At 36.1% G+C, this 72,089-nt stretch overlaps 4 protein-coding genes across 4 annotated transcripts; all 4 read right to left on the bottom strand.

Annotated features, from left to right (window-relative positions):
• Positions 1-20,846: 20,846 nt before the first annotated feature.
• LOC135847889 (uncharacterized) lies at positions 20,847-23,067 on the bottom strand. The gene is made up of 3 exons (XM_065367618.1): positions 22,853-23,067; positions 21,989-22,741; positions 20,847-21,775 (listed from the first exon to the last, which is right to left on the bottom strand). The coding sequence occupies exons 1-3, from the start codon at positions 22,967-22,969 to the stop codon at positions 20,981-20,983; spliced, it is 1,665 nt and encodes a 554-aa protein (XP_065223690.1). The 5' UTR covers positions 22,970-23,067; the 3' UTR covers positions 20,847-20,980.
• A 4,080-nt stretch (positions 23,068-27,147) lies between these two features.
• On the bottom strand, positions 27,148-29,576 carry LOC135847770 (uncharacterized). Its single transcript, XM_065367470.1, has 3 exons — positions 29,425-29,576; positions 28,559-29,311; positions 27,148-28,293 (listed from the first exon to the last, which is right to left on the bottom strand). Exons 1-3 carry the CDS (start codon positions 29,431-29,433, stop codon positions 27,466-27,468), a joined length of 1,590 nt encoding a protein of 529 aa, XP_065223542.1. The 5' UTR covers positions 29,434-29,576; the 3' UTR covers positions 27,148-27,465.
• Positions 29,577-35,871: 6,295 nt separating this feature from the next.
• Positions 35,872-37,994, bottom strand: LOC135847803 (uncharacterized). Its single transcript, XM_065367523.1, has 3 exons — positions 37,817-37,994; positions 36,948-37,700; positions 35,872-36,779 (listed from the first exon to the last, which is right to left on the bottom strand). The coding sequence occupies exons 1-3, from the start codon at positions 37,874-37,876 to the stop codon at positions 35,940-35,942; spliced, it is 1,653 nt and encodes a 550-aa protein (XP_065223595.1). The 5' UTR covers positions 37,877-37,994; the 3' UTR covers positions 35,872-35,939.
• Positions 37,995-58,192: 20,198 nt separating this feature from the next.
• Positions 58,193-59,314, bottom strand: LOC135847537 (uncharacterized). The gene is made up of 2 exons (XM_065367099.1): positions 59,222-59,314; positions 58,193-59,137 (listed from the first exon to the last, which is right to left on the bottom strand). The coding sequence occupies exons 1-2, from the start codon at positions 59,264-59,266 to the stop codon at positions 58,316-58,318; spliced, it is 867 nt and encodes a 288-aa protein (XP_065223171.1). The 5' UTR covers positions 59,267-59,314; the 3' UTR covers positions 58,193-58,315.
• Between the last annotated feature and the right edge of the window lie 12,775 nt (positions 59,315-72,089).

Below are 72,089 nucleotides of genomic sequence, written 5' to 3'. Positions count from 1 at the left end.
ACTATATTATCACCCCTACCAAATTCTAAAATGTAGTCTCGTAAATTAATGATAAATTTTTCTTGTTCCAAAAAGTCTAGTCCTAATAGAATGTCAGCTACAAGACCTTGTACAACTTCTGCCTGAAAATTAAAATTTTTTCCCCTATACCCAAAAGTGCCATTAATTTTCCCAGTAATTTTGCAGGGTTCGGCACACATTCCACCAGCCCTGGTGTTAGTTTCGAAAATGTTTATCTTATTTACTACGTACTTCTCATTTATACACGTTATGAAGGAGCCTGTGTCTATTAGCGCATTTAGATGTTCATCTGCTATTTGTAGTTTAATGGGGATTATCAAACGGGGGGTACCACTGGTATTAACGACCTGGTAATATGGGCGAGATGGGGAGGAACCTTTAATTAACGTTTTGTTTAGAATCATTATGATTTCAGGGATGTTTCCCTGCCCTAGTTCCTCTTTTCCATCCGTATATTTACTGGTTTGCGTGACACCCCGATTTACTTGTTTTTTGAATTTTCCGGAGACTCGTCTCCTTTCGTATCCCTGTTGGTCCTTTTTTCACCAGTTTTGTCTTCATTATTTCGCAATCTCAGATCATAGGCCCTCGATCGGCAGTCGGTGGCATAATGGCCTGGTTTCCCACAGTACATACATTCGATATATTTACCTCTTCCCCTGTATTGACCGGGAGCCCTGCAATTGCGCCAAATGGTTAAAATCATGTACCCGGAATTGCGCCGGGTTTTAAAAACGGTATACTGGCAATTGCGCCGAGTTGAGAAAAATGTGATATGAACAAAATATGAACGAATCGTTCATCGTTCAGTCGCAAATATCTGAATTGATAATGAATCACCAACCTACAAAGGTGCATTTTACTATATTCATACATAAAGTACCTACGTATGCACATATTATTTTGTAATTATCTGGTAGAGTAAGTACTATGTATGTACATATCCGAAGACTCAGCTTTTCCTCCTCACCTATGAGCGTCAATAGACATACGGGAAGGACAAGGAATGTGTGTGAGGCTTTTCATTCGACCTTAAAAACTTACTTCTCACATGCTCATCCAGATATATGTGAGGGCGCATACAAAAAGGTACCTTATGGCCAAAAAAATTTTTGCCTATGGAGGGTTCTACTCGATTTTTGAAGAATCCCTAGGAAAATTGGGCGAAAAAGAAAAAAATTAATTTTTTGGCCATAAGGTACCTTTTCGTATGCGCCCTCGGTGTATTAGAAATGTGGATTATTTTTTTTTGACAATCTGTATCTATTGCTGGAGCTGGACTGAATACTTATAGGTACCTAATCATAAGAACGAATTTTTTAACCACACCAGAAAAATTATGAATCTGACAATCCGAAGTCTGAGTATAAGTGTGATGGGAGGATTCGTTCTTTTGACTGGCGCAATTCCCCATACACATATTTTTTTATGTGGCGCAATTCCGGGTATGCCTAATTTTTTTACTCGGCGCAATTCCGGGTACTTTTGGCGCAATTGCATGGCAGCCTATTGACCTTGGTTTTTACCATTTTGCAATTGATTTCGACTGTTATTATTATTATAATTACTGTTGTAATTATTTCTGTGTTGATTATTTTTCTCATACCAGCAGTCTCGTCTGATGTGCCCTAATTTCCCACACCCGAAGCAGCTCGGTCGATTATTCCGATTTTGAGTTTGAGAATTTTGATTCCAAGGGTTTTGGTTTTGAAAATTTTGATTCTGATAATTTTGATTCTGAAAATTTCGATTCTGAGAATTTTGGTTTTGAAAATTTTGATTTTGAAAATTTTGATTTTGAAAGGTTTGATTCTGGTAATTTTGATGTTGATAATTTTGATTGAAATTTTGTCTGGGTGTCATATCACGATTTTGAGAATAATTTTGATTTTGATTTTGACTTTGGTCTTGAACTAAGAATACGTCTTTTGGTGTTTCAGTTGGTTCTTTTTTATCCATTTTTTCGATTGTTTCCTTTGTGTCTCTTTCGTTCGCTTTGTTTCGTTTTACAATTGTATATTCATGTTTCGCAACTGCGCCTCTTAATTTTTCTATTGTGTCTTTGTCCGCTAATGAAATCGCCTCAATTAAGTATCCAGGAAATGTTTTTTCGATTTTTTCACAGATTTTATTTTCGGCCATATCGGGGTCAATTTTTTTACACAAATTTTTAACTTTTTCGAAATGGCTTTCAATTTTTTCTCCTAAATTAAATCGCATTTTTCTTAGCTCATTACGAAGTTCTAATTTTGAGGGGGTGAATCGCGCAATCATGAATTTTTTTAGATTTTGATAGATTCGTTGGTCTGCTGCAAGAGTAGAGTAGTAATGAGTATAAATGCTTAACGCATTATCTTTCAAGAAAATTTCCAAATATTTCAATTTGGTCGGTTCATCCCATTCATAAAATTTTGCCAAACTCTCAAGTTTTATAAAAAAATGCGTAATGTCTTCGTTACTTGTCCCGCTAAATGAGGGCTGAGGAGGCGCCGGATTTTTTGCAGCCATGTTTGGTTCTAGGTTTTTAGATAAAAATTCTAAATAGCAGAGGTACTGACGGATTTTGATATCTCTTCTCTCTATTTCTTTCTTTCTGTTTTCCAGATCTGTACTTTCTAACAAATTGTCCTCTTCTGGGTTGTCGTTTTCTTTTTCTAAAATTAGCTCCTCGTATTCTTTTTTTGATAATTTTTGTAAATTTTCCCAATAATTGGTTTTTCGGTAAAGGAATTTTGATTTCTTTAAATAGTCATTTATTTTTTTATTTTCTATTGGGTCTATGTTATGAGGTGTATACCGAGAGTATAAGGTTTGAAGATCTCTGCCAATTTCATTAAAGGTTCTGACAAAATCACGAGTTCTTTGTCTTAATTCCGTCAGTAGTCCTATCGTATTTAGTTTGAAACTTTTGAGTAAAACAATTAAATCGTCTTTTTTTACACTGTTTATCCACGAGGTGTGAATATCACTCATTAAATTTAGAATATTTGACGTATTTGTTGCACGGGTAAATTTTCGTTTTGTTTTTCGTAACGTTACGTTAAGTTGTAAATTATCAATACCACATTGGATTAATTTAACACATTTTGTACCTGGTTGATTGTTGACATGATTCGGCTTGAAATTTCTTGAATATTTCCTTGGTTTTCTTATAAATGGATTCTTCGTTTTCACTGAATTAGTTTTGGTCTTAATAGTTGTCTTTTCTTTAGTTCTCCGTTCCGTTTTTCGTCTTTTTTTCCAATGAAGTTCTCCGTTCCGTTTTTCGTCTTTAATGATCGATTATCGATTTTTCCTCGATCTGGATTATATTTTCTCGATCTGGTTTATATATATATTTTTTTTCTCGATCTGGATTATATTTTTTCTCGATCTGGGTTTTTCGTAACCGCGTTGGGCGCCAACTGTTGTATCTCCGTTTGGTAGGTGTGCCTTTTGTGGCGAGTATTTTCCTTTGCTTTGGAATCTCGTCGTATTCTCAAGGGGAAAAATATCTCACATCCCGAAATATCAAGAACGACTCCCGATTATTCACTAGTAACAAATAAACTCAAAATCTCTTTGCTGATCACGATAAATCTTTAATAATTGATATTATACACGGTCGATTACAATTCAATAAAAAATTCTCATTATAATTTATAACACAATCGAATAATATTCTGACGATCTATCAAAAATTAATTGAAAAGAGAACAGACTCGTATTATTACCGGAGAGACAACAACTGCTAAGTTAGAAATTCTCATAGTCGAAAAGAATAGTTTCTAAATATTTTTCCCCGCCTGTTCTAATTTGATAGGTTAATTTTTCGCGGTCTTTTCTCCCAAATAAATTTTAGTCCAATTAGATTTTTCTTTCAAAATTGCTGATGGTCAGCTCGGCGATTTCCTCGAGCTGAACCTTATTTTGATTATTTAGCAAAAGTGATAATTTTTAATCCGGAGGTATCGTATTCGATTTCCATCCGTTTAACGGTAAATTTAATGTGTTTTGCGACGATTGTCGTCTGGCTAACTGTAATTTATTTCTAGGTAATTTTGATCGTAACAGTATGTCTACTTATCTTATTTTGAAATACTTTTAACTAGAACATACACTGAGTAAATACAAGTAACCTGCATGGACAATGCACATACCTATAGGTAGTTACTTAGCCCCAATGGAGCGAGAGGGTAGAAGAGCCCACCCCCAACGATCCTCCTGACGTTCCGGAAAGGTGAGTATTGGTAGGGTGTATATATATAACTATAGAATTACTATATTTCTGCAAGATGTGTAGTTTAACTATATAATAAGATATGCATTCAGACCTAAGTTTTATTTAGTGTTAGTTCTAATGTTTATTTGCTTAAGGTCCAGTTTATTATTTTGTGTGCATCTTATTTTAAAAACCAATGTGTAAAAATTATGATGTGATATTCCTCTAATAAACTTGCCCCACCCCACCAGCAGGTTGGGGACTGGGGAACCCAGAAAAAAAAGGTAGTTACTTCGCCTATGTATTATTATTATATTTCTGCATTCATTTGTCTATTAAACTATTTAGTTCGCTGATGAACAGAACTGTCATCTGTCAAATAGTTTGTGCCTTTTTTAGAAGCCAACATGTGTCGAATTTCAGCCATATCATGTTTAAGATTATTCAAGACAGATTTGTCCAGTAAAAATTTAAACGTATCGTTAACATACCAGATGTACCATTGATTAAACGGGAGATCTTTCTCTCTCCTAAACTCCCACCATTTTTTTAGAAAATTATGCACCTGTGTCTTCATATTTCTCATTTCATGTTTTGGCATGTCTAAAAATTTCTGGAAAAGGAGTGAAGGAGATTCAGGATCGGAGAAAATATCTGAAGAAAATAGCGCAGAAAATTCGGATGATTGTGAAATCTCAGATTTCAAAAAATCAAAACCATCCGCATTCTTTGCATGTTTATCTTGAATTGCTTGAATGAATACATTCGCATTTGAGAAATACATCCAACATTGCACTAATGACGATAGTAAATTAGCGTATGGAATGTAGCATGACGGAAGTCTTTGTTCTTCCAAGGCATCAACAATTTCGTTTTTAATGAGTGGGTAATGCATTTTTGGTATGTTTCGTATTTTTTCGAGAAGATAATGAAAAGGATCGACTTGCGAGAATATGTCGAATGATAAAATCTCTGGCAATTTTCTCATGCTGGTAGATTTTTGCAAAGGATCACATTTGGAAGCTACTTCATTTTGCTGCGATTTGACGGGATAGGAATTTTGCATTGTTTGATGATTCGATGAAGATTTATTGTCGGCGCCATTTCTGGAAGAAGTTTGATCAGCAAGAGTGTATGAGGTGCGGTTTAGGTCCGAAATGGAAAAATCATTCCAAAAATTGTCATATGATTTATTCTTAGGTTCATTCGATTCCCTCGAGTCAGATTTTGCGAAAAGTATCGCCGTGATCTGAAATTGTTCAAAAAATATCATCAGTATCCCGATCAAAAAAGGAATTCAATGCGAAGAAAATCATCAAAATCTTGCTGGAAGCTTCAGATATTTTGTTGACGATAATTAAATTTAGCTTTTTAGGAAGAAATGATTGGATCTAGGAAATATCCCAATCTAATCAGATGTAACTAATTATTTCCTGTTGGTTTTGTGAGGTTTTTAGTAAGTGAGGAACAAATTTTCATCAATTTTATAAATAATGTTCCTATTTTATTTTCATGCAATTCAGTTCGAAATTTTTTCAAGAGCTAATCAAATGCGTACAAATTTCGTTAGAACAAGGTTATGACGGTCATGGTTCCTCAGAATTTTTAAAGTGGAATTAAAATCAACAGGCAACTTACTCCGGTGAAGAAAATTACAGCTTTGCACGACACTTTGAATTTCATCGTTGCGTATAGCTTCTGCTGCTTGTTTCTTTTTCACTAATTTACTCAAATGAACTTTCTACTGTTGTTAAGACAGGTAAGTTCGCAGGTAGGTAGGTGACGATCTCAGAACTTGAGATTTTCGGCTCGGAGTTCTCACCATACCTTGCACCGCGGCGAGTATATCTACTGGCTGATTACATCAGTAATATACTCGTTGATAGAAGTGTAGATGCGACAGGCGAGCATGCGATCTTATACATCGTTTGATCGCCTTCCATCTCATCTTCTCAGTGCTATTTTTAGCTCCGGTATGCCAGTGCGCTGATACAGGCAGCCGCTGGTATTTCCGTTTCTCGCTGCCTTAACCGACGGATGAGTAAGATGTACATATTTTACCACGTTGTGACGTTGATTTTTCCCCCTTTTTTTATTTGTACAGTCACGTACGCATTTTAGGTATATGTAGATTTAGTGTAGATATTCTTATGTGTATTAATTTAGTCTCTTATGTACTGTCTTAGATTCATCATGTAGTAGTTAGCAGTGTACGTACGCATTTCATTTTCTGTTCATTTTTATATCTTATGGAGTCAGATATTTTTGGTTTTCTGTAATTTTGTGTATTTTTGAGTTTCAAGTAAATGGTAGAAATTATGTAGCTTTTCGTTTTTCGTTTTCGTTTTTCTCTCTCTAACCCCAACATTTGGTGACCCCGACGTGATTTTTTCTCGCAACATTCTGATTTTTTGGTTCGTTTCGTGACAATGTGCTCTCAGTTTTTGGAACTTTGTGTATTTCGCATTTTGTGTATTTTGGTAGTTATGGTGCAGTTCCCATTGTCACTCTCACGTAAGTTTTTGCAATGAATTACAGCAGTAATTCAACTCATGTTATTTTTCATTGTTGCATTGTTTAGTAGTTCTCAAGTTTGTGACCACACCCTGTTTAGTATGTGTATTTCCGGTGTGGTTATTGTCACGTAAGTTCAGTTTTCATTTCTGTTAAAGTCTCAAGTTTTAAGTTTCGCATCAGTTTTCGTCTTTAGTATTCATGTGTTCTTGTTTTCGTGTCTAGTAGGTAGCATTTCGCGCCTGTGTACCTGTGTCGGATTCGGTGCAAATTGGATACAGTGCATTTGCGTTTTTTTTTGCGTTCTCAGCTTTCATTTTACACCTAGTTTCCCGATATTCTTTCTCGGTGCAAGAATAATATCGGTACACTAGTGGTACTTGTCAGTTGAGTTTTTTCTCTTAGGTTCAGTTTTCAGTTCTCGTTTCACACCTAGTGTTCCGATATTCTTTCTCGGTGCAAGAATAATATCTGTAAACTAGTGGTGCTTGTCAGTTGAGTTCTCTTAAATTCAGGTATAGCGGCTGGTTGCTAATATTTGCAGTGGCTTTAGTGCACCACACGATCTATTAGTCATCAGTATAGTGAAATTGTTCAAGCTATTCTTTCGCGGTACGGATTTCTTAAATTTAGGAAACGATCGAAGGTTTGAACAATTTATGGTCACTAGGAATCGCTGTTTTCTTGCCACCGAAATCTAGTGTCCGAATTTCTCAAGTCTCTTCTGTGCCTAGTTAGATGTTTCGTATGTTTTCTCTCAGTTTTATGTAGTTTATTTTGCATATTGGTTACAACTATGCATTGATGCTGGTCAGTCTATTTTGGTTTAGTTTTCTCGTCTGATAGCAGTACTCACTGGTAGTTGTATTCCAATTCTCTCAGTTCTCTCCTATGCAGTGATATTGGCCAGTCCTCAAGTTTAGTTTTCTCTGTCTGGTAGCAGTAGGGTCACGGGTGGTTAATTGTCAAAAAAAAATGTTTTTTGAAGTTTCTGAAGCCATTTATGAATATTTTTTTGCGGTTTTGGGCTCATTTGAAAGCTTGATTCTTTGCACATGTTTTCTTTTTTTAAAATTGAATTTTGGTTCATGTGATGAATAGTTAATGGTGGATTTAGTGAGGTACTTTTTTGTGACAACTAACAACCACCCCTGTTGTAAGTTGTCAAACACGCATTCACTATTGATAAAAAAAAACTTACAATTCTATTTTCGAAAATTTTCAAAAAGATAACACGTGAGAAGAAATAAACTTTTAGATTAACCCAAAAACTTGAAAAAATATCCATAAACGACTAGAAAATTGACTGGTCATTTTTTGAATTTTTTTTGCATAGGTAAATCGATCAATTCAAGTTTTTATTCGTTTTATAGAATGAAAGGCAGAAAAAAAATGATTCAATAACGCAATAGATAATTTTCTAAAAATATTTTTCCACTTTGATGCATATTTTGGTAAGCTATCTCATTGACAACTAACAATATTCCCTTTTTTGACAACTAACAACTTCTCGTTTTTCATCTTTGTACCAAAAAATTCTATTCATTTCAAATTTTTTTGTAATTGAACATGTGATTACTGAATCCGTGATAAAATTTCCTTTAAATTGATGTATAATTTATTTACTTTTGACAAATTTTTGATGTTTAAAAACGAAAAGTTCCAATTTAACATATGTAACTTCGCACCGGTAAAATCACTTTTTTCAAAACTGTATCCCCAAATAAAAAGCTATGTTTCCAATTTTGCATGTTGGAACATTAGTAGGTATAGCATGAAGTTATTATGAAGGTTTCGCGGAGATAGCGTTCATGTATCCTTTTAAAAACGCAATTTGACAACTAACAATTATTGACAACTAACCACCCGTGACCCTACTCACTGGTAGTTGTATTCTGATCGTCTCATTTTCCTTCTATGGTAGCAATTAGAATAATTGCCTTCCATACGTTGCTTTTAGTTTGTCAAGTTTTGTTTGTTCATTTCTCTTGGTAACCATTTGCGCAGGTGCAGTGGTACGCCGCCCTTGTTTAGTTTAGTTTAGTTTCAAGTCTCGTGTGTTTGTTTCATCTTGGTAACAATTATTGCGCAGGTGCATAATTGTAAGCCGTCTTTATCAGTTTAGTTTGTTTAGTTTCATTTCTTTCTCTCGGTTACGCAGGTGTAACCCCAGTTAAGTCTCATTTCGTAACAATCGCAACAGCGATTGATCTCATTTTTGTTTTGCATTCAGTTAGTTCAAGTTTCATTTCGCATTATTCAGTATGGCTCCAGCTCGCACTCCAGACTCCATCAGGCGTCTTCGAGACAACGTTAAGGAAACGTTTATCGCCACTCAGCAGTGGCTAGCAAACGACTCCGCCAAATCTGTTCGTGAACTCCGTCGATGTATAACCACGCTTGAGCAACGCCACGAGGAAGCGCGTAGGCTCAACGATGAGTTGATACTCAAGGATCCCGACGAAACCGGCGACGTCGCAATCGAGCTGGAAACCCTCTACATTAGCACGGTCGCGCAGGCTGAAACTCTGCTCGACCAGCTCGAATCGAGAGAGTCAACTCACACCACTGCGAGCACCATGCACACTTGTTATCAGCAGCCCTATCAGCTCAACGTTCGATTGCCGAAGCTCTCCCTTCCAGAATTCAGTGGGAAGCCCACTGAAAATTGGATCAGTTTTTTCCAGCGGTTCTCCGCTGCTATGAAGGACCCTGCCATTCCCGATGTTCACCGGCAGGAGTACCTTTATAGTTGTCTCAAGGGAGACCCTGCATCTCGTGTCGAAGGGATCGACATTCTTTCCGGCAATTACGACGTCGCTGTTGAAGTACTCAGGCAACGCTACGAGAATCGACGGCTCAATTTACGGCGCTATCTTTCTCACCTTTTCAACCTGAAGAGCGTCAAGGAGAACGACGCCGACTCGCTACGTCATCTCGTTGATACCGCCACAATCAACATTCGCGCTGTCGAGAATATCGGTTTCCATCGCGAAGCGTTATCCAACGAGCTGATAACACAGCTAGTAGTTTCCAAGCTCGATTCCCGAAGCTGTGAGCTCTGGGAAACCTTACTTGCCGAGACTACCCCTACGCTCAAGAAGGATGAGGAGGACGACGACACCAAGGATGTATTCAACGACCTGACTGCGTTTTTGGAGAAACGCATTCAGGTCTTGTCGTCCGTTTTTATCGATTCGAGCCACGCAGCAGCAGCCTCGAAACCCAGACCTCCTCCGCATCGCATTCGCACTGCCGCTACTCTCGTTACACAGCCGGCACATGCGACTCAGCATCCAAGTAATCACGCAGTTAGTTCATCAGTTAGTTCGTCAGCATCAGAGATCCAGCCATGTCCGTGTTGTCAACAGTTACACTACCTTTATCAATGCGAGAGGTTCAAGGGCCTCCCCATCTCCGAGCGCCATCAGTTCGTTCGGCAATCCAGAGTGTGTATCAACTGTTTGAAGCCCGGGCACTGGTCGCAATTCTGCAAATCATCGAAGTGTCGACAATGCGCCAAGCCGCATCACACATTATTGCACAATCCCAGGTTGATTGACCTCGCGAAATGGTCAATTTTCAACCCAGCTGCACGCGCCGTGGTGGTCGACGCTATTACCGACCCACTGCCTCCAGTTTCGTTCACTCCGCCTGATGACTGGGATTACGCTCAGCGCTACGATCTCGCAGATCCGCATTACTTCAAGTCCAAGCCCATCGACCTACTTATCAGCGTTGACCAGCTGTACACTATTCTTCAGTCACCGTTCATCACCCAGCCAAATCGTCCGACTTTGATCCCATCTCATCTCGGTTGGCTTCTCGCTGGTCCTTACTCCGCCACATCCATGGCGACAAGCATGCGTTGCTTTCATTCTACGCTCTCTCAACCGGAACTCGAGTCCATTTCGGAGTTCCTCGGGGTCAATGAACCTCCACGAAGTAAGGACAGCAGATCCGTCGACGAAATTGAAGCCGAACGCATTTTCGCCGAAACGCATCGTCGAGATCCGATTTCCGGCCATTTTATCGTCAGCTTACCTAAGCGCTCAGGTTGCGTTCTAGGTGAATCACGCCAATTGGCCATCAACCGTCTAAAACGCACCCGAATCTCAGACGAATATCGAGAGTTTCTCCGCGAATATGAGTCTCTGGGTCACATGTCACGTTGCGCTCCTCCAGTTCCTGGTCAAGTCACGTATTATATTCCTCATCATTCAGTTCATCATAATGGCAAAATTCGGGTAGTGTTCGACGCCTCGATGAAGTCTTCAAATGGCGTATCCTTGAACGATATTCTTCTCGTCGGCCCCACTCTCCAAGCTCCGCTCTTCATCATATTTCTTCGTTTTCGCACCTTTTTGTACGCATTCACGGCGGACATAATCAAGATGTACCATCAGATGTGGGTGCCAGATGAAGACCGTGACCTTCAGCGCATTGTCGTTTATGAGAATGGTGAAATCGTCGATTGCCGTCTCAACACAATCACTTATGGTACCAGCTCCGCTCCGCATTCCGCAGTTCGTTCATTGTTTCAGCTTGCCGAGGATGGCAAGAAGCAGTTTCCAGCGGCGGCGGCGGTAATCTTTAAAAATACGTACATCGACGATACTCTCGGTGGTGCAGATTCCCTCGAAGCAGTGAAGCAGTTAATCGACGAATTGGTAGCTCTTCTTCGTACCGCCGGTATGGAGCTGAGTAAATGGCGCTTCTCAGGCGAGCTAGCTGCACAAGCCCCCCTTTGCAGTAGTTCAGTAGGTCGCACCCTCGGAGTTGAGTGGAACTACGAAGGGGATTTCTTTTGTTTTTCATCATTGGTCAATTTCGCTTCTTCAGATAAGGTTCTCACAAAGCGTTCAGCGCTTTCCAAGGTTTCAAGCATTTTCGATCCGTTAGGCTTTTTGGCACCAGTTACCATAACTGGTAAACTGTTAATTCAGGAATTGTGGACTGATAATCTCGATTGGGATGAGACAGTTTCCACAGATTTTCAAGGTCGTTTCAATAGTTTTCTTTCCGATGTCGCCGCATCAGCGGCTCTTGAGTTTCCTCGTTTCACTGGTAGTTCGAAGTTTAGTCTAGAATTGCACGGTTTTTCGGATGCGAGTAAGGAGGCGTACTCCGCTGTTATATACGCACGAATTGCAAGTGGTACCAAGCCACCTATCATTAGGTTCGTCGCTAGTAAAACGCGTGTCGCGCCACAGAAACAGCCGCGCACCATACCAGAGTTAGAGCTATGCGCTGCAGCTCTTCTCGTCGATCTATTCGATCCGGTAACAGCTACCTTAGGATGCAGTCCAGAGCACTGCTATGCATACACCGATTCCACAATTGTCCTAGCATACTTGGCGAAGGAGCCAGGTCATTGGACAACATTCGTTGCGAATCGGGTATCGAAAATAATTAAGCAGTTCCCATCAGAAAGGTGGCGTCATGTCCCTGGGGAGGTTAACCCAGCAGACCTGGCCACGCGCTGGAAATCATTCACCGAATTCGAAGCTCGGGCGTCTCTATGGATTTCCGGCCCCCAATTCCTGGCAGATCTAAGCATTTCATTTCCCGTTCCGGTCACAGCCAGCATCTCATTAGTTTCGCTCAGCGCCAGTATTCGTCGTCAGTCGCCTGAAGCGCAGCTCGCTTCATTCAACTACGTCTTTGCACCTGTATCCAGATATGATCGTCTTCAACGCGCTGTCGCTCACGTGTTCCGGTATGTGTCGATTCTGACCAGTTGAGTCCGTAAGCAGTCCGTTCCTACCGGCCCTCTGACCATTGAGGAAATGGCCAAGGCTGAACAGTGGCTTCACCGAATTGCACAAGCCCACTGTTTCCAAGAAGAAGTTACCCAGCTACGTTTGCAGCAGCCAGTCGGGGCAAAGAGCCAGTTACGCGCATTGGACCCCCGACTCTACGATGGCGTGCTCCGAGTAGGTGGCCGGCTCGAACACTCAGCATTGCCGTTCCACCAGAAGCACCCAATCATCCTGCATTCGACCCACCGACTTAGTATTCTTCTCGTTCGCCATGTTCACATCAAGTACTTCCACAGCGGAAACCGATTCACAGCCAATATACTACGTGCTAAATATTGGTTCACAGGTGACGTGGGGACGAGGATACGTCAATGCATCTCGACGTGCGCCCGTTGTATTCGCTTCTCCGGTCGTCCACCATCCATTCCAAAAATGGGCGATCTTCTGAGCAGCAGAGTCCAGTGCTCTCTGCCATTCACGCACGTCGGAGTTGACTACGCGGGTCCGTTCAGCATCCGGGAAAGGCTACATTCAGCTCGAGGCCCGGCGCGGACCCACAAGGCGTATTGGTGCCTTTTTGTATGTATGTCAACCAAGGCTGCCCACCTGGAGGTGGTCTCAGAGCTCTCAACAGCAGCATTTCTCGCAGCCTTGCAGCGATTCGTCGGTAGACGGGGCTTGCCTAATTCAATCACCTCCGACAACGGTACCAACTTCGTCGGAGCCAACGCTGAATTGCGCCGGCAAGTAGCAGCCCTTGAGAAGGATGACGCGGTCCAAAATTATTGCGTTTCCTAGCAAGTTACCTGGAAGTTCAATCCGCCTTCAGCTCCCCACATGGGCGGGATTTTTGAAGCGTTAGTAAAGTCAACCAAGTATCACTTCAAACGTGTCGTCGGCAATCAGATACTCACGTTTGAAGAAATGGCGACAATTCTCATTCAAATTGAAGCTATCTTGAACTCCAGACCGCTCACTCCGCTCTCGTCTCCAGATGAAACGCACTTTGAAGTCTTAACACCAGCACACCTCTTAATCGGCCGCCCCATCAACGCAGTGCCATCCGATTACAACGACATTAACGGCTTGTCATATTCGAAGAGGTGGCATCTCCTCAACCAACTTCGCAACTCCTTTTGGCGCCAGTGGGCCCAGGAGTATCTCCGCACTCTTCAGAAGCGCACCAAGTGGCGCTCTCCAGTTTCTAGACCCATCCAGATCGACGACATTGTACTCATATCAGACGAGCAGTCTCCACCTCTAGTTTGGCCGCTCGGTAGAATCACCAAACTATATCCGGGCAAGGACGGTCAAATTAGAGTCGTCGATCTAAGAACTCGTAACGGCGCATGTCTCCAGCACCCTGTAGCAAAGTTAATCCCGCTCGTTAACGAGGTTAATGAGTGACTCCGTCGGCGGCGGCGGGATGTTAAGACAGGTAAGTTTGCAGGTAGGTAGGTGACGATCTCAGAACTTGAGATTTTCGGCTCGGAGTTCTCACCATACCTTGCACCGCGGCGAGTATATCTACTGGCTGATTACATCAGTAATATACTCGTTGATAGAAGTGTAGATGCGACAGGCGAGCATGCGATCTTATACATCGTTTGATCGCCTTCCATCTCATCTTCTCGGTGCTATTTTTAGCTCCGGTATGCCAGTGCGCTGATACAGGCAGCCGCTGGTATTTCCGTTTCTCGCTGCCTTAACCGACGGATGAGTAAGATGTACATATTTTACCACGTTGGGACGTTGATTTTTTCCCCCTTTTTTTATTTGTACAGTCACGTACGCATTTTAGGTATATGTAGATTTAGTGTAGATATTCTTATGTGTATTAATTTAGTCTCTTATGTACTGTCTTAGATTCATCATGTAGTAGTTAGCAGTGTACGTACGCATTTCATTTTCTGTTCATTTTTATATCTTATGGAGTCAGATATTTTTGGTTTTCTGTAATTTTGTGTATTTTTGAGTTTCGAGTAAATGGTAGAAATTATGTAGCTTTTCGTTTTTCGTTTTCGTTTTTCTCTCTCTAACCCCAAGAACTGTTGTTAAAAAATGCCTACATGGGTACAAAATATTCATGGCGTAGGAAAAATTCGCGGATTGACGCAATTTGTCAGTTGAAAAAATTGTCGATATGGGCATTAAATTTATTTTTATAATCAACTAGTCTCATGTGTTCGGTGAATTTCAAAGTACCTATGTAATGAAGGGGGCTATATGTCGCACTTCTTTTTGTTTTCAATGTGAGTATTAGGAAAGCTTCATGAAGCTACAGGGTGGGAAAAATTTTGCCAACTCAACTTTAATCAACTCCCATTCGACTAAAAATCAATCGAATTCTCCCCCCCCCCTCCCAAAAAAAACAGAAAAATGACGAATGTAAACGAAATCGAACGACGAGCAGTGACACTACATAATTTATTCTAAAACCTACTCACCTTTCATTTTGAATTTTTAAAATTTTCAAAAATTCAAAACTGAATTTGAGCAATTGAAATCATGGTTACGGAGGGTTTCGAAAATGCTTTTTCGATCTAAATTAGTTTTGTTCAAATCGGAGAGTGCTACAGCAAAAATTTTCTTTTGTTAAGAGTAGGTAGGTATATTTTGCAGTTGCTGCAGAATAATCCAAAACATGTACCTACATGTGAAAATTGAGGGATTATTAATAATCTGAAAAACAGGGTCTCCAAGGCCTATTGTGCATGAATTATGGATGATTTTTCAATTTCATCCACTTCTGGGGAAAATTTATTGTTGGATCTTCACTTTTGTTAATGCCTTTCTTGGCATATCAAATCATCAAACCAAACAGGTCAGCTTGCAAATGTTGCTAGTTCTTAAATAATCTATTACATTTTCATAAAAACTCCAACAGTGAGGTGATCCAGTGTTTATTTGAAAACAATTGATAAAACAAATTGCGCAAATTCAAATTTTGTTAAATAATATTGCCTTCGACAGAAACCGTTCTGCGTTGAATTTCAGCTACATTTTTTTTCAAATCATTCAATACGGATTCATCGTTTAAAAATTTAAACACAGATTTAGCATACCAAATGTACCAGGATGGGAACGGAGTCTTCTGCACATCTATATCTTTCCACTTTCGTGTAAAATTTTGTAACTGGATCTTCAAATTTTCAATTTTTGCACTCGGAATTTTCGATATTTTGTCAAGAAATAGCGCCGGAGATTCGGAGTCGGAGAAAATATCGGCAGAAAATATTTCGGATAACTCGGACGATGAAGAAATGTCAATCGGTAAAGAATTAAAACCGTCCACATTCGCAGCGCGACGAATTTTGATTCCTCGTATGAATGTATCTACCTCAGACGAGTTCAAAAGATGTATCAAGCATCTGAGAATCGATGATAGTAAGGTAGCATATGGGACATAGCAGGCAGGAAGTTGTTTTCTTTTCAAAGTGTTGTCCGCTTCATCTTTGATAGGACGAATTTGCTTTCTCCATGTACTTATTCTCATAATTTTATGGACAAAATAAGAGACAATATCAGCTTGGGAGAATGCATCAAACGATAGAATACTTGGTAATATCCTCAAGTCTCCTGTTCGCGGCAAGGGATCACATAGAGATTCGATACTGAAATCACCACTTGAGGGAACAGAATGTGGTGAGTTTTCAACTGCGAGTTCCAGATTTGAGTTGTTAGGTTCTTTTCCACATGCCATTTTCAACCACTTATCAAATCTTTTTCAAAAACGACCATGCCTCATCGCAGTTCATAAATAATAATGAATTACTAACCTGTTGTAGCTTGCACACATCATGTTTCAGGGTATCGAGAGGCGATTCGAGTATGAAAAATAAATTCAAACTATAACAGTATGAAATGTACGGCCACCATACTTGACCAGTAAACTTGTTTGATTCTGTCACCTTCTTTGCAAAATTCACTAAACGCGTACTCAAGTTTGAAATCTCTTTTTTTGGTATATGCAATAGTTTATTGACAAGGTTCAGAGGTGCGTCTGGGTCAAAGAATATATCAGTAGAAAATAATCCCGTGTCAGACAGCTCAGGTGGCGACGATATATCAGATGGTATTGAAAAGTTTTCCTCCGTTTTTGAAGCACGTTTAGCTTGAATTTCTCGAATATCACGTTTAACATTGTTAAGCGCTATCTGACAGTCAAGAATCGACTTCAGAACTTCAACGCATGCGATGTAGCTCTCAGGAAATGTATTCGAATTCATAACAAACTTCACATCTGTGTTTGTCTTCGAAATATCTACAGGAGATAGGTTATTTGTTTTACGGATCAAATACTCTAAGGGATCTTCAACTGATAACACATCAGGCGATAATAAGTCCAATGAAATGGGTGCAATTTGAGACTGTAGTTTCGAAAGATGAGATTTTATTTCATCTTTTATTAACGAAGCCGTGGCATGATTGTTGAAAGGTGTATTGTAGCCTATGTCATGGTCAATCTGAGATGTGACAGGTTCCAGCGCCAGGCATATTGATTGCACTGTTATAATGAGAATCACAGTGAACTGAAATGATTGCACATAGATGAGGTTATAGTAAATTTTTGGCACATATTATCTGCTCATGCAAGTACTGATTTCTGATAGTGTTCCCAGGTAGAGAGAAATATATTCTGGTGTACTTACTTTTGTCCTTGCGATTCTAGTAAAAAATTCAAATGTTGTGTATGCTGCGTCCAACCTCATTGTTTGTGCCTTTTCCTTTTCCCTTTTTCACGAATTGAAAGCGACTTTTCAATTACAAATCCATCGATGACGCCTGGGTATCTTATGTAGTACCTATTTCGTTTCGTTCAGTGTGACACTTTGACAAATGTGAAATACATACCTATTGATGTGTGCAAATTATGGATTTTTTTTTCATCCGTATCGCTTTATCTGCATGCACATTTTTTTATGAGTTTGAAGATTGGTTGAATTGAAAGCGCTTTCCGAAATTTATGAGCATGTTGTTTTTCATTTATGTAGTCATCTATTTAAACGAGCTTTGTTGTTAAAAAAATGTTTACTTTGAATTTTAACATGTGCTGGTGATGTTATGGTCTTGTGGACTCTAAAGCGCAAATTCTGGCTGGCCAATGCAAGCATCAAGCAAACCACAAAGCTGAAATATATTAAAGTATAAGAGTTTTAAAACTAATATGGCCACTCATTGTTTTTGTTTAAAAACTTTATTAACCGGTATTGAGCCGGGATACAAAATTAAATTTTGCTAATATTTCGCAAGAATTAGGTACATCTAGCTTCTTCAGAGCAGTGTTCACCACTGAGGGTTCCTTCTTGATTTATATCTAGTTATAGGTCCAAGTTGAGTGTGGTCTCTCTGCTGATTGGTCCCAGCACCAAGGGTGTGGCCTGTCACATGGGTGTGGCTCCTTCCCTCATTGTGTTGGGTGTGGTCCTCTGAGTGAGAGTCTGGGGTGTTGTCCTGTCTTTGTCCCATTACCTGGGCGTGTCCTTAATTGAGGTTTTCTTCCCAATTTTCAGTTTGGTGGCTTTTTGAGATTTGTCTTTTTTGGAGTATAGGCTTCCATGCTCTTGGTAGGGTGAACCCATCTTCTATGGTGAAATTGTTGCCATGCTTGTAGATTTCAATGCTTTCTCTCACCATTCGGTCAGTCCATCTTGTTTCTCTTGACAATACTTTGGCTTTGGTGAAGTCTACTGTCTTCTGGCATTCTGCTGAATGTTCAGCCACAGCTGACTTCTTCACCCGTGCATGTCTTGTGTCACTTTCATGTTCCTTTATACTTGTTTTTATCTGTCTTCCAGTTTGCCCAACATAGTATTTTCCACATCCACAGGTTATCTTGTATACTCCTTCTGTTTCCAAGGGGACTTTGTCTTTTGTTGAGGGGAAAGTATGCCGACCAAATATGGTTTCAGGAAATTGCAATGATTTGTAATGCCTGGAAATTGAAAACTGTTTTTTAAAAACAGTTGATGGGTGGAAAATGATAGGATCTGATCAGATCTGAATGGATGCGGATATTTCAAAGTCCCATGTTGACCTGATTACGCGTGTGACTGAAATCATGTTTAGTCAGATCAAAGTTTTGATTGGATCTGATTTGTTCAAACCTGATCCACAAGTGGATGGACCATATGGTAAACTGGGCAAATGCTGCCCAATGTCCCACGGCGATGCCCCATGCTGATTCGTGATGAAGAATAAATAGTGTTAATACAAAATACAAACCATAAATTTAGTTTACATAGCACCAAAATTCAAAAAAAATTTCACCCACACTTTGCTTGGGCATAGCAGTTGTGATATACAACACTGACCCTATCATTTTTATGCATTATCATTTGGTTATTGACTAGTGGTAACACTGTGCATGTTTTTGAGCTCCCTTGAGTCAACACCTCCTATAATAAAAGGCTTGGGCGCTGTTGGAAAACACAATGTGGTCACACTGTAACGTAGGCCGACCGTTATCATTCAATTCATTTGAAATGTATTGATTATCATATAAAAGTTGGTTAATTTTAATGAAAATTTAGCAAATTATGGGTTAATTTAGAAAAAATTGTTCATTAATTTTGTTGAATATTGTGCTATTTTACTAGTAAAGTATACCAGTGGAGTGCTGTACATCTGTTTTGAAAGTAAATTACACTGAAAATATGAAAGAACCAATTAAAGCTCTTTAATACAAGTATGGAAAAAGATTATGCTCTTAAGAAAGTCATAGAATTTTACGTATGTGTTATGTACTGCGCATGGCAAGGTTGCTGTCGTCACGCGGTGGAGCAACCAATGGGGTGCAACGTTGTAAAGTGTGACAGATTTGATGCGTGCGCAGTACCAAAAACTTACGTAAAATCCTAAGACTTTCTTAAGAGCATAATCTATTTCCATACTTACTTGTATTAAAGAGCTTTAGAACCAATGATTGATTTTTGGATGATAAACGTTTCAAATTACTGAATAAAATTTTGCAAATTATGATTTAATTTTTAAAAAATGGTTTCATATTTCACACTACATTGTGTTATTTTACTCGTGAACCCAAGTGCTGTGGGTTCTTTTTCGAGATAATTACGCTGACAGTTAGAAAATACCAGTGATCTGCTCCGGAGCTTTGAATATCTATCTAAATTCAAATGGTTGAATTTACTACAGAGAATGATGAAAACATCGACCAAATGGAATATAACATCCATGAAAGTGTTCATTAATTACCACTCATACTATTTAAAATAATCACTCCAAAGTCTAAACAATTTCCCACACTCATTCATCATGTACAAAAGTAATTTCTTCAGGTTTGCAAATGAATTTCAGCTGAAATAATATGTAATTTCATAAGGTTTTGTTTCGTTGGTTATGGAATTTTAAATCAAAAGGGTGAATTTACATTTTTTGGAAGAATTTTGTTTTGATATAGGTAATCATATTTTGCAGAATGTTCTTGTAGTTGATAACATGTTTCATGAAACTTTGAGAACACTACAGTGAATAGTGATGAAAAAATGTTTTTTGGTGTTATTAAGTATTTTGCATTACATACCTAATTGATGTTCATTGGCATTTCTTTCAGGTGAATAATCATTCTTTCTTATAAATCCAAAAAAATTATTTTAGTTTTTCAGAATTAGAGTGCATTGCACTCTATTCTGCATCGTTTTATATAAAAAGCCCTGTGGTGCCCGATTTGGGCACCACAAGCCCAAAACCGGGCACCACAATGACTAGGTAAGTTTAAATCTACATATCTAAGTATGTATTGTTTTTTAGCAGAATGAACCTACATATGTGAATAACTCTTTCAATTCAACTATAACGCATCAACAACTACATGATTTTGAGCTACTCTGGAGCCTCCGATGATTTTTTGATTTTCTTCAGAAATTTCAAATTACTCCGGCAAGACCAAAAATGAACTTTAGCTCGTATAATATTAGCTACGCACTCTCTCGATCGTTTTAACTGATGCAGCAATCAACGTCTAGTGTGCTTGCACAATCGCCCGAGTCCATTATCAATCTTAATTTTACTTTCTTTGGAGAGCCTACATGAAGATTTGACTTTTTTCACGTTTTCTGAAATTCATAAATCGAAATTGAATAATTCATTTATGAACTGATGCTCCTGAAGTTTCGCTATAATCATCTCAAATAGTCGAGAGGGTGTTCAATAAGCAACAACCAAATTTACATAGGCTGAATTTTATTTCTGACTTATCTAGAGTGATATAAAAATCACCTCAAAACAGATTTCCAACGGTACACTGGTGACTCCCACCCAGCCATCCCTTAAAACAAATGCAAAAAAAAATCAGGAAATGACTCATAGTAATTCTGAAACCAACTCGCCTCGATTTTCAATTTTTACTTTATAATAATACCTACTTATTTACTCAAATTTATAGCAATAATTATAAACTCCTATTGGCGAATCAATTTCTTAAATGACAATGTCTTCGCCAGAAACCATTCTGCGTTGAACATCAACTAAATATATTCTTTTTCAAATCATTCAATACGGATTCATCTTGTAAAAATGTAAACACAGATTTAGCATACCAGTTGTACCAATATGGGAACGGAGTCTTCTGCAAATCTATCTGTTTCCACTTTTGTAGAAAATTTTGTAACTGGATCTTCAAATTTGTGATTTTTTCACTCGGCATTTTCAAGATTTTGTCAAGAAATATCGCCGGAGGTTTGGGATCAGAGAAAATATCGTAAGAAAATATTTCCGATAACTCGGACGATGAAGAAATGTCAATCGGTAAAAAATTAAAACCATTGATATTCCTAGCGCGACGCATTTTGATTCCTCGTATGTATGTATCTACCTCTGACGAGTTCACAAGATGTATCAAGCACCTCAGAATCGACGAGAGTAAGGTAGCATATGGGAAATAGCATGCAGGAAGTGGTTTTCCTTCCAAAGCTTTATCCGCTTCATCTTTGATGGATTGAATTTGCTCTTTCCATGAACTTATTCCCAATATTTTATTGACAAGATAACGGAAAATATCAGCTTGAGAGAATATCTCAAACGATAGAATATTCGGCAATGTCCTCGAGTCTGCTGTTTGCGGCAAGGGTTCACATGGAGATTCAATACTGGAACTACCACTTGAGAGAACAGCATTTGGTGAATTTCCAACTACTGGGCCCAGATTTGAGTTGTTAGGTTCTGTTTTATGCGAACCTTGAGATTTGTAAATTTCATCGCTTGATTGGCCAAACAATTGGAAACACCGCCTCGGCGAATTTGATCTCATAATCTGAAACTGTTTGAGGAAGTTTATCAATAATTCTGGTCAATTTTATCAATTTTCCAATTCTGCTGACTTTTTCTGTTCACATCTCTTAACAAATCCTTTTCAAAAACGATAGGCATAACATTCTTGACAAGTTATCACACATCTTTTGTTAGGAAAAACATCATAAAAATCATTCCTCGCAGTTCATTCTTACGTATTTATAATGAATTGCCTACTAACCTGCTTTAGTTTATCCAGATCAGTTTTCATACCCACGGGAGCAATGTCGTATCTGAAGAATATATTCAAGCCATAACAATACGATATGTACGACCTCCATAGTTGACCAGTAAACTTATTTGATTCTTTCGCCATGTTTGCAAAATTCTTTATACGCATCTTTAAGTTTGGAATCTCTTTTTTTGGAATATGCAATAGTTTATTGACAAGACGTAGAGGTGTATCAGGGTCAGAGAAGATATCAGGTGAAAATAATCCCGTGTCAGACAGCTCAGGTGGCAATGATATATCAGATGGCATAGAAAAGCTTTCCTCTGTTTTTGAACCACGTATAGCTTGAATTTTTCGGATACCATCTTTAGCACTGATAAGCATACTCTGACAGTTAAGAATCGACTTCAGAACTACAACGTATGCGATGTAACTCTCAGGAAATGTATTCGAATTCATAACAAAGTTCACATCTGTGTTTGTCTGCGCAATATCTCGAGGAGATAGGTTGTTTGTTTTACGAATCCAATACTCCAAGGGATCTTCGACTGATAACACATCAGGCGATAAAAGGTCCAATGAAATGGGTGCAATTTGAGACTGTAATTTCAAGAGATGAGATTTTATTTCATCTTTCATTAACGAAGTTGTGGCACGACAGTCGAAAGATGTATTGTTTTCAACGTCATTCTCAATTTGGGATGTGGTCGGCTCCAACGCCAGGCATAGTGATTGCACTGTTATAATGAGAATCACAGTGAACTGAAATGATTGCGGATGAGTTTAGTATAAATTTTTAGCACTAATTTGCCCACAATTGGATGTTTTTGTGATAGTATTTCTAGGTCAAGAAAGACATATTTATACGCTTACGTTTGTCATCCTGATTCTGGTGAAACATTTAAATGTTGTATATGCTGCGTCAAACACCATGCTTGTGGCTTTTCCCTTTCTCACTAAACGATAGTGACTTTTCAATAACAATTTCATCGATGATTCCTGCTGCGTATTTTCCTATTTCGTATCGTTCACGGTGACACTTTGACAGATGTGAAATACCTGCTTATTGACGTGTTCAAATTATGGCCTTTTTTTCACCCGTCTCGTTCTGTTTGCATGCACATTTTTAAAAAAGAATTTAAAGATGGGTTGAATCAAAAGCGTGTGCCGAAATTTATGAGCAGGTTGTTTTTCAGATATATAGTCATCTGTTTGTACAAGCTTCGTTGTTGATGAAAAAATTCTGAATTTTTAAAACGTGGCTGAGGACGCAATGGTCTTGTGAAACGGACCGCGCAAATTATGTAGGTACTTGGCCAATTTCGAGAGAATGATCGTTACTATATATACGCTAGCAAATGTACATATAAAAGTTCGCACACCAAGTAGGCACAGCTTCAGGAAATTGCAATGATTTGCGGTGCCTGGAAATGAGTGATTAAAGAAGAAGGAGGAGAATGTTTCTTAGAATCGGTTGCTGAGAGTGGAAATTGATAGGAAGTGATCAGATCTGATTGGAAGGAAACTGAGAATATCTTGAGATGTTCAGCTTCAATTTGAAACAGAACCATGATTTTTGGATGGGGCAATTTTGAATTCTAAACGATGCATAACAATATCTACATGCCATACGCATGATTTTAAAATAAAAAAAATCTTATGCAGTGTGTGAGTTACACAGTGCGTAAGATCAACCGACTTTTCCCTGATGTTACCGATATTTTACCAAAAAATTCCCAGTAATTTACCAAAAAATTAACCAGTAATTTACAAAAAAATTAACCAGTAATTTACCAAAAAATAACCAGTAATTTACCAAAAAATTACCAGTAATTTACCAAAAAAAATACCAGTAATTTACCAAAAAAATACCAGTAATTTACCAAAAAAATACCAGTAACTTACCAAAAAAATACCAGTAATTTACCAAAAAATTACTAGTAATTTACCAAAAAAAATTACCAGTAATTTACCAAAAAAAATTACCAGTAATTTACCAAAAAAATTACCAGTAATTTACCAAAAAATTACCAGTAATTTACCAAAAAAATTACCAGTAATTTACCAAAAAAATTACCAGTAATTTACCAAAAAAATTACCAGTAATTTACCAAAAAAATTACCAATAATTTACCAAAAAAATTACCAGTAATTTACCAAAAAATTACCAGTAATTTACCAAAAAATTACCAGTAATTTACCGAAAATAACTAATAATTTTATTTACTAAAGATTACAAAAAATTACCAGTAATTTACCAAAAATTGTATGTATTTTACCAAAAATTACCAGTTATTTACCAAAAATGACTAATAATTTTATTTACTAAAGATTACTTTTAATTTACCAAAACAAATTATCATTAATGTTTGTACTTTTTTTTTTACCAAAAAAAACTACGCGTTTCCAACTAGAAATTTTGAAAACATTTTGATTTTTGATTGCAAAAAAATTATTTAGGTAAGTATTATTTTAAAAAATTGGAAAGGATTGCCAAAAATATAAATTTTGAAACGATTTTGATTTTTGATTGCAAAAAAATGATTTAGGTAATATTAAAAAAAAATTGGAAGGATGAAATTGTCAAAAAAACGATCAAAAAAGTCGACAAAAAATTTTTTGTCTCTTGACTCGCTCGGGATTTGATCACCTGATCTCCGTCGCACCAATCTGCAACCTACACACACTAACCATCCCATCTGTTTGTTGGGGGTGAGCCATTTGCGAGATATAAGGGTTTACACAAATTTCACCTTATCCATAACGTTGAAACACACTTAACGTTCATATCTCGTAAACACCTGAATCGATTTCGACCAAATTAAAAATTTCTCTAGTTCAGTATCATACCAATATTTTGCCATCATCAGTTTTGACTTAAAGTTCAGAGCTTTTGAGTTCAGCGTGACACAAATTTATACATAAATTGATATATATAAATTTTGGCAGCCATGAATCAGTCCAAGTTAGACTGGAGTTGATGTACCCTATTGGCAAAAATCGAACCGCGGATCCGCTATCTGGTTTTTGAGAACACTCCGCTATCCATTATCCGCAAAACGCAGCGGGACATTCACATTTAAGTTTTAGGGAGCATTCAGGAGCAACATTTCATTGACCAATTATTAGAATTTTATTCAATATCCAATCGATGAATTTCTGGCTGAAGCTATGTTTTAAAGTTAAAATTAAATAAGGAACCCAAGAACCTTAAATAAAAAATTTTTTGTATGAAAAAAATTTTTGACTTTAAAAGGATTCGAACCCACAACCTTTCAGCAGTCAAGGACTTTATCCGTAACTCCTAGACCACTTAGCTACTTGTCATGTTGAAAAATCAGTTGTAGGAAGGATATACAAGCTTGTATCACTCTAAACTTTGAAAATTTTATTGCTACAGTGAGCTATTTTGTATGTTTCATATTCAATAAATATGCTAAATGATAAAGGGAAAGGATTTTTATTCAATTAACAGAATAGGTTAACCCTTTCACACTTTTTGATATTCTTCATATTCTTCAATACCCATGCCTCACAAGCAATAACTTCACTTCTCTTGGTTCAGGGTGGAAGGGAATACTCAAAATCATTCCTCTTGAAAATGTGGCCCTTAATTTTAATAAATGTAGGTATTAATGAATAATTATTTGATAACTTGCATAAGAATTTCAATGAATCTTGGGAAATAATTTTGAATAATATTCTATGGCATTTGCATTTGCATACCTAGGAGTATGCCTACTTCCCTACTTAGGCACTATTTCAAAATAAAAATCTCATCAGGTGTGATGATTAATTTATATTTTTGGAAACATATTTTGACTAAGATGGATTAGGTACCAATTTTTCAGTAAAAATACAAATTCTGTTCATTTTCTCTAAATTGAGCTCTTTTTTGATTATTAATTTTTTTTTCATTAAAAAATAGGTAGCTATTTGATTGTATGAAATAGTTCACTCATAACTCATTAAGTAGGTATAAAAAAAATGTAAAAAAAATCATGAATCATCATATTAATTTAGTTTGTTATATGAAAATTTATATTCACGAAATTTTTAGTAGATATTACCTACCTATTGGCTATCACAAAAATTAAAACTCAATGCTCATGTCTTTTTAAAATAACTAATAGGCTACTAAATGCCTATAAGAAGATGTGTTACCTGCTTTGCACTGTTGTGTGAATAAATTGTCTCTCTCTTTTCCCTTCATCATAATACTTGAAGTGAACAATAGATCAAAACTGGTTCAGGGAACAGGGGTACGCGGTTTTTAGAATATGCTGACAAATCCGCCCTGTGGTTTTCCTGAATCTGTGGCTTATACGCTACTCCTTTAGCTTATACGCCATACTGCGGATAGCGTTTTTAATAATCAGCTGGCGGATTCGCTAGCGGATAGCGAATCCGCCTGTGGAAAGTTGAGAACACTCCGCTATCCGCTAGTGGATCCGCTGGCTGATAGCGGATTTCTTTGCCAATTGGGTATACTCCCAAAAATTTTAGACATTCCACTTTAATAATAGGCAGTGCCAAATTTAAATTTTGTGTGCTGTGACCAAAATATAGGTATTAGGTTTGTTTTCTCAACATTTAATTTCATTTTATTTATTCTGAACCGCGCTACCAAATCATCCACAACCTACTGTACTGAGACACCCATATTCATAGGGATCAATGCTGTAGTGTCATCTGCAAATAGGATCAAGTTACTCCTTACATTTTTTTGGAAGGTCATTGACATAATAAATAAAGATCAGAGGTCCTAATATGTATTGACCTCTGTGGAACTCCTTGCTCCACTGGGTATTGTTCAGAGAAATGGTATTCTCCATTTATATCTTCTGTCTTATCAATTTAAATTGGAGAGTGCTATTTCAAAAATTTCTCCTTTGTTAAGAGTAATATTTTGCAGTTGTTGAAAAAGGACCTACCTAAATGTAATCAATTTTGATGTAAAACTATTTAATTATGAATATGCAAACAGGGTCCCTCAGGTCTATTGTGCATGAATGCTGGATGTTTTTTCAATTTCATCCGCATCCGAGGAAAATTTTATTGATGGATCTCCAGTTTTTCCGATTGAATTTCTTGGCATATGAAATAGAGCAGGCCAGTGTGAAGGATGTTAGTTCTTCTGACAAGTTTTCAAAAAAACTTCAACAGTGTAGTGATACTTACAGTGTTTATTTTTAAATAATTAATAATATAAATTGCGCAAATTCAAGTTATCTATTCTGATAAGTGCACGTCTGATTGCATAAAACATATGATCAGAACTGAGCACATTCTTTTGGGTAGATGAATTTATGTATTCAGGAATGCGCGGATATGTTCAACCTATAATCAGATTAGCTCCTGATCTGACTAGACTTTATCTCTCCCCCCTTCCGGTAACTATGTACGTACCTCCCTATTACTTTCTACTAATTTATGAGAATATCTATACCTACTTATACATTAGTTACAATAATCTTGAACTCCTCTTAAAGGACAGTACCTTCGCCAGAAACCGATCTGCGTGGAATTCCAGCTATATCTTTTTTCAAATCATTCAATATGGATTCATCTTGTAAAAATTTAAACACAGAGTTAGCATACCATTTGTACCAGAATGGAAACGGAATCTTGTGCACGTCTATCCCATCCCATTTATGTAGAAAATTTTGTAACTGGATCTTCAAATTTGCGATTTTTTCACTCGGCATTTTCAAGATTTTGTCAAGAAATAGCGCCGTAGGTTCGGGATCGGAGAAAATATCGGCAGAAAATAATTCTGATAACTCGGACGATGAAGAAATGTCAATCGGTAAAGAATTAAAACCGTCCATATTCCTAGCGCGACGAATTTTGATTCCTCGTAGGAATGAATCTACCTCTGACGAATTCACAAGATGTATCAAGCATTTCAGAATCGATGAAAGCAAGGTAGCATATGGAATATAGCACGCAGGAAGTTGTTTTCTTTTCAAAGCGTTTTCCGCTTCATATTTGATGGGTATAATTTCCTTTCTCCACCGACTTATTCTCATTATTTTATTGACTAGATAAGGGAAAATATCAGCTTGAGAGAATGCATCGAACGATAGAACACTCGGCAATGTCATCATGGTTGCTGTTTGCTGCAACGGATCACAGGGAGCCTCAATACTGGGACCACCACTTGAGAAAACAGAGTTTGTTGAATTTTCAACTGCAAGACCCAGATTCGAGTTGCTAGGTACTGTTTCACCAGAAGTTTGGGATTTGTAAATTCCATTGTAAGATTGATTAAACAATTGGGGACATTGCTTCGGGGAATGTGATCTCATAATCTGAAATAGTTTAAGGAAATTCATCAATAATTCTGATCACAAAAAATCATTGTTCTCTGCTGCTGGCTTTTTTCTTTCACATCTCATTTTCAACACCTTTTCAAAATTCTTTTCAAACACGATAGGCGTACCTACCTATTTCTTGATAATTTTACCTAAAACATTCTAGGTATGTGACCAGTCATCATGCACCCTTGTTTTGGAAAAACGACATAAGAATACGCCTCGCAGTTCATAAACATAAACACTAAAGAATGGTACTAACCTGTTGTAGTTTGCCCACATCGTGTTTCAAGCCATCGAGAGCGGATTCATATGTAAAAAGTATTTTCAAGTCGTAACAGTACGAAATGTACGGCCACCATACTTGACCAGTATACTTGCTTGATTCTGTAACCTTCATTGCAAAATTCTTCAAACGCGTCCCCAAGTTTGAAATCTCTTTTTTTGGAATATGCAATAGTTTAGTGACAAGGTGTAGAGGTGTGTCGGGGTCAGAGAAGATATCAGGTGAAAATAATCCCGTATCAGACAGCTGGGCTGGCGATGATATATCAGATGGTATAGAAAAGCTTTCCTCTGTTTTTGAAGCACGTGTAGCTTGAATTTTTCGGATATCATTTTTAACACTGGTAAGCGCTATCTGACAGTTAAGAATCGACTTCAGAACTTCAACGTATGCGGCGTAGCTCTCAGGAAAGGTATTCGAATTCATAACAAATTTCACATCGGTCTTTGTCTTCGTAATATCTCGAGGAGATAAGTTATTTGTTTTTCGAATCCAATACTGTAAGGGATCTTCAACTGATAACACATCAGGCGATAAAAGGTCCAATGAAATGGGTGAAATTTTAGACTGTAATATCAAAAGACGAGATTTTATTTTATCTTTCATTAACGATGCTGTGGCATGACAGTCTAAAGATGTATTGTTTTCAACGTCATTCTCAATTTGAGATGTGGTCGGCTCCAACGCCAGGCATAGTGATTGCACTGTTATAATGAGAATCACAGTGAACTGAAATGATTACGGATGAGGTTAGTATACATTTTTAGCACTAATTTGCCCACAATTGGATGTTTTTGTGATGGTATTTCTAGGTTAAGAAAGACATATTTTTATACGCTTACGTTTGTCATCCTGATTCTGGTGAAAAATTTAAATGTTGTACATGCTGCGTCAAACACAATGTTTGTGGCTTTTCCCTTTTTCACTCGACGACACCGACTTTTCAATAAGGAATTTATCGGCGATGACTGGGTATTTTCCTTTTTTTTATCGTTCATAGTGACACACTTTGACAGATGTTAAATATGTACATAATTGACGTGTGCAAATTATGTTTTGTTTCATATTTATTGTTCTGCCTGTATGCATACTTTTTTTATGAATTTGATGATTGGTTGATATTGAAAGCGCGTGCCGAAATTTATGAGTGTGTTGTTTTGCAATTGAGCAGTCATGTAAGTATTAAAATGAGCTTTAGAGCTTTGTTGTAGAAGAAAAAGTTCACTTTGAATTTGAACACGTCGTTGAAAAAGTAGAAAAAATCCACTTTCACTCGATGAAATAAACTCATTGCAAAAAAATGAAAATTCGAAAAAATTCAATTTTCAATTTCAAACATCAAAAAAAATTATAATTTGTTAAAAGGTAATATGTAATTATTAAGTGTGGTGGTAATTATCGAAATATATACCTATGGGGGGAGGATAGAAATATTCCCTAGAGAGTGAGCATTTCTCTTTAATCAGCTAGCTCAGAGTACACTTAGTAACACGAATCAACTTATGACATTATCACATAATAAGATGTCCACCTTTACGTGAATAAAGACAGATATGAGACGATTTGTTTAAATAATATATTTATACACATATCCCTGCAATGTAAGCCAAACTTAGTATATATAAAGACTGGGTACTTAGAAAGGTTTGCAGACTAGGGGTCTTAGTTCTAGTCATACATCACACGGTGATGAGGGAATTATGAGTCGAAGACGAGTCCTGACTGTCACTAAGTAATTAAACTTAACATCCCTTATGAATTAGTCGATATATCTGAGGATATACTCGACGTTGTACTCATAAAGGATGAGCAAAGGAGGCACAAGTACCTCAAAACACTGTACACTTCACCCTACTCCTGCAGGCTCTCCTAATACTAAGGCCTATTTAGGGGACACGTTAGAAGCTCCATATTCAACTAGAGACACTTACCCATGTCCGGAATCCAGGATAAATGCCCTGTGGTACCTCATGAACGCAACGTCATAACGGGATCACGAGTTAATATACAATTAATTTAACCATCTTTGAGTGGGTACTACTAAGTAACCGAAGTGTGGCTTGCCAGCCATAAGTACAATGTTTACCGAGTGACAGAGATGTAGCTGGCTCGAGATACTACATCCAAGTGATTTTACAGCAAAGACGATCCATGGTCGTACTATCGATCATCAGAAGTTACCACGTTTCCCCTCTTTTGGAACTAGTTTTCCTTCCCCTCCGGTGAACGAGTACAGTAGGGACTACCTCAGGTGAAGAGGGTTACCTGCATCACCCAAGGCAGTCAAGGCATAACTCCTCCTTACAAATTTATTCAGTTGTCTCATTTTGACCTCTTTCTGACGTAGGTATTTCATGAAAAAGTTGATATAAATTACACTCATATAGCAAAAAAATTAAAATTCGTTTATTTTTTCAATTCACTCAGTTTTTGGATTTTTTTGTGATGAGTTCATTTCATCGAGTGAAAGGATTTTTTCCAACTTTTTCAACGGCTACGTAAAAAGAGGGATTACATGGGTCAAGTGAGTCGGAACAATATGAGAACTATACGTTTTGAAACATTTCGAGCTAATTTTTCGTATGAAAAAAAGAGACAACGCTGATTTATACCTATGATATCACCAAAAAGTCTTTCAAACCCTCTAACTATTGGAAAAAGTTCAATTTAGGTAGGTGTCGCGGTTATCGAGTCACCCACTGCTGAAATATATGTAGATGATATTTCAAGTTCACTGATAACTTTGAGATCCCCTAGCAGTCTTTAAAACAGGGCTAGAGGGCTGCGATTTGCGCCATCGGTCATCCCTTCAAAAGGTCTTTCCACAGGAAAAATTTCAAAAAAATCACCGACTTCCACTCCCTTACTTACCACATCTTGGTTGAATTGTCGTGGAATGACCCTTATGAAATATGCATGTGGATAATTCTCAAAAAAGGTGAAATTCGTGTACATGGCAAATTTCTCAAAGGTCTTAGCATGAACTTATTTTTTTTTGGTTCATGGAAGGATCACCCCCCACACATTTCACATTTGGTATTGAGATTTTTAGCTCCTATAAGCAAAATTTGACTTTTTCCCTTTCCCCACAGCTCGCCTACACCCGTACCAAAAAAATAAGTCCAGATTCGAACTCTGTGGGCTCAAAAACATATATTACACATAGATGAGGTCGAATCCCAAATATCACCGTTTTAGGGGGGTCAGGGCCCACAGTGGGGGATTGAATTGAGGCCAACACTAGAAAAAGGATCTGGGACACCTATACAAATGATTCCCACTTGAAATTTTCCAAAAAAAAGATTTGTGTTTTTCAAAATTATGCACATCAAAATTGACCATTTTTTTGAGAATTACCCAGGTACATAATATGTATATACCTATATATTTTTAGCAGAATGAACCTATGTTAATCTCTCTCTCAATTCAACTATATAATGCATCAACAACTAAGTACCTACATAAAGATTTTGAGCTACTCTGGAGCCTATGATGATTTTTTGATTTTCTCCGGAAATTTCAAAATACTCCGGCAAGACCAAAAATGAACTTTAGCTCGTATAACTTTAGCCACGCACTCTCGATCGTTTTAACTGATGCAGAAAAATTTTCAGAGTGCCAGCTGAAAAGTTAATTTCTGACCAATTTGTAAATTATATTTTTAAAAAAAAATGAAAATAACAAGTTTTTTTTTTTTTTAAAAAAAGCATTACAACGAATGAGTTTTGTTTTTTGACAAGATAGGTACCTATCGTCTGGTATGTTTACATTATCAGAACAGTCCACAACAATGCTAACTTCTTTTCATTTGAGCCTATAATATGGATAATGATTTTTTCACGTTTTCTAAAATTCACAAATCGACCAAAAAATCCATTAATGAAGTGGTGTCACTGGAATTTTGCGATAATCATCTTAAACGGCCGTGAGGTTGATCAACAAGCATCGACCAAATTTACATGAGTTGAAGTTCATTTTTGACCCATCCAGAGTGATTGAATTCTCTGGAGAATGTTGGTTTAAAGAATAGACCATAACTTGTCGTTGTTGATGTGTGCGAGTTGAATTAAAGTAATTATTCACATTTTGGTTTACATGGCTGAAAAAATTATATTTCATGAGTACGTTCAAAATTCACCTAAAAACAGATTTCTAGGGACTCGCTCCTGTTCCAATCCTGCTCTCCCTCTTCTCCCAAACAAATGCAAAAAAACAACCGAAAACTACGAATGTATTTACACTAATTTTAAAAAAAGTCACCTTTGATTTTGAATTTATAAAATTTTCAAAACTCCAAAAATGAATTTAAGTAACCGAACTTATATGGTTACGAAGATTTTTGAACATGCTCTTTTGATCTAGATTGTTTTTTTTTTTTTTTTTTTTTTTTTTTTTTTTTATTGGAGAGTGCTAGGTATCTATTTCAAAAATTTTCCCTTGTTAAGAGTAAGATTTTCAAGTTTTGAATAGAGAGATCTACTTGAATGTAATCAATTGAGCCTCGAAGTACACTGAAAGCTTGGTAATTCCCAAAAAAAGTTTAAATTTCAGTACTAAGATTTTTCAAAAATGAAAACCTTTTTTGGAATTTTTTTCAAAAGGGACTTGATTCTAGGCATACCCAGGATCCCTAAAATGACTTTAGGCCCAAGTCATCCTCAATAGGGGCGGGGGTATAGGGGCTTTAAAAAAATTAGTGTCACATGTTGAAAAAAAAGGCTGTTCACTACTTTTGGGTAGGTATAGGTATAACTGGAGCAGTTATTTGTGGCTTTAGCTCACAAAGAGGTCATCAAGTAGGTATCAGGTACATTTTAATGGGAGTATTCAAACGTGATAAGGTAGGTACTATCCTTCGCCGTGGACAAAAAATCACTGTAGCCACGATGAAATACCAAACTGTACTATCCACGACGTAAGAAAAAAAGAACTAAAATTTGTTTTATTGATAAAAAAACCAATAATTTTTCAATTTTCAAAGTTGTGGTCATCAAATACTTACCATTTGAAGATTTTCTTTCTTTTCGAGAAAAAAAATGTCTCTTTTAAACGTGAGAATGATAAGCCACGGCGATGGATCTGAAAAATGGTAATCTGTACAAATTTCCGAGATTACCATTCAGAGAATGGTTGACTATATTTCCTTGATGGTTGTGAAATGGGCACAGCACTGCTATCACCGAAACAATACAGTGTAGACATTTCACCGCAAAAAAAGTCGAATAGGAGAGCCAGGGAAAAATTAACAAAAATTGGCCACGGTGATGGAGCAAAAACTGGTTACATCTTTTTATGGCCTCGGTTTCAGGGTATAAGTCTCATTCTAAAAATTTGTATTGGTCCTATCATTTACTCTGGATATCACGCAATAATATGTATCCTTTTTTTTTTCTTTCAGAAACACTGGCATTGTAATCAACTTTTGAAGATGAAGTTGACAAATTGAAAGTGGTTACAAGCCACGACGACGGAATTTTTGGGGTGGGGGGACTTGACCCATAGTGGAGGGTGGGGGGTTGGGGGGCGTGAAACTATATGCACGTGATGCCCGAGTTGGTATCTACACATTGCCACCGAAAAAAATTTCATTTGTAAATAGTATTCAAGTAAACCATCTGTTATATGATTTTTAAACTTTTTTTAAGAATTACCCCCCCCCCCTGCAGAATAATCCAAATATGTATATTGAGGTATAAATTAAGAATATGAAAACGGGGTCTCTCAGGCCTATTGTGCATAAACATGACCTCGGGTGAGAAAATAATACTCTGAAAATTTCAGCCCACTAGGTGAAGAAAAGTCGTGCCGGTGGGCCCCCCCAATTTTCCCATACATGAAAAAATTGAAGTATCATGCAAAATTTTTAAAATTGTGAACTTTCTAGTTCTAGCACCTCAGTTAAGTCCCTACTTACATAAAATCAACCTGTATACAAGACTAACCAGTGGATTAGAGGGGAGAGCTCATATTTATGCCTACACACTAGTGAAAAAATATTTAATGACGCCCTAAATTGTTTTCGGGTTTCACGAGAAAAACTTCTTCAATCACGTTAGTAAAAATGAGTCGTGCTAGGGAGCACGCCTCTCCCCCTTCCCCATCTCAAAATATAAAATAAATCAGAAAAATTGACATTTTTACTTTTTTTCACATCATAATCCTAGGATTTGGTCCATTTTCATTAGAAATTCTGTTAAATATTTTATGATCTGTGTACATGATGAAAAGGTGGAACTTGTCTATTGTCCGTCCAACATAACTTGAGCTGAATTGTGTCATTTGCATAAGCCAAGTTACAACAAATTTTTCAAATTTTTCCAAATTTTTTTGGTTCTCAAAATTGTTTAGAAAGTAAAAATGATTGGCTATGTATTTTTTGCATGTTTATTTATGGCTGATTAGATGAAAAAAGCTTCTTCAATTTTGGAGGTCTCATAAGAGTGGACCACCATCATTTGGAAGACAAAAGGGTCCTTTTCTTGATAAAGTGGTTATCTAAAAGTCGTCGTCGTCGTGGTTCCTTGTCCTTTACAGGACATTGGAAATCGCATTTTTGTGGTACCCTAACAGGGTGAGGTACTCAGCTAAGAAATTAAACATTATCAAAAAATTTGTGTAGATATGAATTTTTCATTTTTTTGTTGATTTTTTTTTCAACTTTGAGGGGCTCTAAAGGTAGCCAACATGATTTGGGAGACCGGGGGGGGGGGGAGGTTTTTCATGAAAAAGTGCTTATTCAGAAAGATTCTGCACATGAATAAACAATTTTCAAAAAATCTCTACAGACATAAAATAACATTTTTTTTATTTTTCCCAAATTTGAGGGGCTCCATGCAAGGGAGCCAAAATTATTTGGGGGTCCAACAATGGTTTTTTCTTGAAAAGGGGGTTATGTAGAACAATTGTAATGTGGAAATGAGATATTTTCATCAAATTTTCCATAACTTTGATTTATTATCATTTTTGTGATTTTTTCAACTTTGAGGGGCTCCTTACTAGGGAGCCTATATGGTTTGAAGGGCCGGGGAAATTTTTTTCTTAAAAAGGGGATTACTTAGAAACATTCTGGTGCAGAAACAGAACATTTTCATAAATAGAACTTTTTTTTTGATTTTTTTGATTTTTTTGATTTTTTCCCCACTTAGGGGACTACCGGCACCACTTTTTTTACAGATATGGGAAAAATAAAAAAATAGGGTTAATTTCTCACCTGAGGTCATGTTTTTGGGGGGTGGGAGCTACAAAATTCCAACTTTTCAAAATAAGGAGCACCCTAGACGTACATACTTTATTACTTTCTAATTTATAATATTTAACACTTATTTATAACACTAATTGCGAACTCCTTATTTGCGAATCAATTTCTTAAATTATAGGTAGTGCTTTTGCCAGAAACCGATCTGCGTTGAATTTCAGCTATATCTTTTTTCAAATCATTCAATAAGGATTCATCTTGTAAAAATGTAAACACAGATTTAGCATACCAGCAGTACCAGTACGGGAACGGAGTCTTCTGCGTGTCTATCTTTTTCCACTTTTGTAGAAAATTTTGTAACTGGATCTTCAAATTTACGATTTTTTCGCTCGGCATTTTCAAGATTTTGTCAAGAAACAGCGCCGGAGGTTCGGGGTCGGAGAAAATATCGACAGAAAATATTTCCGATAACTCGGACGATGAAGAAATGTCAATCGGTAAGGAATTAAAACCGTCCACATTCGCAGCGCGACGCATTTTGATTCCTCCTATGAATGTATCTACCCCTAACGAATTCACAAGATGTTTCAAGCATCTCAGAATCGACGACAGTAAGGTAGCATACGGGATATAGCATGCAGGAAGTTGTTTTCCTCCCAAAGCTTTATCTGCTTCATATTTGATGGATTGAATTTGCTTTCTCCATGAACTTATTCCCAATATTTTATTGACAAGATAAGGGAAAATATCAGCTTGAGAGAATACCTCAAACGATAGAATATTTGGCAATGTCCTCAAGTCTTCTGTTTGCGGCAAGGTTTCACATGCAGATTCAATACTGGAACTACCACTAGAGAGAACAGCATTTGGTGAATTTCCTACTACTGGACCCAGATTTGAGTTGTTAGGTTCTGTTTCACCAGAAGCTTGGGATTTGTAAATTCCATTGTGAGATTGATCAAACAATTGGGGACATTGCTTCGGAGAATGTGATCTCATAATCTGAAATAGTTTGAAGAAATTTATCAATAATTCTGATCAATTCTATCATTTTTCCCTGCTGTTGGATTTTTTTTCACATGTTATTTTCAACCCCTTCATGCGCCCTTCTTCTGGAACAACATCATAAAACCATGCCTCGTAGTTCATTAACAATAAAGAATTACTGACCTGTTGCAGTTTGTCCACATCATTTTTCAGGCCATTGAGAGCGGGTTCGAATGCGAAAAATATAACCAAGGCAAAACAGTACCGAATGTAGGGCCTCCATACTTGACCAGTTGACTTGTTCGATTGTGTCACCTTGTTTTCAAAATTCCTTAAACGCGTTCTCAAGTTTGAAATGTCTTTTTTTGGAATATGCAATAGTCTATTGACAAGGCGTAGAGGTGTGTCAGGGTCGGAGAAGATATCAGGAGAAAATAATCCCGTGTCAGACAGCTCAGGAGGCGATGATATATCAGATGGTATAGAAAAGCTTTCCTCTGTTTTTGAAGCACGTATAGCTTGAATTTCTCGGATGTAGTCTTTAACATTAGTAAGCCATAACTGACAGTTGAGAATCGACTTCAGAACTTCAACGTATGCGATGTAGCTCTCAGGAAATGTATTCGAATCCATAACAAACGTTATGCCAATGTTTGTCTTTGCAATTTCAGCAGGAGATAGGTTTCTTGTTTTACGAATCCAATACTCTAAGGGATCTTGTACTGATAATACATCAGGCGATAAAAGGTCCAATGAAATGGGTGAAACTTTGGACTGTAATTTCAAAAAATAAGATTTTATTTCATCTTTCATCAGCGAAGTTGTGGCATGACGGTCGGAAGATGTATTGTGGGCAACGTCATAGTCAATCTGAGATGTGGTAGGTTCCAACGCCAGGCATAGTGATTGCACTGTTATAATGAGAATCACCGTGAACTGAAATGATTGTAGATGATGTGAGTAAGTTTTTGGCACATATTTTCCCACGAGTAGGTATTTGTGATAGTGTTTCTAGATTAAAAAAAAAAAAAAAAACACTTTTATAAGCTTACGTTTGTCCTCCTGATTCTGGTGAAAAATTTAAATGTTGTATACGCTGCATCAAACGTCATGTTTGTGGCTTTTCCCTTTTTCTCGCAATGAAAGTGACTTTTCAATAAAAAATTTATCGGTGATGCCTCGTATCGTTCTCCGTGACACTGACAGATATGAAATATCCAAATTACTTGTTTTTTTTCATCATCTCGCTCTGTCTGCAATTCTGCATGCACATTTTTCTTTTATGAATTTGTAGAATGGTTTAATTGAAAGCACGTGCCGAAATTTATGGGGATGTTGTTTTGCAATTGAGCAGCCATCTATTTAAATGAACTTTGTTGTTGAAGAAAAAGATCACTTTGAATTTGAACACATCGTTGAAAAAGTTCACGGTGAAATAAACTCATCGCAAAAAAATCAGAATTAAAAAAAAATTCAATTTCAAATTCCAAGCATGTTCGGTGGAAAATAATAGGATCTGATTAGATCTGAATGAATGCGGACATTTGATGGTCCTATAATTTGACTTGATCAGATCTGACTGGATATGTTTTGTCAGATTAAAATTTTGATTGGGTTTGATCTCTTCAAACCATACCCAGGGGCGAATGGTTCGAATTTCTTAAGGTGTAAAAATTAATTTGCACGACTAGAAATTTAGTTCTATTTTATCCACATTGGAGTATATTTCTGGGAGAACATCTCAAGTCTTTTATTAGGTAGGAATGAATTTATCAGAAAAAAATCAAAAAATTCAAAATATTTATGGACATGTCCATAAAGAAGTTTATGAAATGGGCGCAAATAGTTGTATTCTGTCTAAAACTAAACCTCGTATAGGAATGTTCACCATTTCAAGCTGTTCTAGAGCTTCCATCACTTGGAAATTAGCCACAATGTGGATATATTCGAGTTCGAGAACAACTCTCGATCTTTATTGCTGTCCAAGATTTTTTAAAAGCGTATCCAGATCACCGAAAATAGCAAATTTTGAGAAAAAATGATTTAGACAGCTGAAATTTTGGTTTGGGGGTTTCAGACTGTTCTTTTTACCAGATCTTTACAAAAAATTTGTACCTCTTCAAATCAGAAATGGAGCTTTCAAGTGGTTTCTTTGTGAGAGTTTTTAAAAAATTGAAAAATACTCAACCATTGGAATAAATCAGAGAAAAAATCTCTCAAGGTCTCCTTCCTTGTCAATTTTGCAACATTGTTAATTTATTTTCGTTCTTCTCCATTGCACTAGGTCACTTTTCTCGACTTTTTTTTTGTGTTTGGGTTGAAAATGAGCTTAATCGATAGATTAGACCCTAAAACAAAACACAAAGTGAGTTTTTTAAATTTGAGTTCTTTTTGTGGTCAGGAGAGCTGTCAAAGTTGCAAAATGGCCGTTTTTTGGGAAATATGTTCAGAAATTTTTTTAAAAATAAAATTTTTTCCATTGCATTACTGACCTTGAATTTTGACCAAATTCAGTGAAGATTTCGAGTTGAAAGTCACAGAGAAAAATGTTTAGTTTCAGAGGTAAGAGAGGCGAAACTTTTTTTAAAAAATAGTACCTAGTTTTTTTCTATCAATCTAGGCTATTTCCATCAAAATCCAAGACCACTTTGTTCGAGTTCTCACGAGTGGTTGAAAATTTCCTAATTGCTTACCTATTTTTGAGTTGACACGTGTTTTGAAAGTTTAGTTCTCTGAAATGTTTCCCATTAAGTAATTGGGCATTGGACCAAAACATTGAAAGATATTGTTTCTGAAATTAGGGAAATGATTTGAAACGCAGTGGTGCCAATTTTTTAAAAGTTGCATACGTTTTTGCCTATCTCTCCTGAACTCAAAAATGAGTTTCCAGGAACAAAACTCAAAATAAGGATGAATATTTGCGGGTCATAAATATTGATAAATAAACTAAATAGGTACCTATAATACGTAATAATGAATTTGATCCAATGTTCATTTTAACGTGACACATGACATTATATTTGGTCAAATACATTTAATATGTGCATTACAAATAACCTATGCGCACGTATCTATAGGTACCCACCTCTTCGATATTTATTCACATTTCCGAGTTTATTTAATTGAATCCATCAAATACTGACAGTGCTCATCTCATAAGTTGATTTGCTTTGAATTTCAGCCATATTCCGTTTCAGATTCGGCAGAGCATTTTCTTCAAGTAATAATTGAAACATATTGTAACCATACCAGACATACTGGACGGAAAACGGAACACCTTTCTGGCTTTTCTGCCACCACTTCTGCAGGAAATTTTTCAATTGAATTTTTAAATTTGCGATTTCGTTGCTTGATATGTGTAAAAATTTATGAAAAAGACGCATTGGGCGTTCGGGATCGGAAAAAATATCCAAAGAAAATAGTTCAGATAGTTCAACTGATGAAGAAACCTCTCGTAGTAATGAATCAAAGCCATCCTCATTTGTGGAACGTTGATCATTAACTGCTTTTATGCAGCTACTTGCATTGGCTAAGTGTATCCAACACCGCAGGACCGACGATAATAAATTAGCGTATGGGATGTAGTATTCTGCAAGAGTTTTGTCTGTCAAAGCCCTATCAACGACAGATTTGATGAAGGGAGTAAGCCTTCTCGGTATTTTCATCACCTTGGCAATAATATAATTAAAGGGATCGGTTTGCGCGAGTATGTCACATGATAGAATATCTGATAATTCTTCATAAATGCGAGATTTTGGCAGAGGCTCGCAGTTTAGGTTGATTTCTGTTTTTTGCGCTTCAACAGGAGTTGTATTTTTGTCTGTGAGACTAAGTTGGGTATGGTTTGACTCTGGATTGGATTCATCATTCGGATGAGTGTCAGAATCAATTGTTGACTCGACGAAATGGAGGATTTCTCTGAATGTGCTCTCGTGAAAAGTACAATTGTAATCTGAAACAGTTTTTCAAAAAATTGTCAGTCATGATCTACATATCTCAGTAGCGAGTTTCTAGTTCGGTTTTTAGTTGCATCATTAGGTATACTAGGTAGATTGTAGTATGTATATTGTGTTATTGAAGATTTAGCCATTAGTAATCATTTTCATATTTTTGAAATTTATGCACAACTTTTCAGCCTAATCTTCGAATCAATTTTCAAAGAAAAAATGAACAAATCGTCCATCGTACTCGTATTAACAACCATAGAATAAGTTACTTACTCCCACTAAAGAGATCGTAGCTTTGAAAGACAATTTGGATCGAATTGTCATCATTTTTGCTTTCTACTGTCCACAGTCACTTCTAGAAATGAGATGAACTTGTTTCTCTCTACGATGCTTTCATGCGTTTAGGCTTTGATGCGTTTGCGGCATGAGAAAAATAGTAAACAGAAATATTAATCATTCGGTTTCATTTCATGTGTGTGCATTTTGACAGATAGGTTCTCAGCAGTCGATTCCAATGTAGGTATCTACTTACTCGTATGTATTTGAAAAGAAGGTACACATACATTTCATAAGTACCTACGTCTTATACTTATTTTAAAAATTTACCGAATTTGGGGGGGGGGCTCATTGTGTAGGTACAGATAAAACATTTTTCCAATGTCTTCATCCAGTTTACCAATTGTTTAAAATGAACTCCACTTCTGATGAACAAAAAATAAGCTAAACAAAACTCTCCAGCTTATTCGAACGGATCCTCAATTCCTCATATTTGAACACCATAGGTTATTGAAGTCATTAATGCAAACATTTTCTTACTATCTGTGAATTGAACGTCCACTTCGAGTACTATGGGTTATGGGCATGATTTGAATGATTCGAACATTTCTTTAATAATTTTAATGATTTCTTTCAAAAATAGTAAATTTCGAATTTTGTGAAGCACATGTCTCCTTCAATTCACAAGATGGGCCACCAGTCATATCAACGTTTTTTTGTTTGTCTCTTCGATTCTAAAATCAACTCGTCGTTGAATTTTGAATTTTCAAATTTTCATCATCAATCATCATTGAACTTTGACCCGGTGAGCTGTTCAGCCAGTCTGAGAAAATGTAGAAGAATTGCTCGTCGATGTATCATCATGTTTTTTCTTCGGTCTTCCTCTGCTCCTCCTGCCAATTGGCGTGTACTCTTTGAATTTTCGAGGGGACCGTTCATCAAGCATTCTGTCAATGTGTTTTTGCAATTTCTTTCTGTAATCTTTCACTCGTCTAATGATTGGCTCTGCTCCTAGCTCCTTCAGGATGTCTTTGTTCCTTTTCATATCTCATCTAGTATATCCTGCTGTGGCTCGCATGAATCTCATTTCCACTGCAGTTACTCTGCTTTTTATATCCTTTCTCATTGTCCATGTTTCACTCCCATACAGCAGCATTGGTCTTGCCAGCATATTGTAGATTCTTTTTCGAGTTTCTGCTCTGACTTTTCTTGGAGGTATGGCTCGGTTTATCGCTCCGCTTACTCTCAGGAATTTACTGATCTTAATTTGTGCAACAACTTCTCCTTCATATGACAGCTCACATCCGAGATATTTAAAGCTTTTAACTTGTTCCACTGGCAGTCCATTTACAACGATTTTACTGCGTATTGGCTCTTTCCCCTCGAAGGCCATCACCTTTGTTTTTGACGACGAGATTCTCATCCTGTACTTATCAGCTACTTTCTGAAGGTTGTACATCGTTCTCTGCAAGTCATCTTCGTTGTCAGCAAAGACCACCTGATCATCAGCAAACAGCAGGGTATTGACATAGGTGTCGTTGATGTCTAGTCCTTTTGGTTGGTTTTTCAGCCATTATTAAATCATGTCATCAAAGTACATAGATGTTGAACAGACTACATGACATTGGGCATCTCTGTCTTACTCCTCTTCCTATCCTCTTTGCTTCCGACATGTTTCCAGATCTTACTCTTATTACATTATCCGTGTATATTTCTTCAATTAGGCGCACTACATATTTGTTGATTCACTTTGATTTTCCTCAGGATTTCAGACAACCTCTTCCTTTGTACTTGATCATAGGCCTTCTCTAGTTCAACAAAGCACATGTGTGTCTCTAGGTTATATTCTCTTCTCTTCTCCATCAGCAGTTTTGTTGCGTATACCCCATCTATGCATGAATATTGCATGATCTTCCCTTTTGAAATCCGTTTTGGCATTCCAATATTATTGGCTCCACACAGCTCTTGATTCTTCTTGCTAGCATCTTTGCAAGTATTTTGTAAGCAGCATTTAGTAGAATAATTCCACAGTTATTTCCTGGGTCATTTTGGTCTCATTTTTTGACAATGGGTAATACAATTGCAGTGTGGAAGTCTTCTGGTATGGTCACACCTGATAGTATTTTATTGTAGAAAGCTAGCAGTCTCTTCTTAATGGTTATTGTGGTGTTCTTGAATAAGTCTGTTGGTACTTTATCACTGCCTAGGGCTTTTCCATTTCTGGAGCTTTTCAAGACTCCATCTAGCTCTTCCTAAGAGAATGGCTCTTACTAAAGTGAAATCCAAAAATGAATGTAAGCACCTGAAATTATGGTTACCTACAGAGGTTTTTGTGGGTATTTGGGTTTTGTTGAAATTGGAAAGCGCTACCTACTGCAAAAATGTTCCCTTGTTAAGAGCATTTTTTTGCATTTTATTGAATAAATAGGTAGATACCTACCCAAGTGTATTAATTGAGAATCTTAATCCAAATGTGGAAATTGAGGTTTAATTAAGAATTTGAAAGCAGGGTCTCTCAGATCTCTTGTGCATGAAAGATGGATGATTTTTAAATTTCATCCATTTCGGAGGAAAATTTTAATGCTGGATCTCTAGTTTCAACTATTGCATTTCTTTGCATATCAAGTCGAGCAGGTCAGTGTGAAGGATGTTACCTAATACTTAAATAGATACCTATCTAGTCTATTTAGTTTTCATAAAAACTCCAACAGTGAAATGATTCATTGTTTATTTTGAAATAATTAATACAAGTTACTAAAATTAGGTAGGTATGACAATTATGAGTTGGTGGTTGGTATATCCAGGAGAAAATTATTTTGTCGGATCAGGTCTGGACAGAATAAATTGAACCCCGAGAACGTTCGGATCCGACCTACAGATCTGATCAGATTTAAGTCAGCATTTCTGATTAGGTCTCATCAATACTGATCACATTCCTTTGAGTAGATAGGATTTTATCTATTCAGATAAACGCACGTCTGATAAATCATGCATGAACAATTGTGATCAGGTTAAATTGAAAAGTAGTTAATACATATATCTGATTACATCTACTTAATAAGAACTGCAGATCACATTCTTTTGGGTACCAAGATATGATTTTATCTGGTCAGAAAGGGGAAGATCTGGTCCAACCTAATCAGATGTGCTCAGATGGATGTTTTTATTCTGATTTGATCAGACGTTACCTCTCCTCCTCCTTCGGATAGCTATGTACGTACCTAATACTTTCTACTTTATACTAATACTTATATAGGTATTTATAACAATAATCGTGAACTCCTTATTTGCGAATCTTTTTCTTAAATGATAGTGCCTGTGCCAGAAACTGATCTGCGTTGAATTTCAGCTATATCTTTTTTCAAATCATTCAATGGGGATCCATCTTGTAAAAATGTGAACACAGAGTTAGCATACCAGTGGTACCAATATGGGAACGGAATCTTATGCACGTCTATCCCATCCCACTTTTGTATAAAATTTTGTAACTGGATCTTCAAATTTGTGATTTTTTCACTCGGCATTTCTAAGATTTTGTCAAGAAACAGCGTCGGATGTTCGGGGTCGGAGGAAATCTCGGAAGAAAATACTTCTAATAATTCAGACGATGAAGAAATGTCAAGCGGGAAAGAATTAAAACCGTCCACATTCGCAGCGCGTCGCATTTTAATTCCTCGTATGTATGAATCAACTTTTGACATGTTCGAAAGATATATCAAGCATCTCAGAATCGACGACAGAAAGGTAGCATATGGGATATAGTACGCAGGAAGTTGTTTTCTTTCCAAAGCTCGATCCGCTTCATCTTTGATAGGTTGAATTTGCTTTCTCCATGCACTTATTCGCTTTATTTTATTGACGAGATAATGGAAAACAATCATCAGCTTGGGAGAATACATCAAACGAGAGAATATTCGGCAATGTCTTCAAATCTGCTGTTTGCGGCAAGGGTTCACATGGAGATTCAAGACTGGTGTTATTTGTAGCAGTACAAATAAACTTCCCCTACTGCCTGGAGGCAAGACATCGCTGTTCAGTAGCCACTGAGTGGGGCCCGTGCTCCTGCCCACCACTGCTGTGAGCCTAATCTGGATTCATGCAGGCTCCTTTCAATCCTAGTTTCAGATTGTATGTTTTACACATGTTTATATATATAAAAAAAAGTGGAAATGTATTAGTCTGTTAGGGACCTGTGAATAGTGATTTGCAGTGATTGTGTGAATGGCTTTTTTCAGGGGTGAGAGATCTTAGTAGGTATCTTATGTTCGCCGGGATCACTTGTTTGAAGCTTGCTTCAAGTACACCCCCTCCAAAAAAAAAGTTAAGGTTTATTAGGTGAGCTAGCAGCAGGTAGGAGTAAAATTATCAAGACAAGAAAATATTCTTTAGGGAGTATTTCTCGGATTTACAACATAGAGTGTTTATTCTCATTGTGTACCTCTATAAGAACCCTGACTGTATCTATTATAACAATAGCTGTCCAAATTAATGGAAAATGTTGCTAGGGTCTCCTCTTATATTGTCTGAAATGTTGACATTTTTGAACGCACTGCTGCCAATGTTTTGAGTCATCATTACCCATTAAAAAAAGAAAAAAAAAGAAAAGTTGCATCACTTCTGGCCTATTTTTGAGGAACAAAACTCAAAATGAGGAGGAATATTTGAAGTAACACATGATATTATATTTGGGCAAATACATTCATAGGTACCTACATATGTATAAATAACCTATGCGCACGTATGCGTCCACCCTTCGATATTTATTCGTATTTCAAAGTTTATTCTGAATCCGTCAAACAGTGACAGTGCTCGTCTCAGACGTTGATTTGCTTTGAATTTCGACCATGTTACGTTTCAAATTCTGCAAAGCATTTTCTTCTAGTAATAGTTGGAATACAAAGTACGCATACCAGACATAATGGACAGAAAATGGAACATCTTTCTGGCGTTTCCCCCACCACTTCTGCAAGAAATCCTTCAATTGAATCTGCAAATTTGTGATCCCGTCGTTAGACATGTGTAAAAATTTATGAAAAAGACGCATTGGGGATTCAGGATCGGAGAAAATATCCAAAGACATGACTTCGGATAGTTCAACTGATGAAGAAACCTCTCGTAGTAACGAATCAAAACCATCCTCGTTTGTGGAACGTTGCTTATTAACGTTTCCTATGCAGGTATTTGCATTCACCAAGTGTATCCAACACCGCAGGAACGCTGATAATAAATTAGCGTATGGGATGTAGTATTCTGCAAGAGTTTTGTCTGTCAAAGCCCTATCAACGACAGATTTGATGAAGGGAGTAAGCCTTCTCGGTATTTTCATCACCTTGGCAATAATATAATTAAAGGGATCGGTTTGCGCGAGTATGTCACATGATAGAATATCTGTTAATTCTTCATAAATGCGAGATAATCTATTTCAGTAGCAAGTTTCTACTTCGGCTTGTGATTTTATCATGAGTGTAAGCTAGGTTATTATACTAGGTACTAGGTAGATTATTATATTATGTTATTGAAGATTTAGCCATAACAATTCTCATATTTTCGAAATTTATGCACAACTTTTTAGCCTAATCTCCGAATCAATTTTCAATGAAAAAATGAACAGATCGTCCATCCTATTAACGCAACCATAGAATAAGTTACTTACTCCCACAAAAAAAATCGCAGTTCTGTAAGACAATCTGAATCGCATAATCATCGTTTCAGCTTTCTGTACTGTTCCCAGCCACTTCATGAAATGAGATGAATGTTTTTTTCGACGATACTTTCATACGATTTTTTTTGGGCTTTGATGCATTTGCGGCATAAAAAAATTGTAAACATGAATATCAATCACTTGGTTTCATCAGTATGTGTGTATTTGACAGATGGGTTACCTGATGGTGAATACTGAAGTATAGGTAGATAACTATCATTTAAAAAGAAGGTACCTATAGCTACTGTACTTATATAATTATCTAATAATCCCTTCTAATAAGAGTGAATAGATCGGATCTGACCAGATTTGATGAAATCTGGGTTCTAAGGTGGGGGAGGGGATCGAGTATTGTTGAAAAGAAAAGCTAAGTTTTCGAAAATTATTCATTTAAGAAGTAAAAAAATTTTTGATCGGTCAGAAAATCAGAAATGTCAATTTTTTAAGCTGTGATATTAGCAAAAAAAAGTTGATTAATATTTTACAATCCCATAATGTCTCATTCAGAAAATTTTTTTTTCGATACTTGTAACTTTTAATCTGTTGAGTCCCAACTCTGTTCATTGTAGGAATGAATGACCTCACTGAAGTAATTCCCTCTCCATTCAAAAAAGCTTTATTTGCTGATGACCTCAACATTTCTCTATCTTTTAATACCATAGAACATGGCGAATCTCTACTACAACAAGCCACAGACCAGCTGCTATCATGGTCACAACACAATGGTTTGAAATTTTCTCACTCTAAATCTGCTGCCCTGCATATTTGCAAACGAAATAAATGTGCCCATGAAATAAACATACACTTCAATAATACTCCAATTCCAACCCTTCCCTCTGTTAAATACTTAGGTATCATCTTTGACAATAATCTTTCCTGGTCCTCTCATATAGAAGAAACCAGATCCAAATGCTTCAAAAAAATAAATCTACTCAAGAAACTTTCACACACCTCTTATGGTTCTGATTGTCATACCTTACTCAAAGTATACCACACATTCATTAGCCCAGTTTCAGATTATGGATGTTCTGTCTATACTTATGCCCCTGAATAGTCGCCTCCGCAGGCTAAACACGCCTTCAGAACTACCCCCACTGTAAGCCTTCTTAATGATGCTTCTGAATGTCCACTCAACATACATAGACAGTATATTTCCACATCAACATACTTGAGCATAATATCAAACCCTGACTTCAACTTAAAGTTGGAATATATAATTCCTATACAATACATTCACCATCTGTAAAATTACAATCTTTTCTCCAATAAATTGAAGAAAATATCATTAAAATACACCATTTGTTAGTAAACCCTATCCCACCTTGGCAATCTTTTAACCCTATTATTGACCTATTCTTGATAGAATTTAACAAAAATCACACCAACTCCATCATACTTAATAGACATTTTCTTCTCCTTCTTGACAAGTATGAAGAATTCAGTCATAGCTATATATATATACTGATGGTTCAAAAACTCAACAATTCACTGGATGTGCAATCATTCATGGCGACCCTATGGGCATTTAGTAGTCCGTTTTTTAAAACGCCCGTAAACGGACGACTATGTGGCGGTAAAAAATCGCGGGCTAACGGCCGCAAAATTTTGACGCTAATCTGGCCGCTTTAGCGTCAAAATTTTGCGGCCGTTAGCCCGCGATTTTTTACTGCCAGATAGTCGCCCGTTTACGGGCGTTTACTGTAAACGCGCAGTCTGCCGTTCACTTTCAATGCGTTTGACCATTGAAATTTGAATTTTTTGAGGCGTAATGGGTTTTGTGATAAAGCTCAGTGAATTCGATTTTCATTTCTCAGTGTTTGAAATTAACTGGTGAAGATGAAAATGGACTTCACCTAATTAGCTTTTTTATCAATCACAACACACATTACATCTCAAACAATCTAATTTCACCGTTGTAACACATTGAAAGTGAGACCAAACGATAAGTGGTTTTGGGTGGCCTCCAAAAGTTGCACAATTTTATCTAAAAGGTACCTTATGACCTTATGCAGGTCACCCAAAATCACCAAATATTAAAAACATATAAAAGGAAATAAATTCAATAGCACTACACAGTAACACACACACGCGCGCACGGCAAATTCTCAAGTTCTGCAAATAACTTTCGACCTAGAAACATGAATATTATGCGAAATAATTCTCCAATAATTAAAATGAAAGTTTGAAACGAAAAAAAGGCACAAGCACAACACAGTAACACATTGCAATTTGCATGGGGGTGATTTTACGAGTTACACTAACACTATCTGGTAAAGTTCAAAATTCTTAAAAGAACCATGAGAACACACAAACATTTATGCACTTTAGAATATTTTTAGCAGAAAAAAAATTACGTACATATGAACATACAAACGCACCAGCCACCAAGAAACTAGAAAGCCACTGAAGAAAATAAAACTATCTTGATTGTGAAGAACGAAATGCAAATCTGCTGATCATCAAAATATGCTTTATCAAAATAATGCTTTATCGGTAGATAACTACAGACAACTATACATTCCTGGAAATCACATGATATGTGCCATGCGATTTTATCTTTTCAACGCCTTGAACGGCAGTATGGCCGTAGCAGTGTTTCGTAGAAATTAGGTACTACAGGCGTTTTTATCAGAAACGCCAAACAAATATTCGACATTGCGGCCGACACTTGCAAAGATGGCAGTTTTTTAAAAAACGTCTGTAAGAGCGCAACATTATCAGAGCGCTTCTTCAATAGAACGGCCGTTTTGACGTTTATGTTCATAATGCCGTGTAATTATTGGCGTTTTTGAAAAAAACGGCCTCATCTCCGATATATTTTGCCCGTAGGGGATGTATCTATCCCCATTGCTCTCCCCTCTTTTTGCACTATCCTTATTGCTGAACTACATATATGCAATTAAATCTGAAATTTCATAAATTCCCTTGATTTTTCTTTAAATAATGTCATAATTTTTACTGACTCACTATCTGCTCTTTCATCAATAAAAAACTGTAGGTCAAAGTATTCACATCCTATATCACTTGAGATCATTGAACTCCTTCAACTCTTCCAAAATAGCACACCCATACTATGTTGGATACCTTCACACTCCCAGATTCAAGGAAATGAGCTAGCAGATAAAATAGCTGAACAGGCACACTTCCACCTCCCCCTTGCCAACATACCAATCCCTCTATCTGATTTGAAACTCCATTCCAAAACACTAATGCATGAAGTATTTCAATATTCATGATTTCAGGTCCCAAGTTCAAATGTACTCAAAAGCATCAAAAACACCACATCTTTATGGAAAACTTCTGAGCAGCTTCAACGTAAATCTGAGGTTCTTCTTACCCGACTCAGGACTGGCAACTCCCTTCTCACTCACCAATTCATATTCCTTAAGCAGCCTCCACCATTATGCCCAGAATGCAACAACATCCCCCTAAAGATTGCTCATTTACTAATAGACTGCCCTTCCTACCAGATTGAACGCTCCAGACACCTAAGTCCTAACCAACTCAAGGTCCTCCTTTCTGACAACCCTTCTCACACAGACGAAGTTATTAAATTTTCTAATCTCAACAAAATTAGATAAAAAAATTTGAAATTATACATACATACTTAACTTTATTTCCTGTATAACCTAACTTAATTTCAAGTTTTTCACTCGTAAATACGAGCCTCTAGCCGATAAGTTGCTGTACTGTATAGAATGATATGGATCATTAAATAAAATAAATAAAAAATAATCTGCTGAGTGAAGATCGAAAAATGCTTTCTTTTATTCCTCGAGAAAGAAAATTCTCCATAATTTCTTCATTTTCTAAATTTTCCTGCTCATCGAATGTTGAGGCCATAACAAGATTTTCATGGTCTAACGTTCGCAGTTTGATGCTTTTGTCGGCTAGAAAATGTCTAATACACAATTTATTTTTACAATAATTTGTGTTCTGTTTGTGATGTGCGATGAATTTCATAGTAGATATCTGCCTAAAAAATATGCTCTCATGTCACATTGCGTTTTTCATTCTCTTTGATGAAAGGTGTATCGATATATAGGAATTTTTGCCTGTTGAAATTTTCATCTACCACTATAAGTTCAGCGAAGTTAGCATATTTTTTACTGGGTTGGAAATCAATCAATATATCAAGACTCAAAACATGTTCATAAATTTTCCAAAAGTGTGCCCAATCGATAGAAAATTTTTCAAACAAATATTTGATGACTCTTACTTTCCAACATCGAATGTGTAATGCATGTTGATCGTTGTGTGTCGCCAAATATGGATCCAAATCATAAATTGATAAAAATACAGTAGCTATTGGGAAGCATTTCCTCTCTTCTCCATTTTTGCTCTTTAAAGAGAATATCAGAGTGAAAAAGTGGTACCTAATAGGTAATTTAATATTAAAATTCATAGATCTTAAGATAGGGCCTCAAGTCGACATTATTTTGTAGGTTATGGTACCAAATGGTTGGAATTAGGGTATCTAATGAAAAAAGTCCACGAAATCCGAACTTTCACTCACTCTATTCAACAAAATTGCTTGTTGTGAAAACTATTCAACAAGTGGCTGAAAAAAAATAAGGGAAAAATTTCAGATCAGATTGAAATATTTAGGATCTATTGGAAGTTTTCAATAAGTGATGTTTCTGGTTGGTGAAATTTAATTCTTAAAATCATGTTGTTGAAAAGCTTGTATAGGAGCTGAAGACCACACCTCGACCCTATTTTGCGATCTCGACCGTTCCCTGTTATTCTTGATCACACCCCAAACAATTATCTCAAAAATCCTGTAAAATGCAGAAGATTTTCAAGGTTTATACATAAAAAAAAAAAATGAAAATATCAAAATACTTATAGGTGATTATTTTGCTCAAGTTGTTCATTACAAAATGTCATCAAATTACATAAAATTAATGATTATAAAAATTTGACAATTAGGTATAAGGTTACATATCTCTGCATCCATCAGAATGGTTAAAAGAATAAAAATTCTGACTAATTATTCTCATTATTGATTCCATCATTGAGGATAGATGCTTTAGCCACGGTCGATATACGTTGAAGATTGATCATATCACGTTTCAAATCATCGAGAAAGAATTCACTGTGGAAAAACGAAATGAGACCGCTACTGTACCAGATGTAAGGCCACCAATCTGAGCGAATATATGTGTTCGGTTTGTTAACTCTTTTGTCAAAATTCTCCAAACGGGTCATCAAATTTTTAATGTTTCGTTTTGGAATTTGCAATAATTTATTGATAAGACGTACAGGTGGCTCAGGGTCAGAAAAGATTTCAGAAGAAAACAGCCCAGAATCGGACAGTTCTGGAGGAGACGATAAACTAGACGGTATAGGATACCGACCATTCGGAGTGGAACGATTTTTTTGAATTTCCAGAATATCTCTTTTTGCACCTGCTAGCGCTATCTGAGTACTTAGAATTGATCTCATAGCTTGAACATAAGGGATAAAGCTTTCAGGAATTGCATTCGAACTCAAAACGAACCTCAGTTCAGAGGTCATCTTTGGGATATCTCGATAATTTATGTCCAAGGTCTTATGAATCAAATATTGGAAAGGATCTGGTTCTGATAATACGTCGCTTGTCAGAAATTCGAAAGTTCTGGATGATATGTGAGCTCGTAGTGGTCGGATATGAGCTTCAATTCCTTCCTTTGTCATCAAAGCTGAAGTGTGTTGTTCTACTACAGGTATAGTATTTAGTTTATCTAATGGTGATTCGAATCCAGGATTATAAACGCGTACAGGTTCATCTTGAACGTAGTCATTTTTGAATTTATGGAACGGCGTTCTCAGATCGTGGTTTTCTGCATCTATCGAAGGACTGAACGATGAATCATGGGTAAATCCAAAATCTGATTGTTTGTCACGAGCTGCCGATTCCACTGTTATGATGAAAATCATAATGAACTGAAAATTTTCAAGATAAAATAAATTATCAGGTTATGGTATGCGCAATGATATTTTTAAATCTAAGGATGAATTTAATGCTCTTACCAATGTGACAAATGGTGCTGTCTTGTAAGATGCATCGAATCTCATGTTAAAATTTTTTCTCCTTGTACACACCATTATCAAAAATTTTCGATAATTCATCGTTGATGCTTGCGTGCAGTTTTTATAGTTCGTTTCGTCAACTTTGACGTTTTCACAAATGTGAATTATTGACAAATTAAAATTAATTATTTTTTTTTTTACCAAATGTCTTTCTCTGTCTGCGAACTTCTAATGAATTACGAAGGTCGGCAATATTGAAAACACTTTCATACTGAAATTTTAGAGCATTTTGTTTTTCAGTTGCATGACAATCCATTTACAACAATGAAAAATTACATTCAGAACTTTGATCTTTTTCCTCTAGCTGGCTCGAATTGTGTTAAAATAAGTTCTCTTTAAAGTTGGCTTTATGTCCCAAAAAATAAAAAAAAAATATAGAAAATACGCAGTTTAGTGTATTTTAAGTATTCAAGGTCGCTGTTTTTATGTTTGCTGCGTAAATTTCAAATTTTCCTACCTTACAGATAGTTTGTCGGCTTCATACACATAACTCGTCGAAAACGACCATTTTCGCTGAATTGATGGATCATAAAGCAGAAAATTTCTATGCGAATTTTTATTGCAAAATTAACGCAAGCTTTTGACTGAGAAAGTATGTACTTATGTCATTTTATGAGTAATATAGGTATCAGACAAACTTCTCCCAAAAATTCACGATAGTTCCAAAAAAAAAAAAAAAAAAAAAAAAAAAAGTCCGGGATCTGGTATAAATTAATTCGGCGGAAGGTATTTCGAAATCATCTATTCAACTGATCAACTGTGAAATTACTCAGAAATCAGAACCTAAAACTATCTACTATCTAAGTATTGATACATGGTCATTAGGGTGGATCGAAAAAAAAATGTTTATCCCGGATTTCGACCAAAAATGGCGGGGAAGTTTAATTTTGAGTGAGAGCCTACCTGGAGAAATTTTGAGCCCTCTAGATGCTCATTGTCAGGAAGCTGAGCCAGGGGTCCTCAAATTACCTACAGCGATTTTTTTTTTAAATCACAATTTCCTTTTCACTTTTTAGTTTAGTGGCGAAATGTATTTTTTGGGCGATAAACGGAAAATTATGATAAAGCTTTGAAATTTGGTATGATGAACAAGGACACCAAAAGAAAATTTTTAAGCCCAGGAGGCAATCGCCAAGTCCCATAGGAGGGGAATAGGGGTGATTTGGGGGAGGGTTCAACCCCCCATTTTTCCAAATGGGGCTAACTGGGTGATATTGGTGTCAATTCCATATGATTGAACCCCGCTGAGTTCAAAAATACCATTACTTTCAAAATCTGAGGAAGAGACATGCCTCAAATTTGAGATTTTCTGAGTGAAGTTTTTGCATTTTTCTCAAAAATACCCCAAAAATTACAGTTTTTTAACCCTAGATGACACGCTGACTTTCCATCGACATTTGTATGGTCATTTTCGGATTCTACAGGTCAATTACAATACGAATCGACCATCAATACTTTCGTATACCTCTACCGTGGGTGTACAGAGTTTCTCGCAAAAATCGGGGTTTTTGAACTGTGCACCGGATACAATTAGCGGGAGAAGGTTCTAATGTCGATTTTCGAATACTACAAAGCAAATGCCATCGAATAAGACTCGGAGGCACTTTTTACACCCCTCCTGAGAGGTAGTAGAGGGGGTCAAATTTGACCCTTATCTTGCTTATGTTGAATCAATTTTAGAAATGTATAATCAACGTAAGTGTACATTTTCTTACTACCGAGATAATGATGTTTGTATGAATGTTTTTTGTACCATCAAACCCAAATTTTCAATTTTCAATAATTTTTTCGATTTCGGGGGGGGGGGGGGTGAGACCGTATAGAGGAGTAGGTCTATTTTTCACAAAAAATCGACATATATATCGAAATGTTGGTTTTGAAGGACGCTGATTTCAGAAATACTATCAGTTTTTCATTTTGGTTGGAGCTAAGGGGATGATACTGCATTCAAGGGGTGGGGGATGAAATTTTTCACAAAAAATCGACACGTATAATTATCGAAATGTAGGTTTTCAAGGACGCTGATTTCAGAAGTTCTATCAATTTTTCATTTGGGTCGAAGCCATGGGGATGATACTGCATTAGAGAGGTGGGGGATGAAATTTTTCACAAAAAATCGACACGTATAATTATCGAAATGTAGGTTTTAAAGGACGCTGATTTCAGAAGTTCTGGGGATGATACTGCATTAGAGAGGTGGGGGATGAAATCATTTTTTTTTTCAAAATTTGATCGAATCGACCGCGAAAAGTGTTGTAGGTAATCGAGGTACTTCGATCCGCTAAACACGAATTCAGCGTTGGTTTTTTATTAAAAGAATTTTTCATGGTGAAATCAGTATTGTAAAAATAATGAAAAATCGTAATTTTTGCGCACCCAAAAATCACAAAAAAATTGTGATCTTTTTCGAAAATCACCCTACTTTGAGGACTCTTGGCTCAGCTCCTAAAACATCGGTGGGGGGGAGGCCCCAACTTTTTTCTGACTAGTCTCTCAGTCGTAGTGAACTTTCCCACTAATTTTTATCAAAATTCAAGTTACGATTTTTTTTTTTTAGATCTACTCGTACTTTGATGAACACACAAAGTCGTTCAGTTCTCGAACTTCATGGTGATTTTTCTGAAAGATGGGGAGGGGGTGAATTCAACTGAAGAGATCGAAATGAAAAAGGATTGCAGTTTTCTGATTCAACGCAAATGAGTTACATATTTGGATTATTCCTAACAAAATATTTAAACACTGAAATGTCTCTAGTGAGGTAAGGGCGGGTCTGACAATACCAGTTTTCTGTTATAATTTCGCATTGTGTGTGGGTTTTTTGATCGTTTTTGAGCAGGTAGATGATTTTATTTCCAAAAAATATTTGGTTTTCCAGTCATATAGGACACTTGAGTGAGTAGAGCTGTTAATTGCTCACAAAACAGTCAGAGACTTCAGAAAAATTCTCGCTTTCAATTTAAATGTAAATTCGATTTTTGACAAGTGTATGGTGTGAAGCCCCATGACTAAAATTTCATCTGCTCAAATAATTTGGATTGTTTTTGGCGAATTTTTGAAAATCTAACAATTGAAATTCGTTGATTTTTTTTATTTTTCTAATGCACAAAATGATGTAGTTAGTACACAAAGGTACTTTTTTCTGTAAAAGTAGTGAAAATCCTATCCGAAGCTAATACCGACTGCTCCAAAATAAATGCTACCTACCTACTATTTTAGTCATTTTATAGCCATTAACGCAATTATCGATCGTTTTAGAATTCTTTAATTTCTCCGGAAGATTTAAAAATTCAAAATTAATTTGAATTGCTGAAAATCGAACTCTCTCTTATATTCTTGACTATTTTAGCGAGCTTTACTTGTGAGTGGGGCAATTTCAAGAGTGTGTTTCCCTTTTTTGATACGCATATATTTTCAAGTACATACCTAAAAAATTCAAAAAATCCAAAATTTTCTGAAATTTTTTTTGAAAACTCACATGAAAATGACCATCAACTTATTTATGAATCCAAATTTCACCCTTTCTGTTGATTTTTCCTGAATTTTTAAATTCCTGCAGAAGGTGTGAATTGATTTGGTCAGCAAAAAATTCAGTTCTGGTTATTAATTTTTTTATTTTTTCATAAAAACTGCATGGATTATTCTCGAGCAGTCAGTTTATCAAATTAGTACAGCTAGGACAAGTTCTCGAAGAGCTACCGAAGTGTTTTCTATGGACCATACCTACGAGTACGTTCACTTACTAGGTAACGCAAGTACGAGCTAAGTAAGTATACTCTTGTCCAGTCGGAAAATGTTTGTTCCGGACAAACCTAAATTGGATCATCTCTCAAAATTTCAGATGCTCAAGTGCATTTCTCAACTTCTATGAATTTTTGGATCTCAAATTTGGGCCAAAAAAGGGGGAAAATTCAAAATTTTAAATTTAGGTAGGTACTTAGAAAGGCTGAAATTTATAGTACACACAGGTACCTACTCTATTTTTGACCCTCCAAACCAATTTGAGCTATTCTGGAGTTTCTAGCACGTTTTTGAAAGTTGAAATGTCCACTATAGAACTTGAAAAACTTTACCTATTCGTCTCCAGTTTGGACATTTTTTTCACCCTTGAAAAATATCATTTTTGAAAAGCTTCGCTTTTTTCTTGTAAAATGGGAAATTTTTACTTATTCTTTAATATTTTAATATAATGATGGTATCTCGTAAAGGATGAAATAATTATGGAAAGCCAATGTCTGAAATTTGTTTCAGAATCCTGTCCTCTTTTCAAACATTTCTTCTGAATTTCAATCTGAGAAGAAATCTGCATCGATATAATTTGTTTAGCAAACGATAAATAAAAACTAAAAACGCAAATGATTTCCACAAAATATTAAATTTATTATTCACGAAGTACATTTCAATTTTTTGCTGCAAACAATTAGCTTAAATATATCTGATTAGGTACTCGTATTTTGTTTTTCATTCATCATGTCTTATAAAATACCTAGCTAATAAAATAAAACAAAATAACCAACAATATAATATATATTTTTTTTTCATAAATACAGTACCTATTTCAAATAGGTAGCAATAAAATTTCTACAAGATATTGTAGGTAGGTATTACTTACATCAATAATGGTCACTGATACGTATCAGGAAGTTTCGAAGTTTAAAATGGAAAAGGTGGAATAAAAAAAGCTACATTACCTGAGATAAGAACAACTAATAGAAACATCATCAACAAAAATGGCCCGAAAGGTGGAGTGAAAAAAATAGGCGCCAGTTTATATGCTAATTTTAAGAAAAATTTATTGACTGCGATAACTTCCTTGACGCCTGCTTGCACCAAAACAGCACCGATGCCAAATACCACAAAAATTGATACAATTTTCACCAAATTTGAAGCCATCGCTGTAACACCAGGTACGATTACCTACTTGCACAATATTCCTTTGAACTTGAAGTAGTGAAAATGATTTTTCTTCATTTTTCGAAGTTGAACTTTTCATGTCCAGTATTTCTACCTGTATTGGTTGCGTGATAGATATCTACAAACCGTGTTTTCTTTTTTTAATTGCTAGAACATGTTTAAAATTTTATTTTTCTGTTGAATTTCGCTCATTTGAAAGATAACTGTTGACTTGGCACATGTTATTCGGCAAATATTAACGATTTCCTTGGATGATAAACTTTGACAATAAACCGAACAATGTTTTTTTCAAGGTTGTCTATTTCTTATTTTAAAATTACCTACCTATCGTTTTTGTAAGGAGTAATGTTTCCGTTCGAGGTGATAACCCATAAAGTAGGTACCTACACATTGTTTTTAAGAAAGAAAATACACGATAAGTAAACGCCATTAAAAATATTTGAGTGGAATTTTTCCAGAATTTTCAAGCACTTTCTACGACTTTGAATAATTTTCCTCCCATTAAAAGAGTAGCCAGATTTGATTGTAAAATTTATTTTGAAATTTCAGAACAAGCATAATTATAAACACATATCCAGGTACTTGATACGAATAACTCACTATTCATTTATCAAAATATTTGAATCATCGTCATTAAAAGCTTAATCAGAAGCCGAAATACGTTGAATTTCGGACAACCCTCGTTTCAGATTATCAATAGCAGATTCATTTTGTAGAAAATTATTCACAATACCAGCATACCAAATGTAAAGCCTGGGAAACGGAGGACTATCCGACTCGTCCCATTTTATCAAGAAATTTTCCAACTGAATCTTGGAGTCTGCAAATACACTTTTTGGCATACCCAGTATCTTGATAAAAAGACGTGAAGGAGGTTGAGGATCGGAAAAGATATCGGGTGAGAAAAATTCGGATAATTGAGATGACGACGAAATTTCCAAAGGAAGAGAACTAAAACCGTCCACATTCTTGGAGCGTCGAATTGGAATTTCTTCTATGTACCATTTTGCGTTCAAAATAATGCTCCAACATTCTAGAAACGATGATAATACTTTAGCATATGGAATATAGCACGGAGGAAGTCTTCCTTTCCAATTCAAAGCTTGATTCACTACGAATTTGATGGTTGCGATATCAAGTTGTAATATTTTAGCAATTTTTGTTAGGAAATAATGGAAAAGATCTGTTTGCGAGAATATTTTTGGTGACAGGATATCTGTTAATTCCTCCATGGCGAAATTCGGACGCAAGTTATGACATTCTGGATCTTCTTCATCTTGTTGAGGTGAAATAGAGAAAAAATTTTGCAGAGGATACTTTGAGTAAGCAGGAACACTTTTTGGTTTCGGAATTGTCGAAGGCGGAGTTTGAGAAATCTGTTGTGAGGGACTGTGTTGAGAGTAGTTGAGTGCAGTGTTCTGTCCATCAGAGGTGGCTGATCTTATGTGAAATATTGATGTAATCTACAATTATTTTGAAGAAATTTGCCAATTATCGAGTCAGATTCAGAATTTATCAGATTTGGTAGGTCTCGGTGTGGTACTTACTCCTATGCAGAAAATCACTGTTTCGTATGACACGTTGAATCCCATGATCGCAGCCTCTTGTTGCCTCTGCTTATCAAGTATTTCATTACTCGAATGAAATCGAACAATTTTATTATTGACATTTTTGTTTAATTTTTATTGCACTTTCACGCTTTGACGTATTTTCCGACTAAAAAATTGATAACTTACATGTTTAATGGTCGTAATCCTCTCCTTTCATCATCATCATCGACATCAGCTGTAGGTCTGGTAAGTGTGGATAATTCAAATGAATTGAATGCATTAACGATGAACTTCAAAAGACTTTTAAAAATTTACGAGAGTGTTAATGTTGCTTTTCGAGCCCGTTTATTTGTATTGCTGAATTGATTATCATAAGGTATGGTACATTTGGAGGAGGGGTTTGCAAAAACAAGTGGTTTTAAGGTCATTCAATGTTTTAGCAATTGTACCACAAATGATCATAAAAACCGTCTCAGGAACATGAAACAATTTTAGAAATTTTTATCTCCTGATTATTGTGGATTTTTGGAGTCTTGAAAATAGGAATAATTTCAAGCATGTTTTACAACTCTAATTGAGTCCAAAATTTTTTGTGGGTAATTTTCAACTCAAAATGGAGGTCTGTTCTGAACTTGGTTTAAATTCATGCATTTTTTTCGGGGTCCACCCTAAATTACAAAATAGTTTTGGGAAATTCAAACTTCCAGCGATTTTTTAATTTTCTTAATTGTGATTTCTGCATCTTTAAATTGTTTAAATTTTCAGAAATTCGTCATAAATTCTAAAATGAACTTTCGTCGTTGTCGTTTCCTTATAAGCGGTAGGCCTATTGGCCTGTCTGCTGCGGTGTGGAACCTGTTGAGGATGAGCCTGAGGTATCCGTGAGTTTCCTCCTTGGTCTCCCTCTGCTTCTCTTCCCCGTTGGTGTATATTGGAGGACCTTTTTTGGTGATCTTGTTTCCTCCATCCTTTTGACATGATTTCTCCAATCTTTCCTATACTGTTTTATCTTCTTCATGACTGGCTTCACTCCGAGATCTGCTGTTATTTTCTCGGATGGGACTCTGTCTCTGAGAGTCACCCCTGCTGTTCTCCTCATGAACTTCATCTCTGCTGCCGTTATTCTTCTTTTATCAGATTTCTTCAGTGTCCATACCTCGCTTCCATACGTCATCATTGGTATTGCTAGGGTATTGTACACCTAGCGACTCAAATTCAGATCATGGGGATTCGGCAGAGACCTTCATTTTGAGCTGAAAGGTACTCAAAAAATAACTTGGTTCCGAAGGTGCTCCTAGAAGGGAGAGTGAGCTCTCGAAGAGGAGGCATTTTCAAAAAAATCCAAATTTATTCGCTGTTGCTGCTTACCTCTTTTAGGAAAAATGGCCTAGTCCCAAATCAAAATATTTGAGATTCTACGTCAATCTAATGCTACCTATTGCTATCAAAATCCAAGACCATTTCAGGGTTCTACTGAGCGGTTGAAAATTTACAAATCACTTTAGAGTCAGAATTGAAAATACGTACTCTGAACTTTTTGATATTGAAAATGGAGTCCCTCAAGGCTCTGTGCTTAGCACCATACTATTTATACTCCTAATTGATGATATCTGTAGTATTATTCCTCAACCTCTTTCCTTAAGAATTTTTGCAGATGATATAAACATTTCAATACGTTCAAATAACATCAAACTAGCCTCAGAAATGATCCAAAAAACTCTAAATTGTATTGAAAAATGGGCTGAAACAAAGGGACTAACATTTTCTGAATCTAAAACTCACTGTATATCTTTTTACCAAGAGAAATAAAACCTACCCAGAACCTATCCTTGAATTCAAAGGACATCCTTTAGTTTTTAAACCAACTACCAAATTCCTTGGACTTACTTTTGATAAAAAATTTACTTGGACGCCTCATTTTCTCAACATAAAAGCTCAACTTAACAAACGTCTAAATTTACTAAAAATTGTTAAAAATTCAAAGTATAACCCATCACGCCAACTATTGCTTCACTTGTACAAAGCTCTGATACGTAGTAAAATTGAATATGGAAGTCCATGCTTTACAAACCTGTCAAATAAAACTACTAACATTCTCAAAACTGTTCAAAATTCCTCCTTGCGCATCTGCATAGGTGCTCTCTATTCGTCTCCAATTGATAGCATTTATTGTGAAGCTGCAGAGCTTCCTCCTGATTTTAGGAAAATTCTCATGACAAACAAATTCTTGACAACTGTTGCAAATAATCCATCTCACCCTCTTCAAAGGTCACTCAATGTCTACAGCTCTCAGCATTTCCTCCATACTTCAGGTCCAATCCTAGAATTTATCAAAAATATGAACAACCTACAAATTGACCTAAAAAACCTAATACATAAACCAATATCTTATCCCCCTTGGTCTCTCAAACCTATACAGATGGAATTTTACTTAAGAAACTACCCAAAACATGATCACTCCCCATTATTAATCAAGAGTCATTACTTAGAACTGTTATCAAACTATACTGAATATAACTTATGCTTCACAGATGGTTCAAAAATTTCTAACATTCATACTGGTTATGCTTACTCAATTAATGACAAAGTTCTCAGTTTCAAAATTCACAACTGTGCCTCAATTGTTACTGCTGAACTCACTGCCATAAAACATTGCCTAATAGATATAATTTCCATTCAATCGGAAAATAAAAATTCTTAATCCAAAGCGACTCACTAAGTTCACTGCTATCCATTCAAAACATTTTTTCTAACCATCCCATAGTCCAAGACATACATAAGTCCCTTTTTAACCTCCAATATTATGATTACTCAATTAGGTTCATGTATGTTCCCAGCCACATAGGTATCACTGGAAACGAAACTGTTGATAGATTAGCAAAAACAGCCGCTGCCCCCTCCCCTCTTACCTCTCTCACTCCTGATGACATTAAACCTCTAATCACTCACAACACATTTACTAACTGGCAGAACTTTTGGTCACAACAAACTTCAAACAAACTCTTCCAACATAAAAAAACTACCCTCCCCTGGAAAAATCTAGGCCACCTGAACAGAAAAGAAGAAATCCTGATTACTAGACTAAGAATAGGCCACACAAAAATTACTCATAACCACTTATACCAAAAAGAACCAAAACCCTCATGCCAATTTTGCAGAAACGAACCCACATCCATCCAACACATACTTTTCAACTGTCCCCAACTAAAACAAAACAGACTTACACTACAGATAAAAGAAAACCCACCTACTATCCATCAACGCGATAGAGGCAACACCAACATAAAGGATGTTAGCCCAAATACCCAATTCGGCATAAGGGTACGCGTTGATTTGTACGTGATACCACCACGAGCGGTTATACGACTCGATGATGATGATCCCTGACGAACCCTCAGAAATTCAAAAATTCATCTCCCTAATAAAAAACATCAACCTCACAAACCAAATCTAACCCCCCCTCCCCTACGGGTGTAATAATCTTGTAATTATACACACCCAAAAAAAAAAAACTTAATTTTGGTTAAACTCGTGTTTTGAAAAAAAAATTTTGTCAAATATTTTTCACTAGTTATGCCAAAGTATTGAAAGATGTAATTTTTGAAACTGGGGAAATATTTTGGAACGCAGTGGTGCCAATTTCGTGATCATTTTTGCAAATTTCCAAAAATTGAAAAAATAGACAAAAGCCCATAAATTTTTTTTGGTTTTTGAGTCAACTTTTATAGTTTTCAACTTTGAATGCTTCGCACCCTCCATCGCAATAAAGAAAATTATGTATCTGGCAATCTGGTATAGATATTTATTCACAAGAGTTTTACAGAAGTAGATTCACTGGCAACATTAATCTTAGGAATAGAATATTGAGCAGCAATCAATTCATGAGTACGTTGAAGTATGTTCATATCACGTTTTAAATCATCCAGATCATGTTCATCTTTTAATAATGTATTTAAGCTTAAACCATACCAAATGTATGGCCATAATTTTGAGGGAATATACTTATCTGACTTTTGTGCCCTTTTTGTAAAATTATTCAAACGAGTTACCAAGTCTGGAATGTTTTCTTTCGGAATGGTTAATAATTTATTGAGAAGACGTAGAGGAGGATCAGGGTCGGAGAATATTTCGGAAGAAAACAATCCAGTACCTGATAACTCAGGCGGTGAAAGTATATCAGATGGTATAGAAAGCCTCGTATTATTCGAATTCGAGAAACGATTTTTTTGCATTTCCAGTATATCTCTTTTTGCACTTGCTAGCGCAATCTGGCTACTGAGGCTTGATTTCAGAGCTTGAACATACGGGATATAAAGATCAGGAAGTTGACCCGAATTTAAAACATACTTTACTTCATTGAATACCTTCAGAATACTGTATCGCGATACATTTATCGTTTTGCGAACGAGATATTGAAAAGGATCGACTTCTGATAACACGTCAGATGATAGAAGCTGTAATGTTTTGGACGAGACAGTGGATCGTAGTTGTAAAAGCTTAGATTCAATGCCATCTTTTAAAGATTGAACTGGAATGAGTTCATTTCCCATAGTTTTTGACTCATCTGTTGTCAAAATATCCGATTTCGTGTTATAATCGTGAGTGGGTGTATCACCAATGACGTCTTCGTTGAGGTGAGAGAATGTTGATGGTTTCAGTTTAAGGTTTTCTGCCTGCTGCGTTGGAGAATTGGTACCCAAATCGACGGTATAGTCCGAGCCAGGTTTTTGGAGAAGTGGACTGCCGATTCCACTGCTAAAATGAAAATCATGACGAACTGAAAATTTTGAAGATCGAATTAACAAATTTTGAAACTGTAAGCTCTTAAGGAAAAATACGAATTTGACTAGATGACCAAAATTATGTGTCAATCGGAATAGGCCAAGCAAAAAGTAATCGAAATTGAATCTGTTCTGAGATGTTACGATCAGATCTGATCATCTTTGATTAGATCAGATCAGATCAAATCAGACCTGGACATCATCTAAGTATTCTGACCAATTTCCTAAATTAATTTTATATCTATGTTTATGCTTACCCCCACTCTGGGAGAAAATCTCGCAGTTCTGTACGATGTGTCGAATCTCATGTCTTGTTTTTCACTTTTTCGCGAAAATAATAAAAAAATTTCAAATTGATTGTTGATGTGTGTAATGTTTTCATATTCATTTTACACCTTGATACAGTACTTTCACAGACAAACAATACTGACAAATTTTAATTTATGTGGGTATTACTTCTTTAATGGCTCATTTAATTTTTGTACACTTTCAATGAATGTAAAAATCGGTAAAGTACAGAAAGTTTTACAAAATTTACAGGATCATTGTTTTCAGCTGTGTTGCCATATGTTGGAAAATGAATATTATTCTTGATGGGAAACTACTGCGTCAACTTTGATTTTGGTTCGAAGCATCGATATGTAACTGATGAGTTTTTGAAATTGATTAGTTCCTTGGGTTCTATAGATAGGTAAAGTACCTGTCAACTTCATCATAAACTTCATTATGCTTATTTCTGTACGATGAATCCCATAATTTCCGCTTTATTAACTTACTTACTTGTTTTACCTTTTACTTCAATGTTTCATCAGCTGGGTTCCATAAAAAACATTTTTTATTGCTCGAAACTTTTTTTTCTTTATTGTTAAGACATTTTCATTTTTCATGTCATAAACTCTAAAAAAATCAAGTTGTTTTAACCCTTTGAGACCCGAGAAGAATCTGATGGATGAAAATTGAAAAACTTCATTAGGAGTAATAGTATAACTTCGTTGAGTGGATTTTTTTTTTTTTAATTAAGTTTACCTGCTCACAATTTTATTTTGGATTTCAATGAGTATTTTTTCTATCCCAATTTTCAAAATAAATTTCCGATGTAGGCATACAAAAATTTTTCAAGAAGTTTCTTCAGGGAATACCAACATAAAAATCAGAAAATTTTGAATAATATACATATTAGATGATACTTACTTACGTCAAAAATTTTGAGAAAAAATAAAAAATGATTTTCTGCAGAAGTTGTGACAATGACAAATGTGGGAGTGACTTACTTACGTCAAAAATTTTGAGAAAAAATAAAAAATGATTTTCTGCAGAAGTTGTGACAATGACAAATGTGGGAGTGAAGTAATTTTGTAAGGAGCAGATATGCCTCAACTCCGTAGAGAGGTAGGACAATAACCTCTCGTCGGAGGTTATATCGTAACCCCTCTTTCGAAGAAGTTTAACGTACTTCTCCTACATTTCTGGGGCCCAAGGTAACGTGTACGAATATGTCCGAGCGTAGGTCGCTCCAAGCTCGGATACATAACCTTGAACTTTCGACTATATAACCCATTGCACAGACCATATTCGAGGTTCTCATTTTGGTTCTGGATAAGTTCTCTTTTTCGGAAAAATGTAAGGTGCACCGGGGCAAGTCAGAATGATTTTTCACAATTTCAACTTTGACCAGCTGTTACTCCCCTTCTAATGAACCAATATGGATGAAATTTATTATGTAGGTTCCCATAAGGGTTCTTAACCTATGGTAAAAATTTGAGCGCGATTGACACAGTAGCTTTCGCTCAGTGGAATAAAATATAAACTGTCCTGACTTACCCCAATTGGGGGAAGTCAGAACAGGCTAAACTTTGCAGAGGCGTAGATCACAAACCGAGCGTCCTAGAAAAATTGCATAAAAACAAAATTGTAGAAAATTTAATTCTCTTTGAGATCACTCTCATCAGATTTTCACTAGGACGCACGGTTCGTCCGCTATATGCGAAAAACTAAGAAATAGAAAGTCTGTATTTTAGACCAAATTCAAAATAAGTTCAAAACAACAACAAAATACAATTGAACCAAAGACATCTAAAATGAAACTGAATCGCGAAAATTTTTATGCCGTGATGAAGTAGGGGTAGTACCCTCAAGTCACCTTTAGTGGCACTTCGCCAGATATAAACCTCTAGGCGCTAGAGCAAGTTTTCTAACTTACCCCGAATTCCAACTTACCCCGGTGCACCTTACGTAGAATGAATCTCTGACAGTCTGCTTCACAGGCTGGACTTGGAATATTTTCCAAAAAAGTACAATGTTAATGTAAATTCTCTCACTAAGTATGAGCCCCCTTAAGGATGGTTCTGTGCTTCGTTTCGGTAATTGCGAGTGCTAATTCGATGTTCGGTTCCTACCCTCAGTAATTATCGCCAGTTAATCCCTTAAGGATTTAATCCGCTAGCTTTTTGATGTAACCCACTGCGAGGTTAATATGTTTTGTATTTTAACATTAATCACGTTATGTCGATTGATTAATGAAATTTTGGAGAATACCTCATTCAATCCGGATCTTGAGGAATTCGACCCCTGGCAAAGTGTATCTACCACCAATACCCTGCGACATGCTTAGTATGAGTAGCACCCTGACGAGCAGGGAACATGTACAGTGTTGAGGCAGGAGATGTATCCTAAATCCTGTCTGGGTTGCGTTAGCCCGATCAAATTAAGGTAAAATGAATCATCCCCTTTATTTGATATGCTTAATCTTTTCTAAGTTTTAACTAACTTTTTGAGACATAACTACAAAATCTGCTTAACTACTAGTTTAGTGTAGCATTAGGTTAATCATACCTATTTTAGATTAATTATGACTTCGAACCCCATAATTAATACAAGTACGCAATTGTTTTATATCAAATAATACAATTTGTAAAACAATTGTCTCGTGTTTTATTTCCACATGATAATAAGAAATTGTATGTGTATAAAGGGTATTCGTAACGATCAGTACAAGCACATATTGAGCTAGCATGGTGCATGAAAATAATCCCTTAGGAATATTCATCAGAAAATCCATAGGTAGTAAGTATTATTATAAACCCACCAGATAGTCTTTCTCACCTACTTCTTCTAACCCCGATCATTACCAATCTCACTATATCAATTTTCAAATCAAAAAATTTTTTGGCCAAAAATGAAGGGATTGACAATGAGGATTTCAATTTGAAAAAAAATATGTAAGTACTTACCTATTTTGAAAATTGAGTTTCAAGGTCGTTCTACAAAAAATATAATTTTTTGTAAAAATGAGATTTTATAAATTTTGAAATTTTTTTACATAAAGCTGAGATTTGAAAGTTCAAAGAAAGTGAAAGCTCACTCACTGGGGTCTTTCATTTTGGAATTATGGGTTGAAATAGATGATGTTTTGCATAGTGGAAGTGAACTGATAAATTTAAGGGTGCCATTTATCGGCACGACAGATTAAATCATTCGAACGACAAAAAAAAAGTGTTTTGCACGACAAATGCTAACGTCCCAAAACCACTTTTTTAACGACGGAAACAGTTTTCAACAATCGCACAACAACAAAAATTGAAGTGCACGCCAAGAAAATCAAATGAACGCCAGTGTATGCCCGACAAATAGAATGAAATGCATCGACGACTTTAGGAAATGATCGACGACATAATGATAATAGCGACGAATTTATTCACAAAATCAAAGGCTATAGGTGGATAAGTATGGTGAATTTGCCCTTGAGAGCTTCAGGGTTGATATGTATTTGCATGGAAGGTGGGTACCCTTGAGCACCTTCCGTCAGGTAAGTTTCAGACCCCCAGACCCCTCCCCCATTTTTGAGAAACCCCTCCGTTTCTGAAATTACAATAAAAAAATTTTCTCAGCCCCATGCGAACCGATTTTTTCAATTTTTTGGCATGTTGTAAACATCCATAAGAGGTATCCCCACAAAAAATTTCAATTCCCTCCCCCCATATTTTCCTCTCAAAATAGCGTTTTTTATTTTTGTTTGCCTGTTTTAGCAATGATCACGATTCAGCACAAAAATGCGAATAGCATTTTTAAGTGTGTTTTTAACCCCTAAAAAACATATATTTTTTTCAAAAAAAAATTTTTGGTGGGCCGTTGTCAAAAATTGAAAAAACCAACAGAGGGGGGTTAAAAATGGATTCTGGTGTAAATTATTGTTTTTGGTAAACGAGGTATCGTTTCCATATGAAACGAACACCCCAAAAACGAATATAAAGTGCAATTTTATGCTACCCGCATCCACACCCTTCCAGTACCTCTGCCCCCAACTCAATTTTCACTATATTGAAAGTCTATATTTTCATAATGTTGGTGTCGTTTCCATATGACTCGAACACCCCGAACACGAATATGAAGTCCAATTTAGGTAGTGTTATACGTAGTTCAATGTATGTGTACTGAGCAGGTACCTACATCGCCAAAACTTCGGATATAACTATTCAACAAAGACATGAATGAAACGAAAATGATATGATGTCACTTATTGAAACAAGCGTACCATTCATTATTCACAAATACTGCTCCATTCATGTTCACTAATTCAAACGAGAAGACAAAAATTTGGGGTATCGGGCAATTGAAATAATTTCGTCGGGCTTTCCCATGTTCGTCGTGCATTCCCTTTTTCGTGGCGTGAATTTTCTATGCTAGTCGTTCAAGGTCTGTCGTTCAATGCTGTCGTTTTAATGACCAAAACTGTCGTTAAATCCCTGTCGTTCAAAAACACGATTTCGTCGTGGGATTTTTCTGTCGTGCAATTCACTTTTTCTGTCGTTCAATTAAAGTTTTCCCTAAATTTAATTCAGATGAGTACAAAATACTGTCTGTAACATTTATTTTGCAACAATTTTGAATGAACATAGGCAGTACTAAGCACAGGTGTTATTCAGATATAATCCCTATTTTTAATACTTAAATTAATAAAATTCAACTGAAGTTGTATTAATTTTACAATTACATCCAACTTTATTCATTTATTTATTTATTTGCAAACAAAAATTCAGGGGAAAATTATTGCACCTGAACAGGTCTGAACAGATGTAAATCTGAAAACACTTTGACCTCACCAGATCTTATCATGATGATATAATTTATCCGGCTAGATCTAGCTGAGTCCAGGGAATGTCCTCGATGTCATGATCATGGTCTGATTTGGGCCGATCAGATCTGCTCTCGTTGGATCTGATCGCATCTGAACAGCTAATCTGTCCAAAACTTTAATCTGACTGTATCCATGGAATGTTTGATCTGATCAGGCATGATCTGGTTTGATCGATCAGATCTGATCAGATCTATTCAAATCTGGTGAAACATTTTGCTATTCTTATTGAAACCGTTGAGTTTTGAACAGATCGAATATAAATATATCAAGACTTTGATCTGACCAATAGGTCAAATGGAATTGGTAGAAATGTTCTTGGATTTTTCAAATCTGGTCACTTGCAATCAGGTCTTGCCTATTAGAAGTGATCGAGTAAGATCTAGCCAGAAATAAATCATATTTCTCCTACTGGATCTGATCAGGTCTTGGCCGATCTAATCCGATGAAAACTTTGATCTGGCAGATGCGATCAGATCTTGACGATAGTAAATTATCAAAAGAGATGTAAGCATTCTGGAATAAGGACTTTCGAGGCTAAAGCAGAATCTGCCTGCTGTTTAGCAGGTTCCTCTTCATCATTTGATAATTTTACAATTTTTGCTATAATATAATGGAAAGGGTCGGTTTGCGAGAATACATCGAATGATAAAATTCTCGTCAATTTATTCAACGTCGAACTCGGATATACTTATTGGAGTACATTCCAGACTGACTTGATCATTTTCAGCTCCAGAGGGTGGTATGTTTGTATCGGTTAAATAATCAGGTGTGTTTTCAGGTTCATAATCAAGTTGCTCATAACTTCATGAACGAAGACAACTGCGCAGAATTTCTATGGGTGATTGACGTAGGTACTTTCGCATTTCTACGCATTCATCAAATTGATGAATTGATGACGCGGTGTATTTCATCAATTTTACAATAACTTCTATTGTTCTTCTAATGAGTTTTTAGGTACCTAAATGAACAGTTCAAAAACGAACTTTAAGTAATAGGGTTTGGAAATGTTTTTTCAAATTTTTAAAATTATACCTATTTCTGTTTTAATTAGGAAGATAGAGGTACCTACTGGAGTTATGCAATGAAATTTTATGCTCACTAAAATGTTTTAATTACCTACCTATCAAGTTTTATAAAACATTTCAAAATTGCTTAAAACACGATTACATTATTTTTTCATGTCAAGTATCAGAGAAACAGTAGAATTGGCATAACAGCGATTAAAATCAAGGAAAAGTGGACAAAATGAGATCATTCGCAAAAGCAATGCAAGTTTTCCTATAATTCATCAAAAACGAGATAAATTTACATAAACATAATAGGCCTATGTAATTGAAAATGATGTGAAAATTCACAAAATATTGCAAAAATTGAACAAAATTTTATAAAATTATCATGAAGATAAGTTGAATTAACGCAAGAGAGTTGGTGAAAATGGCAAAATATTCTTATGAAAATATTTGAAAAATAAATAATAAAAAAAAAAAAAACATAAGTACCTATACTTATAAAGAATGATGCAGAAGTCTCCTGAAATCTATGAAGAGATGTATATTGCAATGTTTACTTTTTTGTTAATTTTAAAGGTAATTGTATTTTGATGGTTTTGTGCAATGTTTTCACTGTTTTACAAATTGTACTTAGATACTCAATTTTCAGTAATTTCCTGCAGTTCTACATAGTTTTTCAACTTTTTCTATGCCCATTATACAAATTTTCTGAAAATTATGGTACAAAAGAACAATTTAACTATTTCTTCACAATTTTTTTCTCGCTTATTATAATTTTTGAATTTTCAACTGATACCCATTTCAATGATTCATTAATGTTTACTCAATTTTATAATTCCAAGCTACTTACTATAAGCATTTGTTTGAAATACCTATAGATTCTCCAGAAATTATTGTAAGTAGACAAATACACAGTTTGATAATCCTATTTATTCTACGAAAATATTGAACAATACATCATTCATCCGGATCATTACAATTATAATCTGGAGTAGAATTATTTAGGTACTACACGTTTAATTTCATCCAAATCTCGTTTCAAATTATTCAAACTTTTAAGGGAGGATTCAGAACGTAAATATTCAAAAACACCCTCTGCATACGAGACGTATGCCTTCGGAAATGGAATAATGCCATTATCCGCCCACTTCCGAGTGTGCTTGTGCTAGCAAAGGTGGAAAAAAGTTCCCAGAGATGCTAGCACATTGTACTAGCACACGGTGCTAGCATTTTGCTAGCTTTTTTTCATCTTGAAATTGTCAATAGGCAAAGTAAATTACAAGAGAAGACAATGCTAGCAATGTGCTAGCATCATGCTCAGTGTTATAATGCAGCTGTCACAATAGAGTGAAGCTAAAATGCTGATGCGAGCATATGTGTGCTAGCATAGCATGCTGGCAAAGGTGGAAAAAAGGGTGCCAGTGATGCTAGCACACTACGCTAGCATCCTGCTAGCAAAATTGTCAACAGGGGCATTTTCGCTCTCACACTTTGCTCTTTAAAAAATGTGTGAAAAATGATGAAAAAAATAGGTGTACTGCATTTATTTTTAATGAGAGAACAAATATAGCAAAAAGGTAACTAAAAATCACGTTTCCTGATTTCATTTTCTTCACAAGACACAAATGTGAATTGAAAATTTAAATTTTGATCAAATTGTGCACATTTTTGCTTTATTTTATTTTATTCAGCATGGAATGATGCTCTAAGAAGGCCAAACTAATGCCAAACCAGATTAGGCATCTTTCAATGTTAATTTTTTGAATCACGAACGATTACTTTCCTTTTTGTATGCTTTTAATAATTTTTGAACCAAAATCATTTATTTTTAGGTACATAATACATTTATTTCAATGAATCATAATCATAACTGTTTATCAGGTAGGTACCTACTTAATAATTTCTCAAGTTCAAGTTACTAGTGTAAGCATATTTTGAAA

This window comes from Planococcus citri, chromosome 5, assembly GCF_950023065.1.
Source record: "Planococcus citri chromosome 5, ihPlaCitr1.1, whole genome shotgun sequence".
Lineage (NCBI taxonomy): Eukaryota > Metazoa > Arthropoda > Insecta > Hemiptera > Pseudococcidae > Planococcus > Planococcus citri.
Note: the sequence above shows the minus strand (reverse complement) of the source record. Positions and strands in the feature narration are given on the sequence as shown.

What these genes read in the sequence shown, in the direction of transcription:
- LOC135847889 (XM_065367618.1), bottom strand. Translation starts at nt 22,969, where the DNA reads ATGAAATTGTTATTGAAAAGTCACTATCGTTTAGTGAGAAAGGGAAAA. An exon ending in CCAGAATCAGGATGACAAAC is followed by an intron (nt 22,742 to 22,852) that starts GTAAGCGTATAA and finishes CAATCATTTCAG; the next exon opens with TTCACTGTGATTCTCATTAT. An exon ending in ATCTGGATAAACTAAAGCAG is followed by an intron (nt 21,776 to 21,988) that starts GTTAGTAGGCAA and finishes TTCCTCAAACAG; the next exon opens with TTTCAGATTATGAGATCAAA.
- LOC135847770 (XM_065367470.1), bottom strand. An exon ending in ATGTGGGCAAACTACAACAG is followed by an intron (nt 28,294 to 28,558) that starts GTTAGTACCATT and finishes AAACTATTTCAG; the next exon opens with ATTATGAGATCACATTCCCC.
- LOC135847803 (XM_065367523.1), bottom strand. Translation starts at nt 37,876, where the DNA reads ATGACGTTTGATGCAGCGTATACAACATTTAAATTTTTCACCAGAATC. An exon ending in CCAGAATCAGGAGGACAAAC is followed by an intron (nt 37,701 to 37,816) that starts GTAAGCTTATAA and finishes CAATCATTTCAG; the next exon opens with TTCACGGTGATTCTCATTAT. An exon ending in ATGTGGACAAACTGCAACAG is followed by an intron (nt 36,780 to 36,947) that starts GTCAGTAATTCT and finishes AAACTATTTCAG; the next exon opens with ATTATGAGATCACATTCTCC.
- LOC135847537 (XM_065367099.1), bottom strand. Translation starts at nt 59,266, where the DNA reads ATGGGATTCAACGTGTCATACGAAACAGTGATTTTCTGCATAGGA. An exon ending in CAGTGATTTTCTGCATAGGA is followed by an intron (nt 59,138 to 59,221) that starts GTAAGTACCACA and finishes AAATAATTGTAG; the next exon opens with ATTACATCAATATTTCACAT.